This window comes from Felis catus, chromosome D2, assembly GCF_018350175.1.
Source record: "Felis catus isolate Fca126 chromosome D2, F.catus_Fca126_mat1.0, whole genome shotgun sequence".
Lineage (NCBI taxonomy): Eukaryota > Metazoa > Chordata > Mammalia > Carnivora > Felidae > Felis > Felis catus.
In genome coordinates this window covers 38,140,089-38,212,177 of record NC_058378.1, presented here as the reverse complement: position 1 = coordinate 38,212,177, position 72,089 = coordinate 38,140,089, and positions in this window count along the sequence as shown.

Sequence of the window (72,089 nt, the reverse complement as noted above, 5' to 3'; positions counted from 1 at the left end):
CATGGGCTGGCTTCACAGTCCCTGGGACCCTTCTAGAACCCACACTTGGAACACACAGTCCTCTCTAAAGAGCACTATTGGTGTATCAATCAATGTCACTGCCTTCAGTAAGTTTACTGAACGTGGCGATTTGGCAAAGGGCTGGCAAGACATTACATTTCATCCAAAGTATTTATTATTCCCACTTTACAGATGAAGAAACCAAGGCTGCTCAGAGAGGAAACATGACTAGGCCATAGTCACACTAAGAGTAAACAGTAGAATCAGGACATCATTGCAGCTTTCTACATCAGACCCACTAATTTTTCTACCCCACAGCCTGGCTTCACCCTGTGCCCCCTCTCTCTCCACTGCCTCCATCAATTGCACTTACCCCCTCCTTCACCTCCTCACCCCACCCCCACAAGAGCCCCATGTTCCACCCCAGTCTTCCCGAAACAGACAGAGAAGAGTGTGGAGAGTATGGTCCATGAGGGACGGGATCGTATCTATTTTACGCTTGCCTATTCCTTCAGCTTCTAGAATAATACAGGGTAGAGAAAGCACTCCATTAACATTTGCCAAATAAAGATCTCCTTTTCTTTCTCTCATAGCCCAGACCCAATCCATTAAAATTCCATATGCGCCACATTTCCAAAGCATATCCAGAACATTTATTTGAATAGCTAAAATTAACAAGACTGACCATACCAAGTAGTTGATGAAGACATGGGGAATTAAAACTCTCACACACTACTAGTGAGAAGGTAAAATGGAAAATAGTGTGGCCGTTTCTTAACAAAACTAAACATACACCTACCGGAGGATCCAGCCAGTCCACAGCTAGCCATTACCCAAGAGAAAAGAAAGCAATTTGTCCACGAAGGGATCTGTACACACATGTTCATAGCAGCTTTATTTGTGACGGCAAAGAACCAGAAGCAATGCAAATGTCCCTCAGCAGGTGAATGGACAAACAAACTGTGGCATAGTGGAACACTACTCAGCAACGAGAAGGAACGAACACACAACAGTAATGAATCTCAAAGTAATTATGGGGAGTGAAAAAAGTAAAGAAAGAAAAAAGAATACATACTTTTCATATGATTTCATCTATAAAAATTTCTAGAAGATGCAAATTAACCTGTAGCGGCAGAAAGATCCGTGGTCATCTAGGATGTGGGGGCAGTGGGCAAAGGGAGGTGAGAATGAGCAGGAGGGAGGGTTTTCAAAGGGCATAATGAAACTTTAAGGCATTAGAAATATGTTCATTATCTTGATTATTAGATAATTTCGTGGATACATACATCTGTTAAGACATTAAATTAAACACTATATGTGCAGTTTACTGCTATATGTCAATTTTATCTCAGCAAAGCTGTTTGTTTTTCTAAAAAGAAATGTAACCAGGGGCACCTGGGTGGCTTGGTCTGTTGAACATCTGACTTCGGCTCAGGTCGTGATCTCACTGCTTATGGGTTTGAGCCCCATGTCAGGCTCTGTGCTGACAGCTCAGAGCCTGGATCCTGCTTCGGATTCAGTGTCTCCCCCTCACTCTGCCCCTCTCCTGCTCGAGCTCTGTCTGTCTGTCTCTCTCTGTCTCTCTCTGCCTCTCTCTCTCTCTCAAAAATAAGTAAACATTTAAAAATTTTTTAATTGAAAGAAAAGAAAAGAAAAGAAAAGAAAAGAAAAGAAAAGAAAAGAAAAGAAATGTATCCAAAATCCAACCATTTCTCACCACCCCCATTGCTAACCACCTTGGTCCAAGGACTACCACCACCTGAATGCCTCACTCTGTATAATCCAGCCCTGCTGAAATTTCTCTGGTACCAGAATAGTCCTTCCTCTGCCGTAGATGCTACAGTTCTTGCTCACCAGGTCCACCCACCCCAGCTGCTCCGATAGTCGGCCAATAGCAATTCACAGATGCCTCTCCTCCAGAGCATTGCTCTTGGCTGACAGAAGTCACTTTGCTAGGGAGGTTACACCCCCATCTCAGGGACAAGAACAGCCAGTAGCTGACTGGTAAGCAGTACAAAAGTATAGTCCCCTTAGGGGTGCCTGGGTGGCTCAGTCGGTTGAGCATCCGACTTCAGCTCAGGTCATGATCTCACAGTCTGTGAGTTTGAGCTCCATGTCGGGCTCTGTGCTGACAGCTCAGAGCCTGGAGCCTGCTTCAGATTCTGTGTGTGTGTGTGTGTGTGTGTGTGTGTGTGTGTGTGTGTGTCTCGCTCTCTGCCCCTCCCCCACTCATGCTCGCTCTCTCTCTCTCTCTCTCTCTCTCTCTGTCAAAACTAAATAAACATTTAAAAATTAAAAAAAAAAAAAAGTCTAGTCCCCTTGCTTCAAAAGCAGATGGCTTTGCAGTGTGGTTGATGCTCCAAAGCCCCACCATCATGGGTCAGGCTAAATCTAGACTTTATCTGCAACCATATCCTTGGTCAGCTCCTTCCTTTCCCTATGGCAATTTATTCCCTTCCCCTACAGGTTTTTCCTAAAGGGCACTCCCTCAATAAATCATGGAAACCTCAATCCTTTCTCAGGCTCTGAGAACCCAACCAAAGACAGTTAGTGCTGGGGCGGACCTGGGAAGCAGATGTAAGGACAGGATTCTGGAGTGGATCGCCCACAGGCCTGATGGCAGTCCTGAACAAGTGGTGGCAGTGCTTTCCCGTGTGGTGACTGGGGTGGGATATGGGCGGGGAGTCACATACTCACGCTGTATCTCTGGAGTTTGAGAGATACAGGGGGAAAAGTATAAGGACTGGAAAACTGGTGGCTGCTATGAAACACTTGGTGCTTTGAAGAGAGAAAATGATAAGCTTGGGACAATCAGGCATTAACTTAGAGCAACTGTGAGAGGCCGAGAACTTCTTCGGTGGCATTTAAAGAGACCCTCACCTCCTGCAGTTAGTGGACAGAGTGGAGAGAGAGTAAAGCCAGGATGGAACTGTAAGAGAAGCAGAACCGCAGAGAAAGATGTCTTCTCGGCCCCAGAAATCCTGATATGCCAAGTCAGGTACCTCAGGGGAGGAAGTAGGGCTCCACAGCTTGGGACAGAGATATCTAAGTAGATACACTTGAATCCCCAATTCCCCTGAACTCTTGGGCCTGCTGAAAAGGCCCAGCTCCCACCTGTTGCTTTAAATCTGAACAGAAGCCTCAGCTGAGGCAGGTGCCTTAGAGGACAATGCTGGCCCTATTCATAATGCGCCCCACCTACTTTCGTGGCCACCAGGACCCTAACCAGAACTAAACTGCAGCGTGGTCACTAACAAGTGCTCAGCCTGCTAAGGGAGAGAGAGACCGTGCACTAAAGGAGCTGCTAAGATCTGGCTCATAGAAACCAGGAGAGCATAGATGAAAGTGGATGCTGAAGGAGGAAAGCAGAATATAAAACTAGATAAAGAAAAGTTTATCAATATGGAGGCACCTCCCATATTGGAGGATTCAACATCCTGGAAAAGAGCCCTAAAGAGTGGTTCTATACGTTGCTGGTATGGTTTTGGAAGCTGCTGTCAAAGACGATGAGGAAAGGAGTTCAAAGACTCAAATGGAAAACTTCTATTCAACTAATGTTGAAGGACCATATGGCCCTTAAAACCTAAAATATTTACTGGCAGCCCTTTACAGAAAAACTCTCCTGACCTCTGATGGATGGACATGGCTAGGAATAACATAATGTCCTCAGGGGTGCCTGCCTGGCCGTCTCAGTTGGAAGAGCATGTGTCTCTTGCTTTTAAGGTTGTGAGTTCGAGCCCCACACTGGGTACAGAGATTACTAAAACAAATAACATCTTCAAGAGCCAACAAGGGTATTTATAACAGATGTATAGAATCAAACAAGATGAAGCATAAGCAGAAGGCTGAGATTAGATACCCCAATGGAGAATCAGTCCTTTGCCCCATTTCTAGACCTGAGACAATTCTCAGACCCAGAACCCCAGCTGAAAAAGAGGACCAGTCCCTGTGAGATAGTACCTTGCAACAGTAGAGTAAATATGGACAGTAGTCATTCCCCAACTGGAACTCTTTTCATTTACTCAAGGGAAAAGGAAATTGCAATGAGGAAATGGAATGTCTAGAGCTTTTAAGGAATGTTAGAGGATATAAGCCAGTGGGGATATTCCAGGACCCAAAGTTCCATCATGGCTCCTTCATTATAGTAGAGGCATATGGGGGTCAGATAAAAAATGGAGTCATGACTCAGGGTCAGTTGTCATTTCTCAGTTCCCAAATACATAACTGGAATATATCCACTTAGCAATGGGCAGAAAGAAGTGCACAATGATTCCTTGACCAGTAGAATGAGCTCTTCTAGTACAAAAGGCCAAGTGAAGCTGAAGCTGCCCCATCCAAGAGAGACATTGGTACATACATGTTTTGTGACACTGAGTATTTGCCATCTGTTTGTTCAGTTACTTCTGCTCTCTGGACCTGTTTGAACCTGATCCTGGACATGCCATTTCTCTCTTCTGATGGATTGCAGACTTTCTACTGAGAAGACGGACCAAGATGGTAAACCAAAAATCTTATCATAACCTGGGCAATGGCAGAAATTAGTGTCATCCTCAAAGACTTAAAAAATGCAGGGGAGTTGGTCCCTCTGTCCTCTCTCCCGTTTAATAGCACATTCTGGCCTGCATCATGGCAGATAACAATGAACTGTGACAAACTTAACCAAGTAGTAGTCCCATTTGCAGCTTCTGAGCTGGATGTGGTATCTTAACTAGAACGGATTAACGCAGTTGCAAGTAGGTGATATGTGGCTATTGATCTGGTGAATGCTTTCTTTTCTATAACCAGCAGAGAGGAGAACCCAAAGCAGTTCACATTCACGTCAGACAAACATCAGTATTCATTCACAGCCCTCTGTTCCACCTATCACAGGGCCCTGTTCATTCTCCTTCACTCTGTCATAATATATACAAAGGGGACTAGACCATCTAGATATTCCACAGAACACATTTGCCCATTCTCTTGATGACATCATGTAATTTTTTTTTAATGTTTTTGTTTTTTGTTTATTTTTGAGACAGACAAAGACAGAGCATGAGCAGGGGAGGGGCAAAGAGAGAGGGAGACACAGAATCTGAAACAGGCTCCAGGCTCTGATCCGACAGCACAGAGCCCGACACGGGGCTCGAACCCACAGACCATGAGATCATGACCTGAGCTGAAGTCAGATGCCCAACAGACTGAGCCACCCAGGCGCCCCGATGACATCATGTAAATCAGACCTTTATGAATAAACAGTAGCAAGTATGATAACAAGTAAGATACAAGTGCACAAGAGGGTAGGAAATAAATCCTACAGAGAATCAGAAGACTGCCATTGTTTTTAGAGATTTTATGGTCTTGGGGATGCTGGCCATCCCATCCAAAATAAATAGCAAGTTATTAGATCCTGCACCTTCTACCACTACCAAAGTAGCAAAATGCTTTGGAGGCAGCATATTTCATTGTTGGAAATAATTCTCCAACCCATTTGTCAGGTGTTACAGGAGGCTGCCAGTTTTGAGTAAGGAAAGTACACTGCAGCAGATTCAGACTATGACACAAGCAGCACTTCCCCTTGGGCCACGTGATACAGCAGAAGTAATGGTACCAGAAGTATGTGTGGTGGAAAGGCCACCCATGAAATCTCTAGCAATTACTAGAGTCATAGCAGACCCATGGGGTTCTGGAGCAAAATCATGCCATCTGCTGCACAGAACCACCCATCGTTCCAAAAACAGCTCTGGCATACTACTAGGCCATGGTAAAGATAGGAGTGTTTGTCTTTGGGACATCAAATGGCCATGAGACAAGAACTACCCATCAAGATCGGGATACAGTCAACCCTTCTCAGTAGAAAGCCTGCAACCCATCAGAAGAGAGAAATGGCATGTCCAGGATCAGGTTCAAACGGGTCCAGAGAGCAGAAGTAACTGAACAAACAGATGGCAAATACTCAGTGTCACAAAACATGTATGTACCAATGTCTCTACCCCAGCTCACACCTATGAGAGGCCTCCCATGGCCAAGTGATGGAGAAAAGCCCAAATTTGGCTCATAGGCATTGATACAAACAGAAAAATGGGTATCATTGCACTACAACCCCACTCAGGGGACCCTAAAAAAACAGAACTCCCAGTGGGCCAAGCTTCAAGGAGAGCATCTGGTCATCCACTTTGTGTGGAAAGAGAACTGGCCTGAAGTAAGGATATACACAGACTGATGGCAACCCCTTAAGCCCCCAACAACATGGTAAACAGCATGGCTTGTTAGTGAGGAGTCTGAAAGGAGCAAGGTTGAAGTTCAGGGACAAGGAAGTCTGGGGTAGAGGCATGTGAACAGGCTTATGGGAGTGGACAAAAAATGTGAAGATTTTTTGTGTCACATGTTAACACATGCCAGCAAGCATCCACTGTGAAGGACCAGACGGCGTCACTTAGCCGGGCAATGTTAGCTAGGCTGGGTCCCTGGGCACCACTGCCAAGATTAGCGGGCACAGGAAGGATATCTATACATACTGTCAGGGGTCAGTGGCCCTGCTCACCATAAGGAAGTGTGGCTTGCTTTCCTATAATGGAAGCATGGAGAAATGTGTTTGGCATTCACGTGACCCACTGGAGTGTCTCTTGGTATCCCCAATGCCTACTGTTATCTATTAATAGCAAGTACACCAACCACAAGAGGAAGGCATGGCAATCAAGTGCTCAGAATCCTTAGAGGTGAGTGACTGGGCCACCCCACCAGGCAAGCCATCCAGACCAACAAAAGTGCTAGTAGCCAAGGATAAAAAAGGATAAGAAAAATCTGAAGCAGGTAATAGAGGAAAAAAAATAAAGCAAGTACTAGAGGAGAAAGATAACGATGATCGATTTTGGCCTTGAGACCAAGTACTACAATAGGGACTGTGTAGTTCGTCTCACTAGCCCTCCTCTTTCATCAGGTACCCCAGGAACTGTGACTGCAGAAATCTAGACAAGGAGGGACCAGACAGAGTGAACTAAATGTGAGAATCAAGAGGATGTGGCTGGTGCAAGTGGGCTGTGGTAGACACCATCAGTGCCCACATAGATCCCCTTTACCTGGCCAGCATGCCTACCTCCCAACCGCTGTGCCCTCACTCTGGTGGAAACTGCTTTGCCCAGAGTTTACACAACCCCAAAGGGCAGTCCACAGCTGATGCCTGATTGATAGGAGAGTATCGAAGGCAGCTCCTCTCCCCTGAAAGAGGAAAACTTTGCAATGTGATTTACGCTTCGTGGCCCATCATCACCACCTTGGGGATCAGATCCAGGCAAAAGTTTACCTCAATTCTTTCTCCTCCTCTCTCCTGCTTCACTCCCTCTATGAAAGGTATTTCCTAAGAGGACACCATTGATAAATCATATACATCTGAACCTGTCTTGGGCTCTGCTTCCAGAAAATGAGACAAAGACTTTCTTTTGGTTATGTCTTATGTATTACTGAAGCCTCATCACCTAGTACCACGATGCCTATCACAATAGTAAATGCACGAATGAACAAATGGAACTGAGGCAGCCCAGAAGTCAAAGCCTTGGCCAAGATCATCTACACCATAAGCAGCCAAGACTTGAACTTGCATATTTTGAGGCCAAACCCTGGCACAGTCGTGTCTGAATAAATGAATAAATAGAAGAAGGAATTCATGCTTAAACAAAGGTTGTTCTCTAAAAAGACACATTCCTAGGGGCACCTGGGTGCCCCAGTCAGTTGGGTGTCCAACTTTGACTCAGGTCATGATCTCTGCAGTTCGTGGGTTCCAGCCCCACATCAGGCTCTGTGCTGACAGCTTGGAGCCCAGAGCTGCTTTGGATTCTGTGTGTCCCTCTCTGTCTATCCCTCCCCTGGTTGTTCTCTCTCTCTCTCTCTCTCTCTCTCTCTCTCTCTCTCTCTCTCAAATAAAAAATAAACATTAAAAATTTTTAATAAAAAAAATAAGAAGACCCATTCCAGGTTCTTATGACTGATCAGCTAACACAAATGAGTCTAAATCTTGAAAGCTTTAAAAGGGAAATAGGAACCAATACTTTTGAACCCCTGCCATGTGCTAGACACTATATGCATTACGTTATTTCATCTTAATAATTGCTTGGATAGATTTTGTGAACATCCCCATTGTACAGATGTTCAAGAAGTTGCCAGTAAAGCAGGGATCTCCAACTCAAGTGCCTATGAGGACCAGAAGTTATAAAATGAGCAAAGGGGCCCCAGTTATAGGCAGCTGGGAGAAGTAGGGACTGTGACAAACTAGAGGGTGTGTGTCCCATCAAAATGAAGCAGCCCCTGCTCAGCAACCAACAGAGGATGTGAAAATTTGTCCAACTGATTGTTCAGAAGGAGCTGGAAATCACAAATTCGGGGGGGAAGTCTCCTACTTGGTAACTGCTAATAACTAATTCAACAAATTACAAAACCCTGTGAGGATCAAACAAAATGCATGTCAAGCCCATATATGACCCATGGGCCATCAGTTTTCAATCTCAGCAGTCAAGGATTCAAGCATTGGGACATCTTAGAATAAAACCCCTAAGGATCCTTCACACCCAATATTCTGCCATCCTGAGGCTCCGAAGGCCCTTCATTGCTTTGATCACCAGCTCCATAGGAAGAGGCTTTCTCCTCCCCTGTCCCACGCAGGACCTCCTCCAACCCCAAAATTTGTGTGTCCAGACACCTGGAGACGCCCTCAAGGCTTTGGGGTAGGAGGGTGAGCTCAGAGTTTCAAACAATCTAGTTTCGCTTTCTCCAGGGAAGGTGGTGGCAGAGCATTACAGCCGGAAGAAGGAAAGATTCCTAACCCTTAACACGGTCATTGTTCCTGATGTCTTCCAAACTTCCACATGCTCTGATCTCTTTTGTTCCTCCCTTTGGCAAGGTGGGTGTCACTGCCTATCTGACAGGTACAGAAGTTGAGGCTCAGGAAAATTCAACGGTTTGCCTCAGGTAACACAACACTGTCACTGGGGCCAGACTTGAGTTTCCTGAGATTTCTTCTAGGGCTCTTTTCACATAGCCACACCATCCAAGACAACGGATGCCCCGGTACAGAGATAGAGCAGCCACACGCAGCCTTCCAGCCCAGGAACGTCCAGCCAGCATCATATGCCACGTGTGCCTAAGAGCCACAGAGGGTTCTGCTGCTCCCCCTGTCCTCACCTTGGGTCCTCTGGGAAGCTCCCCACCCACAGGAACATAGCACCTGATGTGCTGGCTTCCACTGTGGTCCTGCTCTCTGTCCCCCATCCCTAGCCTGTGCTGAGAGGTTCATTTGCCTAATGAAACCCTGGGCATTAAAAGGGCCAAGGAGGATTTGGTAACCACTGACTGCTGCTGTTGCTAAGAAACAGGTCCTTTAAATTCAATTTACAAAAAAGATAGAGCAAGCAGGCAAGTGAGAGAAAGGAAGAGATACTCGAACATCTGGTTATCTTCCCTGGCTGTCTCCGGTGGCTATGAAAATCAGAGAAGTACCTTCCGAGATGGATGCCGACCCTCTTCAAGCTGCTTGCTAACTTTCCTCTGAGCTAATATTTTACACCAGCAATGCGGGTAAGCGAGGTGGGGGAGGGGGGAGGGAGACTTGCTGGAAACTTGGTGGGTTTAAGACAATTCCAATCACTTTTCCCTTCCAGTCATGACTCGGAGCCCCCAAGACAGTGAGCTCCCAGGTTTCTGAATCCGATGCCCCTCACCCCTACTTCCACTGACAGGAACCCTTCTGCAGATTTGCCTAACCCTCTTCGGTTTAGGATTCCCATACATGTTACATTAGCCCTTATGCAGTAAATATAATTTCCCACAGGTCACAGATGAGGAGGGGAGGAGTACAGTGGTTAGAAATGCACTGAACCAGGAGTGGAGGGGGCGTGAGTTTCATCTGCCGACAGTGGGCTCAGCCACTCACTTCCTTCAGGCATCAGACAACTCAGCCATCAGCTGCAAGGCAGGGTTGGACCATGACTTCCTACACAGTGTGGACCATGGAATGGTGTTTCATGGGCGGTTACTAGGTGCTTGGTAAAAAAGAATTCTCTGGGGGCGCCTGGGTGGCTCATTCGGTTGAGCGTCCAACTTTGGCTCAGGTCATGATCTCGCAGTCCGTGAGTTTGAGCCCCATGTCGGGCCCTGTGCTGACAGCTCAGAGCCTGGAGCCTGCTTCGGATTCTATGTCTGCCTCTCTTGCTGCCCTCCCCAACTCATGTTCTGTCTCTCTCACTCTCAAAAATGAATAAATGTTAAAAGATTAAAATAAAAAAAAAAGAATTCTCTGGTCAAACAAGTTTGGAAAACACTGGGTTAAAGTTAAATAGGCCTCCCCACTATAGGGTATCTCCGAGCCTTTCATGTTTTAACGCGCTGTAAGAATCTACGAGAGCAGGCATCCTGGCTTGGGTCCCACCAGAAGCAGGCTATGATACAAGGATTTGAGTACAAGTAGTTAATTTGGAAGGTGATCCCGGGGAACCCTGGGAGGGAAATGAAGAAGAAAAGCAGGGAAAGAAAGGCAGCCATGACTTGAGTTATTAAGCCAGTCACCTCTGTGGGCAACGGGAGCTTCAGAGCTCTCTTGCCTGGAGGCAAGGGAGCTGAGGTAGCCAGACGCCAACTGTGGCCGGTCATCAGTTGACGGCTGCTCTTGCAGGCTGGAGAGGGGTGTCAGTGATCGTCATCTACTGCCTAGCACTTCCTGTTGTTTTCTAGGCATGAGCAGAAAGACCTCAGTCAGAGCTGCAGATACTGGCAGTTGGAAGTCCAGCCCAGTACGGTGGCACGGCAGGGCCTGGGAGGGACAGGCGAGCCCCTGACTGACAGCTTCTGCTATGGGGGAGAGCGCTGCTGCTTCCAAGTCTTATTGACCACAAGACTCTTTAGAGAACAGCTCCCAGGACTCATGTTCCTTGGAAGAGTCCATAGAAACATCAAGCTAGGAGCTCTGCAAGGGCTCGGTGGCTCAACGAGTCTGAGGCAATAACCTTGTAATAGCCACAGAATCACATTTGCTCACCACCTCCCAGAAGCTAGACAAATGAATTCTCACAGACATGAGACAAGTTTACCCCTGATCTGCCCCCAGTTCATCTTACAGAACATTCTGCCCTATTTCTCAGACCCTACTCCCTGACCTAGGTTCTGGTCTGACCATCCCAGCTTGACCTCATACCCATTCAGTAAACTCTCATTACAGCAGGTTTATCATATTCTTACCCCCCAGGGTCACTGCCTCCTTCTGGGTTCCTTAGGTTAGCCCAAAACAGGGAAACCACCCTAGAGCGCCTCCTCCACTCACCCCTCTCCTCCCACTGATCAGCTGGATCTACAGCCTTGCTTTTGAAAATAAATAACAATACTAATCCCAAAAGAAGTGGTAGCAGGGTGGTTAAGAGTTTGAGTGCCTGAAATCAAGTTATACCTCCACTACTCACCACCTACATGGCCTTGGGCAAGTTACCTAACCTCTCAGTGCCTCAGGTTTCTGTAAATAATGATACTATTATTACAATAATAACAATACTTCCATCATACTGTCCATCCACTGGTCCATCCACTGGTCCATCCATTGGATCACTGTCACATCCACTGTGACATGTTAATTACTATGAGAATACAATGCACATGCCTGAGGACAGTAAGTACTCAGGAATGACATCATCAGAAACAACAGTATGATAGCAGCTAAGGTTTATTGAGCACTATCACACGCCAGATACTATGCTAAGCACTCTGTATGCATTAAATCATTGAATCCCTAGGGGCGCCTGGGTGGCGCAGTTGGTTAAGCGTCCGACTTCAGCCAGGTCACGATCTCACGGTCCGTGAGTTCGAGCCCCGCGTCAGGCTCTGGGCTGATGGCTCAGAGCCTGGAGGCTGTTTCCGATTCTGTGTCTCCCTCTCTCTCTGCCCCTCTCCCATTCATGCTCTGTCTCTCTCTGTTCCAAAAATAAATAAACGTTGAAAAAAAAAATCATTGAATCCCAACTACCTACCTACCTACCTATGTTATTATTCTTCTATCAATGTAGAAATGAGGCTCAGATCAGTCATGGCCCTAGCTCAAAGTCACTATGTGGGTAAGCAACCAGGAATGATTGACTGTCTGATGGTAGAATTTCAGGCAATGTGAAATAGGGTTTGGCACTGCTCAAAGGCTCCTGGGGTTGTCTTCTAGATGATCTGACCATGATCTTTCTCTTCCCTCATTCCAGAAATCTATAGAATATGAATGGCTCTCCTTGAGCCCCAAGATAAATACCTGCTCTTTGGAAATAGAATCTTTCCACCTATGTCCTCTCTGCCTATCAAAGTCTATCCCATGCCAGGAGATCCCTTTCTCCCAGGAAGCCTTCCATGATCCTTCCCACACCCAACCAGAAGGATGTTTCCCTCTCCCCTAGTAGAATACTACATGCACATGACATCCTTTCGGCATGTTGACATCCTGACATCTTCATGTCAGGCGTCTCTGTACATTTGATCTTATGAACAGGTATGGCTGCCCCACAGAGGCAGAGGCATTGCCTTAAACCCCAGGCTACAATCCCAAGTCCAAGTGTGTCTCATTCTTCAATAAAGAGTCAAGCGCCCTAGCACTGACAGAGACCTGAGAAATCATCAAACACTCCCATCTCCCTGCATTTTACAGAGAGGGCCAACAACCTGCTCCAGTCACCCAGACAGGCAATGGAAGGACCAGACTCAAACCCAGGAGCTCACCCTCAGGATGCAGAGGACTGTTTCCAGCATGATTTATGATCTTGAATTAATCAGTAATATTTCTAGCAAGGAACTCACACCCCCACCCCCGCTGCCTCCCTACCACCATCACCCATCAGAGAGGGGATGCTGAGTACCTCTCTCATCTCCCTGGCCTGCTTGCTCCTCCTCTCCTTGTGACTTCTCTGCAATTATAGCCCAGTATCTGGAGGTTTATGTCCCATCCCTGAGACACTGAAATGTCAGCCATTAGTCTCCATTCTCTGCACCCTCAAATGAGAGAACCAAGATTAATGAAGCATCTTCTCTCAATCAAGAAGCCATTTCAGGCTGTGCTTTTAAGCCCACTGAGTTGTGCAGATGAATTAACACCATTTGACCTTTTTATTTTCCACGGGAAGATTTGTGGTTCTCCCCTCTACCCCTGCCCCATCTGAAGAGCAAGCGTGCTCCCAGCCACTTGCATTCAGCAGCCTCAAGTGTGGGCCCAGAGGGAGAGTATCGTGTCCCAGCACTGCAGTCAGATTACTCCACGGAGTGACTGGGTGAGGGGGAAATAGGTGGACATAATTTCTGGGGGCTCCTCCAATTCAACACACCTGCACCTAACAAAATACAAGAGACCCTCTTCTTTCAACAAGCAGACAGAGCCTTGGGAGCTGTTGCCAAGCCAAGTCCTTGACATGCAGTAGGGGAGCAAGAACTGAGTCCAAAGCTAAACTGGAGCAGTACTGAAAACAGCCAGCAACACAGTATGGTGTGCACACTGGCCTATCGGGGCAGACTCCTGCCATTACCACCATAACGCTACTGAGGCACATCCCAGGGGCTATCAGCTGCAAACAGCATTTGCTCTTCCCAAGAAATGGGAAGGGTTGATCCAGAAAGACAGCGAGCAAGCAAAGAGAGAGGAAGACCAAATAACATGGTGGAAGGCTAGAACCCAAGTCATAGACACGGATGAGGGGCATTAAAAAATAAAAATGTCTAATATTAAATTTTAAGTTGCTTGTGTTTTGCAATATAAATCACTCCTTCACAACCTTTCGGTGAATGTTTCTACACACACAAGTGCCTGAGAGAATGGGATTTTGTGTGTGTGTGTGTGTGTGTGTGTGTGTGTGTGTGTGTGAGAGAGAGAGAGAGAGAGAGAGAGAGAGAGAGAGAGAGAGATGTAGCAGGGATGGGGAGTAATGGGGAAAGGGCTGAATTCTACAGCTGATCCCCCACATTTCTGGATAAGAACAGCACATAAGGGATCCCTAAGTCATCACTAGACTAGACTACGTTAGCAGAAGCAGAAGCTCAAAGCCAGAGATGACCATGAGCCACCCAGGCATTTTTAAAATTCTTGAGGTCACATTTGCTTCTAATAAATCCATTCAAGGCTCAAGGAACATTGGGTCCAAGGAAATCTTATTCATATCTGAATAAGCAGAGTAATCAAAGGTGATATCTGAATTACACATGCAAGACTGAAGTCAGCCTCTACCACCAGCTTCCACCCACACCCCCCCATACGTGGCTGAATGCCACCCAGGCCAGGAAGGCTAAACCCTGGAGCCATCCTTAACCTGTGCCTTCACTGCCCGTGGCCAATGCTGTTAGATGCCTTCACTAAATCCATTCCTCACCTCTTCCCAGCTAACAGAGCCATAATTTGGTTTAGGGGACAATGTGCCCAGTCCCAGAAAATGGATTGCAATTGGTCTGAGCCAATTGTGACCATCCCACGCCTCATATTCCCGGACTCACTTGCTGCTAAGGGTGGCCATGTGAGCCAGGTCCAGCCAATTTGACCCAAGCAGAAGTCTGCTGAAGATTATTCTGAGCATTTAGTTGGCTCTTCTGATACAGGGAACTGATGGGTCACTGGCTTCCTCTTCTTCCTGCCTGGGATGTAGATGAGATATCTGGAGCTCTAGCAGCCATCTCATAACCACAATGAGAAAACCAAAGGAGCGTCACAAATGTAGGCTCTGACAGTTCTCAACAGCTGAACCCCTGCCTACAACCACCAAGACTCAGATGTATTCTGACATGACAAAATGAACTCTATTTATGTAAGCTAAAATTAGTCAACTGTTATGCATCTTGCACCTGAACAATTCCTGAGTGATCCACTCCCCTTCTCACATATCCAAATGGTGACCAAGTTCTGTTCCCTTGACTTCCTGAGCACGTCTACCTCCAAGCACCTGCTCTCCGCCTCTGCTCAGCCCCAGTCCTCAATGGGGACACCAAAGGTGTCTTTCTAAAACACAGAGTAATGTAAAACCCAGCTCTCACTGCTTTAGGAGAAGATTAAATTCAAGGTTCTTTATGACATGAGCCCACCTGCTTTCAAGCCTCATCTCCCAGTATACTGATGCTCCAGCCACATTAACCCACAATAACCCAGACACATCAGGCTTCCTCAGGTCTCCATGCCCTGGCATGTGCTAGTCACTCTGTCCAAAGTCCATCCCCCACTTCTGCTCTTGGGGAATCAAATGTCCCTTACAAAAAAATAAGGGGCATTTGAACTGGACTTTAAAGGATGAGTAGGAGTTTTCTTGTGTGAAGGTCTCCCTTCCCTGTGTTTCAATAGCAAGTCTGTTCCTACTTCCATTGAATCATTAGCAAAACTTTGTCAGTGTCTATCTATGCACGACTCTCCCTTTAGAGTATATGGTCCTTCCTAGAGGGACCTTGTTTCTTTCATCACTGAATCTTCAGCAACCAGCATAGGCTGGGCCCAGAATCATTGGCCTGTCTTTACCACTAGAGAAAATGTATTCATGTATTCAACCACAGTAGCAGAAAAGGGCTAAAAATAAAACAAGATGGGGGAGAGGCCACATGCAAGACGGTATGGATGAGGGTGATGTTCAAGATGTATAAGGCTACCATCTTCTGGTTCATGACCTCTTATTTCCTGAGTGAAACTTGTACATACTCTGTTTACATGTACACCCCATGCCCAATGTCAGCGTCATCACGTGCAGTTACACACGCCCGTAAACACACCCTCACACATACTTCCTGACAATACTGATGATAACAATGATGATGATAGGGTAGGTAAGCGCTCGTCTCCAAGCTAATAATCCATACTATTGTGCCCAGTGGGACAAGTTCCAAAAGGAAGCCAGCACGTGAGTTTTCGTGAATTCATCCAGCAAACTGACCTGTGTGCCTGGAGCTGTGCTCCGTACAAACATTAAACACAGTCCCTCTGACCTCATTGAAAGGAAGGAGTCATTTCAGCCAGGAGTCACATGAGATGTTGTTAGTCTATGACATGTCATAGGAGCATAAAGAAGGAAAGGAGGCAGTGGCATTTTAGCTGAGCACAGGAGAGATGGGATTTGGGCAAGGAGAGGAGCAAGAAGGGCATCCTGGGGAGAGCACTGGCAGAGTGATAGCCCATGCAACTTTCTGCCACATTTAGTACTGCTTTTATGACCTATTAATAAATAGTTTTTCTCCTTAAAAGAAACGGCACTTAGAGCCTGCAGCAAGTTAGAAAAGTGATAAGGATACATGAACCACAAAAAGGAAAGTACCTTTTGGCTACAGCCTGGTTAAGGAATTTGGACTCTAGTCAACATGAAGCCATTGAGGTTTTCCAAACCTGGTGACGAAGGAATGGAGACCAGAGGCAGAGAAGGCTGTGAAGATGGCCACCTGTTTTCCAAGACAGCTCCGTGCTCCACTCATTGTTCCCAGGGCTCCCAGCGAGCACCCCCACCCTCCTGTACAGACATCAGCATTTGGGCTGTGTGAGGGCCAGGAAACACTTTACTCATATAAAATCATCCTTCTCCTCATTGTTTCCCTTTTCTAATAAGGAAAAAAAATGCCTGTGGTCTCTGCCCACAGTTGTACCACTCACCACGTCCATCCTGGTGAGACAAAGGCACACTGAGGTAGTCTCCACGGAGAGGCTATGTTGGTCAGGAGTGGAGGACAGAACCATCTGGACATCTGTCTGAGCCTGCACCTGGGCAAACTTGGCATTTCCCAACAGCACACAGCAGAACACATCCTTGGGACTGGATCAGCTCAGGAGAATTCCCTGTACTGAAAACAAAGTTGAGAAAACCAATCAGCAAGAGGTGAAACCCATTCCTGAAATAAACAGAACCCCAGCCACCCACTGTGTCCCTACAGCTCATTCACGACCGGAACACCAATCTAAATATCTGTCTTACTTGGTGCCTCTTTTGTAGCTTGTCAATAAATCTTTTCAGTTTAAAAAAAATGTTTTTGGAGCACCTGGGTGGTTCAGTCAGTTAAGCATCTGACTCCGGCTTAGGTCATGGTCTCGTGGTTTGTGGGTTCGAACCCCGTGTCGGGCTCTGTGCTGACAGCTCAGAGCCTGGAGCCTGCTTCGGATTCTGTGTCTCCCCCTCCCTCTGCCCCTCCCATGCTCATGCTCTGTCTCTCTCTGTCTCTCAATAATAAATAAATGTTAAAAAATTAAATAAATAAATAAATACAAATAAAAATAAATGTTTTTATTTCCTTGCAGAAAACGTACTCTCCTTGTATCAAAAAAATCTAAGCCTTTATGATCAAATTTTTTAGCGAACTGATGGAAATCCAAAGGGGAAATACATCCTGAAATATGCAAAACGAGCCTCTCCACTCTCCATTTTAAAAAAAAAAACAAAAAAACAAAAAACAGCAGCACACATGCAACTCCCCAGCTCATTCTCCAGATCCCCGGAAACCTCCTTGCCCTTGGCAGCCAGGCCGTAGAGAGCCTCCCCAAATCCCCACCATCTGGCATTTTTGTCTGCAAAGCACAGCCCCTTCTACCCTGGGCTGCCTGCCCACTCTGCGGATGGAGGCCAGGCGTTGGCGGGGACTGCCTGGGCTTTGCCTCCCTGCTGGGTACACACACACATATACACATACACACACACACACACACACACACACACACACACACACACACTCTAACACTAACACTCTCAGTCCTGCCTGCTTCCCGGCCCTGCCACAGTGCACTCAGGCCAGGCCTGCCCCCTCTGTCCTGACCCCACCTTCCCCATACACAAGCCAACGGGGTACAAATGTCAGAGAAGGAATGAGGTGGAAGGAAGCAGCTATGGGAGTTGCAGCAAGACTTGGGGGAGAAGGCAAGGCACGGTGGCGGGGGGGGAGATGAGTGGGCAGAGTGGGGTGAGGGGGCAGGTGGTAGAGAGGTTCTCATTTGCCGAACCATCTGTCAGAAGCAAAGGAAAGGCACCTAGCTCCACAGCCCAGAACCCCCCCTGCATACACACTCATACACACTCATATATGCACATGCCCACACACACACATATACAACCACATCCACACACGTATAGTCATTCACACATGCACACATAACCACAGAATCACACACACATAAAGATACACTCAAGGGGAGCCTAGGTGGCTCAGTTGGTTGAGCATCCAACTTCAGCTCAGGTGATCATCTCACTGCTCGTGAGTTCAAGCCCCGTATTGGGCTCTGTGGGCTGACAGCTCAGAGCCTGAAGCCTGCTTAGGATCTGTGTCTCCACCTCTCTCTGCCCCTCCCCTGCTCGCACTCTATCTCTCTCTCTCAAAAATAAACATTAAAAAAATTTTTTTAATAAATAAAAAAATTTTTTGAAAGATACACTCAAACACACATACTCTTGTACATGTGCACACATAAATGTATACAAATGGGCACCCTCACACACATACACAAGCACACGCACAAATATGCATACCCAGCCGTAGAGTCATACACAAACTCACACTCACGCATACACCCATGAACAGAGATATACACAACCATATGTACACATATTAGTCATATGTACACATATGTAGTCAAACACACACGAACGTACTTACACACGTAATCATGTACTCCACACTCATACATGGTCTCTCACACGCACCCATGCAGAAATACATAAACGAGTGTGTACATATACATGTCTGCAGGTACATAGTACACGTGCACACACATATACTCCTGCCCATATACTCTCACACTCCCACACAACACAGATTTGCCTATATACACACATACTCCCTCACATGTGTACCCCTGTACACATTTATACACGTAGGCACATGCTCGCATACACACGTACACACATACACAACTCCGTTGTCCTAGTCAGCTCAGAGTGCCTTAATAAAATACCATAGACTGGGTGACTTAAACAATAAGCACATGTTTCTCACAGTTCTGGACGCTGGGAAGTCCAAGATCGAGGTGTCGGCCAACCGAGTGTCTGGTGAGGACCTTCTTCCTGGCGTGCGAACAGCCACCTCTAGCTGTATCTCCACACGGCAGAGAGGGAGTACACTGGTGGCTCTTGCTTTTTTATCAGGGCATTCGCGCCATCATGAGCGCCCCACTCTCATGACCTCGTCTAACCCTATTTACCTCGCAAAGACCCCACCTCCAGACACTATCACATTGGGGACTAGGGTTGTAATATATGAATTGGGGAGGCTGGGGAATACATTCAGTCCATAGCATATGTGCACATACAGATATACATGCATATACCTATATACAGTCACACAGAGGCACACACCCCTACATACGTATGTATACAATCATATACGCACATGTTTATACTAACACAAGCACTCATGTATGTAGTCAAAACACACGCACATACACACACACACACACACACACATACACTCCCACACTGACGTACATACATACAAATACACGTGTGTACATACATGTGCCCACAAATACATATACACAGACATATACACTTATGCAAATATACTCATACAATCCCACACACAGAGATACACTGATACACACACATACTTCCTCACATGCACATATATGTCCACGCACACATGTCTGCAATTATATAAGTGCACACACATGAGCATACAAATACTCAATCACATGCACACACACTTTCTCTCTCTCTCTCTCTCTCTCTCTCTCTCTCTCTCTCTCTGTCTCTTTCTCTTTCGTACACAGACACAGACACAGACAGCCTGCTGGCCATCTTTTCTTCCCATTAAGAAAAATCACTTTTGCTGCCAATAGGCAGGAGCCTCCAGTGGGGTCACAGCACCACGTCTGCAGGAGCGAGAACAGCCGCCACCATTCCCCACTATCCCCAACATGAACCCACATTTACCCTCCCCTGCCTCTCCCACCTCAGCACCATCTGCTGCCCCCAGGAATACACCTGAGCCGCTGTTCTCGAGCCTGGCCACACATCAGAATCACTAGGGCACTGTCCACCAATAGGGACCCCAGGACCCTGATTTAATTCATCTGAAGTGGGACATGGGTATTGAGTTGGGAGTTTTAAGTTCTAGAGCCTCTCTGGTGTAAATCCCCATCCCAGCTCCATAACTTCGGGGAACTTAAGCTACTTAAAACCCTCAGAAATTACTTTCTCCATCTGGAAAATGGGAGCGATAATAATGCCTATTTCACAGGTTGTTCTATGGAGTAAATCAGATACTCCATCCAAACCACACAACACCTAGACCATAGTAAGAGTACATAAATGTCAGCTATTGTTACGATTTCTGGTTTTACACTACCACAGTATGTCCCCCAAAAATGTTGAGTCCAAAATGTTTAAAACCAAAAGTAACCCCTGAAATCTGTATGATCCCGAAACCATCTGAAGCCCATTTGGTTGACCTCTTTCTGATCCTTTTCCCCTGTGGTACTGACAGTGCCTTGGTGCCTGCAGCATCCAGAAGTCACCTTTAGGGATGGAGCATCACCCTCTTCCTGCTCGTTGTCTTCTTCCCCTCTTATTTCTTTAGTACAATAATGACAATAACATCATCCTACACACGCCTGAAGCTGACAATCTAGAGCAAGCTCCCGCCCTTGAGGTCGATCACCACTCTGACCCATAAGTCATATCCAGTCCCCACTTTTGTGATGAGAAAGCAGAGTCACAGAGAGCTTGGCAATTTGCACCAAGTCACATAGTTATCAAGCAGCAGATGCATCTGGTTCCACGTCCAGTTTTTTCTCTCCTGTCATCCTGCCAGGCTTTGAATCCTCCACCCCCCTTCTCTGCGCCCCCTTCATTCTCCATACCCCTCTACTCTACTCAGAGGTCCTTCACAGCCAGGCTGGCCCACCACTCCCGACAGGAGAACAAGGGGTGTAACAGACTTGATGGGCAAGAGTTGAATGATGGGCAAGAGATGATGACAATCTCGTTCTGGAAATTCTTGAAACGGAGGGAGATGAAGGGGCAACCAGTACCGACCAATGGCTCTCTGATTTCACTACTTTACTAAAAGCAGGACCTAGACAAAAGGGAAGAAAGGGACGAGACCAGTATTTCTGACTACCTCCGAAGCCCGAGGCACTGTGACGATACAACTTGATATTGTAGAGAAGATAGAAGGTATGCAGGTTCAGAGCACTGAGTTGGTTTGAGTTCCAGCCGCACCGCGTCCTAGCTGTGTGATCTTACTCTCTTAGCTTCTTTGAAGAGTACGCGGAGGTCTGATGAGGTCATATCTGGAATATGATCACCTAGTGCCTGGAACACCCTAAGAACTCAATAAACGTTGGCTATTTTAATCCTGTGAACTATTATCCATATTTCCAAGTTTTATGAAAGAACCAAGATTCAAGTAAGGACTCAAGATTTTTTAAAAACATATTTTATTTTGAATGAACTAACATGGTATCCACTCGCCGGACTCTGTGGTTGTTTCTGAGCTTCCACTGCTATCTAATTATGCTCCCACATGGAGCCACGGAGACAGCACAGCCCCTGTTCCCAAGGAGTTTAGATTCTCCTAGGGAAGAAAGGAAAGTTAGAAAGAAACATAAGGAAGTAAATGAAAAATGAATAAAATGATCCACACCCACATGCAAATAAGAAAAATGAGACCTAGAGAAGCAAAATAATTTGTCCAAGGACACACGGCTGATAAGGCAGGGCCTGGAACTCAGGCATGTTCTGATGCCGAATCTACTGCTCTATACACCAAACGTAAGAGCTCAGGGGACTCAATTTTTAGAGCAAATAGAAATTCTGGCAGACTGGGTGGTGGGGCCCTAGAAACATGGTCTGAACCCCTGAGAGACTCAGACCCAACAAAAACAAGAAGTCTTAGAGAATGACTAGCAAAGCTCAAATGGGAACTTTTAAAACCTCCATCCATAAACACAACGAAATACATAAACAGTCAAAGAGTGACCCTCACAGTAATAACACAGCATTTTCAGAGGGACCTGCACAAACTGAAGAAATAACGCGACTTCTACATTTGAAGAGGGACTATCGAGAAAATGTTCACTTTTCCAACATAGCCCATGACTTTAACCAATTCTAATCAAAATCCTGAGAGAATTTTCTTTAGAACTTGTAAAATTGATTCTAAGTTTCATCTGGAAGAATGAATAGAGTTGGGCAAGCAAATATTGAGAAAAAGAAACACGGTGACAGAACCAGATATACTTGATATGAAAACTTATTCATACATGTATAAAGTTCAACACCGGTAGGGGGGTAACAACACACAGGTCAATACAACAGAGTACGCAGCCAGAAACAGATGCTAGTAAATACAAGAACTTAATATCAAATCAAGGTGGCTTCACAAACCAGTGAGAACTGAAAGGATGAATCAATAAGCACAGGTGAAAAAAAAAAATGGATACCTGGGGGAAAAAAATCCTGTTAGAGCCACACCTCATGGCATTATATCTTAAAAAAACAAAACAAACAAACAAACAAACAAAACTAGGAGGAAAATGTAGCTGAATATCTATCTGGCATCTCTCTAAACACAAACATCAACGTTGGGAGGAAGTACAATGGAAAAGATGAAGATTGAACTAGGCACAAATTTAAAACTTTGAAGGGAGAGGGGTTGCATTATGCCATCTGCTCTGCCTTTGTGTGTGTTTAAAAATATCCACAATGGGGAACCTGGGTTGCTCAGTCACGTGAGCATCCAACTTTTAATTTCAGCTCAGGTCATGATCCCAGGTTGTGGGATCAAGCCTCATATCAGACTCTATGCGGAGGATTCTGCTTAGGATTCTGTCTCTCTCTCTCTCCCTCTGCCCCTCTCCCCTGCTCACTCTCTCTCTCTCTCTCTCTCTCTCTCTCTCTCAAATTAAAAATTTTAAACATAGGGACACCTGGGTGGCTCAGTTAGTTGAGCGTCTGACTTTGGCTCAGGTCATGATCTCACAGTTTGTGGGTTCGAGCCCCATGTCAGGCTCTGTGCTGATAGCTCAGGGCTTGGAGCCTGCTTCAGATTCTGTGTCTCCCTCTCTCTCTGCCCCTCCCCCACTAGCACCCTGTCTCTGTCTTTCAAATGTTAAAAAAATGTTTTAAAAAATGTTTAAAAAATTAAAATGTCCATGGTTATAAAGAAGATATATATATATATATAATATATGTGATATATAATATATAGGAATAATATATTATATCTAATGGAATATTATGCAGCCATTAAAAAAGAATGGATCTTGTATTTGCAACAACATGGTTGGACCTAGAGGGTATTATGCTAAGTGAAATAAGTCACACAGAGAAAGACAAATGTGACCTGATTTCACTTATATGTTCACTCCAAAACAAAACAAATAAACACAAAAAAGCAGAAACAGACCCACAAATACAGAGAACACACAGATGACTGACAGAGAGGAGGTGTGTAGGGGGATGGGCAAAAAATGGATGAAAGGGAGTGAGAGGTACAGTCTTCTAGTTATGGAATGAATAAGTCACAGGGATGAAAGGTACAGCATGGGGTATATAGTCAACGGTATTGTAATAGCAATGTATGGTGACAAATGTAGCTGCACTTGTGGTGAGCATAGCATAATGTTTAGAGTTGTTAAATCACTGTGTTGTGCCCCAGAAACTAATGTAATGTTGTGTGTCAGCTATATTTCAATTTTAAAAAGTCTTTAAAAAAAAGTATTTAAAATTTTTAAAAATTAACATAAATTTGAAAGGCAAACAACCAAAGGGAAAAATACCTTTACCACCAATATGGCATATGAACCATTACCATGTACTTCTTTGAGGTACAAAGAGCTCCTCCAAATGACTAACATTCATTAAATCATCAGTAGATGGGGCGCCTGGGTGGCGCAGTCGGTTAAGCGTCCGACTTCAGCCAGGTCACGATCTCACGGTCCATGAGTTCGAGCCCCGCGTCAGGCTCTGGGCTGATGGCTCAGAGCCTGGAGCCTGTTTCCGATTCTGTGTCTCCCTCTCTCTCTGCCCCTCCCCCGTTCTGCTCTGTCTCTCTCTGTCCCAAAAATAAATAAACGTTGAAAAAAAAAAATTTAAAGCATCAGTAGATAAGAAGTGACCATTTGTGGATTATTCCCTCATATCCAATCCCCCCTTCTGCTTCCTCATGGCCTTTGATTCCCATTGAAAGACCCACAGGTTCTGGGGAAACTGACTCCATCCTCCACTCCAAGGGGATCATGTGACTTGGCTACCCCAATCAGTTCATCCTATTCCCCAACCATTGTGATTGGCTGAGGAAGAGGCATGTGACCAAGCCAGTCCCCCACCCCCTCCACCTGCTGAGCAGACTCATTCCCAGAGCTTCTGAGGAGATCAGAGACAAAGAAGCTCTTTCTTTCCCGATGGACCTTAGTAGAACCCCAGGAGCTTCTGGGAGAATGCTGGGGCCCACAAGAACAGCTGCAGCATGACCACCTTCACCCCCAGGGTAAAGCCAGCACTAGGAAGCAGAGCCAAGAAGTCAGTAGAGACAGAAAGAAGACTTTGTAACAGTTTTTTTGAATTCAGGACCAAGTTTCACTAAAGTTAAACCCACCCACCCCTGTTTAAAAGTATTGAACAAAAATCCCATTTTTTTCTGTTGTTGTTTTTTTTTTTAATTTACATACATATACGTGCATACAGTGCAAAATGATTTCAGGAGTAAAGTCCAGTGATTCATCCCCTATGTATAACATCCAGTGCTCATCCCAACAAGTGTCCTCCTCAATGCCCTTTGCCCATTTAGCCCACCCCCCACCCACAACCCCTCCAGTGCCATCGGACGGTTCTCAGTATTTAAGAGTCCCTTGGAGCACCTGGGTGGCTCAGTCGGTTAAGTGCCCGACTTCGGCTCAAGTCATGATCTCATGGTTCGTGGGTTCAGGCCCTGTGTCAGGCTCTGTGCTGACAGCTCAGAGCCCGGAGCCTGCTTTGGATTCTGTGTCTTCCTGTCTCTCTGCCCCTCCCCTGCTGGTGCTCTGTCTCTCTCTCAAGAATAAATAAACATTTTAAAAAATATGAGTCCCTTATGTTTTGCCCCCCTCCCTTTTTTTATATTATTTTTGCTTCCCTTCCCTTATGTTCATCTGTTTTGTTTCTTAAATTCCACATATGAGTGCAGTCATGATATTTGTCTTTCTCTGACTGACTAGTTTCACTTAGCATAACACACACTAGTTCCATCCATGTTGTCGCATATGGCAAGATTTCATTCTTTTTGACCACCAAGTAATACTCCAGAGTGTGTGTGTGTGTGTGTGTGTGTGTGTGTGTGTATACATACCATATTTTCTTTATCCATTCATCTGTCAGTGGACATTTGGGCTCTGTCCATACTTTGGCTATTGTCGATAGCGCCGCTATAAACATTGGGGTGCATGTGCCCCTTCAAAACAGCACACCTGTATCCCTTGGATAAATACCTGGTAGTGCAATTGCAGGGTCACAGGGTACTTCTATTTTTAATTTTTTGATGAGCTTCCATACTGTTTTGAGGAACCTCCATACTGCACCAGTTTGTATTCCCACCAGCAGTGCAAAAGGGTTCCCCTTTCTCCACATCCTTGCCAACATCTGTCGTTGCCTGAGTTTTCTGGGTTTCTATTGCTTGCAAACAAAAGCAATCAAACTAAAATGAGCCAAGTAAGTCTGACTGTGTAGAGATCTCAAGCACGCTCCCAAGCAAGGAGCAGAGGTCAGATTTTTCATGTGAGCCTAGGTGGCCAGGGAAGTTCAGGGAGGGCCGGTGCAAGCAGCCTCTCCCTCCCTCAGAGGTTGAGTAGGGTCTCACTTGTGCTCTGGCTTCTACTCTGACTCATCTCCAGTCTCCCCACAGCCCCCTTCTGTCTCCCTCCCTCTGAGAAAATAGACTCAACACCACTTGGGCCCCTGGCATCCCCATAGCAAGGCAGGCTTCCCTCAGTACCATGACTTCCTCTGTCCAAGAAGGTGGTGAGACAGCTGGGGGCAGGTGCTTTTGAATTGTTTTGGTAGAGACCCAGAATCTCCAGCCTGAATGTCCTTTCTCCTGCCCTAAGATTGGAAAGCAGATCAAGGAATCTTCCAGCAGGATGCAGCCTCATTGGGGGTGGTCAAGAGTGGAGACCAACTTCACTGACTTTCTGGGTGTGGCCTCTTCAACTTTATCAGGCCAAAATGGAACTTTCTCCATGCACCCAGAGAGAACCAAATTCTCAATGACAGACAGTTAAATCAGAACACCTGGTGAACAAGCCTAACAGTGAAAGCATTCATCCACAGTGGTAGTCTTCTCTTTGTAGACCTGAACTGTTCATGCCCATATTCAGGGTCCCTCCAGGTCTCTCAGTCTCTGAAGTGGCCTAATGAGCATGATATTGGGGCCAGTGGGGACTCAGATCCTCTCCAGGCCCAGAGGTGCCTGGTGATCTGAGCTGTCCCCTGCACAGGGCCTGTGCCTTCTCTTCCAGGACCTGGAGCTCAGCCCCAAAATGTATTTTGCTGAATTTGCCTCTAAGAACCCTGCTTTTCTAAGACAACTCTTTTCCATAATCACTTTTGTCAAGTTTCAAATTCTTTCTTTTCCCAGTCAGTATTTTTGCATTCTAATTATATTTTGAGCATAGTTGACACAGAACAAAAAGGATAAATGCACCAAATATAAGTTAAAATCTATATTAAAATGACCACCCCTCAGCTCACATTCCAACTTAAAAGCTAGAACACTACCAGTAACTTGTATCCACCAACCCCATCCACATCGCTCCCCTGCAAAATAGCCACATCTTGAATTTTGTGTTTACCACTCCTTTATGTTTTTTGCAGTTTGCACATATAAATGGATTCCATAATTGGAGTTATACTCCGTATAGTCTTCTACAGACTTGCACATTCTGCTTAGTATCATGTTTCTAAGGTGTATTCATGTTGTTCCAAATAGCTGGGGTTTGTCCATTTTAATTGCTGCACATTATTCCTCTGTGTTACAATGTGACCTGATTTTTATGTCCATTCACCTGTCTACAGACCTAGAAGTTGTCTGAGTTGTTGAGGGCCTTGTGCTGTACTAAACATGCTGCTATAGACACTTCTGCACACATGTGATGCCCATATGCAAGAAGCTATCTGGGGTCTACACCTGGGAGTGGCATTGTCGGCTCAGTGGAAATTCAAATGTTCAGTTTCACAAGACAATGTCTAATTGTGCCCCCACACTCTGTCTTTAAGTATGTGGTTGCCAGTATTACTGTTCCCCGTTATTCGCTCCCAGCCTATAAGAGGATTGATAATAAATCCCAACTCCAGCCGGTGGCATGCAGTGTCTTGTTGTGGATGGTGCCTGCCTCCCTGCCATGTGACTTGCACTGACCAATGGAACGTGACAAGAAATGACAAGTACGTTATCTAAGCAGAAACTTTAAGGGCCACCACAAGGTTCTGCCGTCGTTCTCAGATGGCAGCCGCTGCACCACTCCGGACCCCAGGAGGAAGACACGTGGAGCAGAGTTGCCACCATCACAAGTGACAAAAGTTATGAGGGAGAAATAAACCATGGTTAGAAGCCACTGAATTTGGGGGCTGTGTTACCGCATTGTAATACGGCAAAACTGCCTGATTCAAGACAAGTATTTACTGAGCACCTCCCACATACCAGGCCTGGTGCTGGGTTCTGCAAAAGCAGTGACGGCCAAGACAAACAAGGTCATGACCTCCTGGGGTTCACACTCTACACAAGCATCCAGTCCCAAAAGTCCTTGGGATTTTCACATTTAACTCCCAGGAACAAACCCATCAGTTAAGACTCCTTCTGTCAGAAGGGATGCACTTGAGAAAGAAACATGGAAATTTGTGGATTCTCATAAACAGAAAGTCCAGGACTTAAGCTTGAAGCAGGGCTATCCAGGTGCAAACAAGACTATTGGGGCCCATTCTCATTCTCTCTCTCTATCCTCTCTTTCTCTCTCTGTCTGTCTCTCTCCATCTCTGCCGTTTTCCTCTGTGTTTGTCCCCATGCTCATGTAATCAATCCGGGCTACTCCTCCCTATAGCTCTAAGAGCACTAATTCAAAGTCCTGGGCCTGACTCCCACAGACAGATTGGCCCACAAGCCCATCCCTGAACCAATCAATGTCCAGTGAGAAGGGATACACTGACTGGTCCAGGCCTGGGTCACGTGCCACTCCTGGAGCTGGTGAGGGGGTCACCCTCCCCAAACCACATGGGCCAAGAAGAAGGTAGGGGGTAGATATCCTCAGGAAAAATCAGGGCACTCTTACAGAAGGCACAACAGATGCTAGATGGCAGACCAGCAATCACCCTTCCCGATGGTACACTGAAGCTGGCTCCCCCTGGCCCATGAGAGACGAACACACTCCACATTCAGTGACGTCACATTGGTAGTGGGAAGTCAGCTGCTGTAGGGTGTTTATACCAAAGGAATAGGCAGGCGCTGCACAACAGGGCTCTAACTTCCCCAGAGAACCAGTTGCTCTGTGTTTGCCAGCACACTCCTGCCCCCAACTCCGTTTCCTACTGGTTGTATTCCAGCTCTGCCTACCCCATATCACAGCGTCACTTGGACATGGCCACGGACCTCAATGGGACTTGACTTCTCACGACTGTAAAGCGGGAAGTTGGGCTCACTCCTTTTGAAGGGACCTGCCATCTCTGACATTTGTGAGTCTGTGAGCCCCTGGAAGGTGTGTGTGTGTGTGTGTGTGTGTGTGTGTGTGTGCGCGCGCGCGTGTGTGCGCGCGTGCGCAAGTTTAAATTTGCTTTCTCTGCATCAGAAATCACAAATGCAGGCATTGGCTATAAACTCCAATATAATTTGGTGAGCTGTACCTCTTCTCTCAGGCTATTAAATCATTTCTCCTCCAAAGGTACACATGTTGCGGCATAAGGAGCAAACTGTTGACAGATGGTGGAGAAACTTCACAGGCCCATAATTGAGACTTATTTTCATACATTTGTGCCAGTTTGAAATCTAATTGCCAATAAAACAATACTGTGATACTGCCACATCTAATACCTCTGCCACTCTCCAAAGTTACACTTGAATCCACTAGTAAATTCTAATCTCCCAGAGAAAAATATTTCCCCCTCTCCGTCGGCAAAGCAGAGCTATAAATCCATGTACAGTGGTTCATTTTCAAATGCGAACCTCCTTTCCCTGGTCCCCAAAGAGCCCTCACTCGGCTAATGTTAGTGCCTGCCTGAGAGCAGTAGATATTCTTTGTTTACTTGACAGAAGCACAGATGTGGCCTAGTGAATCTGGGATGAGGCCTTTTGCAGAGAAATGCTCTGATGGGTCGGTCACCCTCCCTCTTCAGAGTGACCCAGGACCGTGGTTAGAGAGATTTTGCCCCAGTAGTAGAAAAGTGGCCAGAGACCCATCACTGCCCACTGAGCAAGGGAAGGTGGAAGAACCGAGAATCCCCCTCCCTGCTTTTCTATTTTCACCCTCCTGATGAAAAAAGGTTTGAGGATAGATCGATCCAGATCAATTGAGACTGTAAATAAAAAACGGGCTTTTGGCAGGAGGAAGGAGGGCAGGGGCTGGGTTCATTTGTGTCTACTGAAAAATGCATCCTGTCACCTCAAACCACAAGACTGCACGTAGCAGTAATAGCCATTGTTCACGAGTCAGAGCTTTGCCCAGTTTACAAAGAAATCACCATTGCGGGCTGAGCGCGTGCCCCGTCTGTGCCAAGCCCAGAGATGGTGTGGTGAATACAGCCAATATGGCCCTTGCCTCTGCGGTCTTATGTGAGCCCTGGTAGGTGGGTTAGTATTTCTCTACCATATAGACAGAAAGCTGAGGCTCCGAGTGGCCAAATAACTCTTCCTGCAGGACACACAGTGGTTGGCAGAGGGGTGGCCTGCACTTGGATCATCTGACTCAACTCCAGGTCCAGTGCTGCCGTTACCAGGGTTCAGTGAGACAGTTAACTCTGGAAGCTTTAAACAGGTCAGGTGCCTTCTTCCCCCCCACCCCACCCCCGCCCCAGCCCCGCCTCCCCCGTTGTCCTCTCTTCCACTTGGGACTACATCTCCCTCACCTTCCACACACAGACCTTTAAACACGTGAAGATTGTTATGTAGCTTTCTGGAGGCTTCCCTTCTCCATGCAAAATACACTCAGTTGCTTCAGACATTCCCCAATCCTGGTCCGACATCTGACCGCCGCTTCTCAAACTGCGGTGTGCACAAAAATCAGAGAACTTGCGGAAATGCAAACTTCGGCTCGAGAGGTCTGGATGGGGCTTGAGACTGCATCTGTAACCAGTTCCCAGGGAGTACAGGTACTGCTGGGACACAGACCACAACTGGAGGGGTGACCTCAGGGCACAGAGCTGCACTGCCCTGTATTGGTAACCACTGGCCACATGTGGCTGCTGAGCATTTGGAGTGTGTCTGGTGCAAGTGAAGAACTCAGTTTTTATTCATTTAATTTTAATTCTTTAGAATGTAAATTTTAAAAAAACTAAAGCATTAAAATTAAATTTAAACTTAATTAAAATTAAAAAATATTTTTCCATTAAACACAATTTATTGTTTTGCTAGGACTCTATTTTTTTATTTTAACCACTGAAAATTTAGCATGTGAACTAAGATGGGCTGCAAGTGTGAGATACACTGAATTTCAAAGACTTTGTACTTGGGAAAATATTGCAATACCTGACTAATTATTTATACTGATTAATACTGAAATGAACATGTTTTGAATATACTGGCTATTATTGGCTACTAGAAAATTTTTAATTTTAGATAGATGATAGATAGATAGATAGATAGATAGATAGATAGATAGATAGATAGAGTGAGCTTACATTATAATTCTTCTGAACAGCCATTGTCTAGATCATTCTCTAGCCTTTTTTTTGTCTAACCTCCAGCTTATCAACATTCCATTAACCCATGGTCTGGACACTACACTCAGACGGACACATCCTGAGATTATTGGGTTGTTTTGCATGAGTTTGAGGGGCAACGACATCACATCGACCCCTTTGTCTTTTTGTCACCTGATATTCATCAGCTCTCCCCTAACCTCCACACGTGTGGTCTAGACTTGTGAGCTGTTACCATTGTTCAGATGGTACCATTTGCCTTATTCAATTTCTCTTGCTTGTTTCAGCCCATTCTTCCTGCCAGTCAGGGTCCCCCTGCACCTGGATTCTGTCATTCAACATCTGTGTCTCAACTTCAAAGCTCCTTCCTGTTTGATAAGTTTGCCCTCGTGTCTGCCACTAGGGCAGCAATTCAAACGTTGAAGGGGATAGGCCACATCTACATACTCATTGCTGGCCCCCAGAGCCCTGCTTCCAGGGAGACAACAGCCCATTTATCAGCACCCTTTGGGTACTGTACAAAGAGGCGGCACTCTGCCTGTCTGTGCTATCGCCCAAAATCTGCAGGAAGGTGTAAGAGTTTGTCTACCGCTCAGCTAAAATTCCATTGCCAGAAAAAAACCTCCCTGGGGAATAAGCATGCAACAACCACAAGGAAGTTCAAAACAGAGCCATTTAGTATAGAAAATAGCAAGGAGCACCTTACACGCTGTCGATAATCAGGAATTGTTTAAAACAGAGTATGATAAGTCCTGCTGGAACGACCTGCAAATGTTTTTTTTTCAAATGGTGTTCCAGAAAAACATTTAATGACATGGAAAATTGTCCTTAATATATTTAAGTGTTAAAAGCATGTACCATAACAGTATGTAAAGAATACTATTTTCAAGTATGGATTTGTAGTAAGTGGAAAAAAGACTGGTACAAAAATATATCAAAATGGTAAACATGGTCATCTCTCGATGATGGACTTTTATTTTCCTTGTGGAGGGTTCTGCTTACATTGTCTTGTTTAATACTTGCTTGTTTAATACTGGGGGATCACTGGCATTTTATAAGAGACTGAAACCAAGTTTCAGGGAGGTTACCCAGTCTGTCCTGGGCCTCTCTGCAGGAGGCACAGGGCCTCTAGGAATCTAGTGTTTCACTGGCAAAGCTTCAGGCTCTTCCCCAAGACCCACTGCTGCCCTCCTAGGGGATGGGCCCGGAGGGTCCTGTAAGTACAGGATATCCAGATTTCAGCAAAATGTCTAATTACAGCCTATCTTCCTGGTTGTGCTTTAAATCCACTCCCCTCTTGCCTAGTGGAGGACATGGTTTCAGCTCTCTTTCCTCTCTCCCACAGCACCATGCTCCTCCTCTCTACAGGATCACCCCTTTCAGCAAACGAACAAGCTCTTTAAAGAAAAAAAAAAGGCTTCCCTAACCCCATGTTTCCCTCCAGTTACCACCCCATTTCTCTCTTTCCTTTTGCAACAGAAATTCCTGGAAAAAACGACCACACAGGATTATTGAACAAATGGTACCAATTGTTAGGTACCCCATCAGACATGGCAAGGAGATGATGGGGTGACCAGCTTTGCAAGACACTTTGTGACAACTGTCTCATTTGGCTACTCAGAGCCTATGTATCAATGCACAGAATGTTCTGCCATTTCACACCTGACCCCTATGGCAAGTAAGAGCTAGAGTGGCAGGAGCAGTTCCAAGGCCAGGGCTCCTGGTTCCCAGAGGAAATCTACACAAAGAATATGATGAGACCCTCAGGAACCAAGCCCCAGAACATACCCCATCTCTTTAAGAACAATAGCAACGGAACTAGTCAGAAAACAGAAAAGTAGGCAAAGATATAAGAAAAGACGATATTCTAAAATAAAGAGCTGAGGGGTGCCTGGGTGGCTCGGTTGGTTGAGCATCCGACTTCGGCTCAGGTCATGATCCCATGGTTCATGGTTCAGCAAGTTCAGGCTTGCTGCTCTCAGCACAGAGCCCACTTCAGATTCTCTGCCCCTCCCCTGCTTGAGCTCTCTCAAAAATAAATAAAACATTAAAAAAAATAAAGATTATTTAAAAAGCAGGGAGCACCTGGATGGCTCAGTCGGCCTAGCTTCTGACTTCAGCTCAGGTCATGATCTCACAACTCGTGAGTTCAAGCCCCATGTCAGGCTCTAAGCTCAAAGCCTGGAGCCTGTTTCAGATTCTGTGTCTCCGTCTCTCTGCTCCTCTCCTACTTGCACACGTGCGCTCTCTCTCTCTCTAAAAAATAAACATGAAAAAATAAAATAAAGAGCTGAGGAGCACCTGGGTGGCTCAGTCGGTTAAGTGTCCAACTCTTGATTTTGGCTCAGGTCTTAATCTCACTCCCGGCATTGGGCTCTGTGCTTACAGCTTGGAGATTCTCTCCCTCCCTCTCTCTCTGCCCCTCCCCTGCTTGCTCACACATGTTCTCTCTCTAAATAAATAAACTTAAAAAATTTTTTAATAAAATAAAGAGCTGAAATTGCAGATCAAAGGGTAATTTGTCCTCTCAGATTAATTCACTCAAGAGGTAAAGACTCCAGTGGGCGGAGAAATCGAGTCAGCTACACAGGACACAGTTAGGCTGCCTCCATGCCCCTCTCTGGAGCAGTCAATGTCAAAAGGTGGAAAAACAACTCTTGGATGACAGAGGGAGGTGCGTGGGAGATGGGTTAGATGGGTGATGGGGATTAAGGAGGCACTTGTGATGAGCACCGGGTGTTGTATGTAAGTGATGAATCACTAAATTCTACTCCTGAAACCAATATTGCACTGTATGTTAACTAACTGTAATTTAAATAAAACCACAGGGGGAAAAAAAGAAAAGAAAAACAACTCTTACAGAATTTAAGGGTTGGGGGTGGGAAGAATGGGACCCAAGACTTTTATTAACCCAGATAAAGTGTCACTATATATAAAGACAACAGAGAAGTTCTCAGAAAGATAGCACTCATCAAACCCTTCCTGGTGATAAAAATCTAGCCAACCAATAAATGAATCCAAAAGGGGTAAAAACAGGAACTTGTGAATGGAAAGGCTGTACTGTACAAGACAGTAAAAAATGAATTCAGTTAACTACAGAGAAAAATCTAGGGAAATGTGAGAAATGAGGTTACACTGAGAGCTTCAAACAGTATAGACCTTGACAATGTCAAAATCATAGTATAATGAACAACAATCGGAAGGCACAGGCAGAGGAGGAAAAGGTGGAGGAAGTTTCTGCACCCAAAATTCCGGGTGTGCCAATGTGAGGAGTCAGTCCTTTCTAAGGCTGAGTTCTGCAATTTCCCAAGCATTATGCCATCAAGTCATCAGGCTCTTGGCCCTGAAGTCCTCCAGATTCAGCTTTACCCATGGTCAGTTAAATGACTCACCCGCACTTTTCTTGGGAAGCTAATTTTCCCAAATCTAGCTCAGTGACAATGCTCTGATTAAAATGTTAGGCCTAGGGGCGCCTGGGTGGCGCAGTCGGTTAAGCGTCCGACTTCAGCCAGGTCACGATCTCGCGGTCCGGGAGTTCGAGCCCCGTGTCGGGCTCTGGGCTGATGGCTCAGAGCCTGGAGCCTGTTTCCAATTCTGTGTCTCCCTCTCTCTCTGCCCCTCCCCCGTTCATGCTCTGTCTTTCTCTGTCCCAAAAATAAATAAACGTTGAAAAAAAAAATTAAAAAAAAAATAAAATGCTAGGCCTAAACAACTGGCTAAAAGAGCTCCCAGCTTCCTAAGAGACAGGGGTCTCCCCCCAACTCCAGTCTTGTCCCACCTGAGATCTGTTCCTCCCCCCAACTCTGGGGCCCCCTCCACACAAGGCCCCTCCACTCTGCTCAATATATGCCTTTGCCAGCTCCTGCACTCAACACCCCCACCCTCCCCACTTTCTCCTACACCTCTGACCCCATGCTTGGGGAGAAGGGGTCCATTCCTCAGTGCCCACAGCCCCCTGCAGATCACTGTCCCCCTGCAAATATCCCAGAAAGTCTCTTCTGCCACCCCCCAACCTCATCACCATCCTCTTCTACAACGTTTCTCAAAATGTGGTCCACAGATACTAATCTCACAAAATGTTCCATTGAATAAGGGTGTCATAGCCCCATATGTTTGGGAATCATAGCTCTCATACCATTGTCCTGAGTGCCACCAGGTACAGAGGTGTGTTAAAAGCAAGAAAGATCTCACAGTAAAGATTTCCCAGACTTCCCCCTTCATGGAACCCTTGTCACAAAAGTGCCTATTAACATTTGCTTGAATTGGCAATCAGTGGAACACATTTGTGGAAACTGTTCTACCAAACTCCATGACACTCTCTCGCTCACCTAGTAGCTGTATCACATAGCACACATTCCCCTTCTGCTTGCCTGCCTTCCTCCACAGCCCTTCTCCACTTTGCCCTTTCTGCAGGTATAGTGGAAATGACTTTCTGCTTGCCCAGTATCCTTCACCCTTCTAATAAAAGCATTTGCTTTGGGGACCATCCTACCCTCAGACCATGTGACTCAGCTCTGAAGGTTAAGTGTGACTCAGACCTGGCCAATGACAGAATTGAATTCCCCTGGCCACAGTAATCGGATCACCGATGGGCTGGGAGCAAGAGCCAGGTCAGTAAGACCCAGCTCCAAGCCTTTGCTGAAGCTTCCAGGGAAAGGACTCTCTGTCTTCCACTGGCAGTGCCCAGCTAGTAGGATGTAAGCACAGAGCAGCTGGTGGGTATCTTCCAGACAGTCTGCCTGAGACATAAATCGACACAGAAGAAAGGGAGGTCGTAAGATATCCCAAAGAATTAAATGGATCCAGCAATGCCTGCTTTCTTATGCTTTTCAGTTATAAGGATCAATAAATCCTTCCTCTTCCCTAATCTAGTCGTGTTGAGTTCCTGTTACCTGCAACCGACTCAATCATAATAATAGCAAATATTTATTTAATCGGTGTTATGTTCCATGCACTGTGGTAAATGCTTAACATAGGTTTCCTCATTTAATCCTAACAAATACGAAGAAATAGATTTTAATATCACTGTGTATACCACGGGTGGAGAAATCAGGACACAGGGAAGTTAAGTAATTTGCCAAAGTCTGCACAACTAGTATATGGCAGATCCAGGCAGTTGCCCTTGAGCCCACCTTCTTAACCACAAAGCCATCCGCCTCCATCATTACGAATTCTAACCAGCGTAGCAGACTCAGCCCAAATGCTGTGCCCAATCCCATCCTTAATCAGGAGGGAGTTCAGTGGCTGATTAATTCAGGAAAAGTTGGCCTCAAGTAATCCCAGGCTCAGCTGAATTCCCTCACTGCTCCTCAGAAAACCCTTTCAACCCACTTCGTGTCAACTCCCAACCAAATTCCCCACCTCAGCTGTTCTAAATTTTCTCTGTTACTTTACAGAAGCTCTCTGACATGCTTCTCTTCAACAGCAACCTTCTCAAACTCAAAATTTGTCTTCAGTTATCCTTCATTTGTCCTCCAACACAACTCCTCAAGTGAGGCCAGGCCTCGTTCGCTCACTTCCTGGGCTAACCATGGACGGAGATCCTTCTCCCTCTACTGTCCCCTCCCCTGGGATCTCAACCCCTCAGTTTCATTATCCCAAATGGAAAAATGACTTGGTATACAATGACATACAATGAGATCAATACAATGAGATACTCCAACTAATTATATGATGCTAGCAACACCAGGAAATAATATGCAATGTAAAAAGCAGACTACAAAGTTGTGCGTGAAGTAGACTCTGATATGTAAAGATAAACAGGGAGAGAATAAAGACTACAGAAAACCCACAAAAGCACTCATAATGGGTGTCCTTTCTTTTTAAAAAAAATTTTTTTAATGTTTATTTATTTTTGAGAGAGACGGAGACACAGAATCCAAAGCAGGCTCCAGGCTCTGAGATCCAGCACAGAGCCCATTGTGGGGCTCAAACTCGCAAACCATGAGATCATGACCTGAGCTGAAGTCAGACGCTCAACTGACTGAGCCACCCAGGCGCCCCCAGGTGTCCTTTCTCAGTGGAACAATGGGTGATGGTTTGTTCTTGTCTTTCTACTCTTTTTATTTTTCCAATTTTCAACTGGTATTACTTTCAAGGGAAAAAATATTTCAAATATACACACACTATAAACAATTTACTTAAAACTCCCTTCAATTACAATACTTTATTGCCTAATCCCCCCCCCCCCCACACACACACACACACACCACCACCACCAAAATTTTTGAGAAAAGACATCTACGTACAGCTGAGTGGCTCAGTCAGTTGAGCGTCTGACTTTGGCTCAGGTCATGATCTCATAGTCCGTGAGTTTGAGCCCTGCATCGGGCTCGCTGCTGTCAGCACGGAGCCTGCTTCAGATCCTCTGCCCCCCTCTCTCTCTGCACCTCCGCTGCTCACACTCTCAAACAAAAACATTTAAAAAAAGAAAGAAAAGACGTCTATACTTACTGTCTCCGCCTTCCTCACTCCTAACACCTCCCCCCCACTTCTCCCCTTTGATTTCTGGCTTTTCTCTACAATATTCTCCTAAATAGCCCCTCTGGAACATTGCCAAGTTCACTGGCACATTTCTCAACCTCTGCATCAGATAATACTGCTGATCACCATTCACTGTCTCAATGAAATTTTTTTTGAGTATTGACACTAGTATAATGAACCCCCTGAACCCAATGTCACCCCCCAGCATTCACCATTATCGACTTATACAAACCTAGCTCAAGCCATCTTATCTGGTTCATGGGATAAGGAAATCCAAACAGAGCACCATAGCTACAGAGGCATAACTCTTTCTAGGAATTCAAACAGTGCCACCTGGACCACAAAGAGGGTGGGAGGTTGGAGGTTATAGACAAGAACTCTAGCTGCATAATCCACTACAAAAAGCCAGAAGAAAAATGATGTCCCATATTCCCCTTACTCAAAATAATCACACCTGATGTTTTGGCATGTTTGTTTCATCTCTTAGCCATGCACATTTTACCCTGCTCACATGGAAATTTTCAACCATGCCAAAGTATTGCATCCTATACGGTGGCAATAAAGACACAGACATATTTTCATCAACTCCATCACAAGAAGTAACCACTGCACCAATACATTACTTACAGTCCTCACAGGGAGATGTCTAGGACGGTGTGTGATGCCTGCCCAGTCTCTCTACAGCAGCCGTTCTACAGTGGCAGTGCTGTCCAACCGAACTTTCTGCAATGACCTGTGCTGTACAATACGGGAGCCATTAGCCACATGTGGCTATGAGTCCTTATAATGTGGTTAGTATGACTGAGTAACTGAACTGTTGATTTTATTTAGCTTTAAATAACTTGAAATGTTTAACAGCTTTATTGACTTGCCATAACATTCAACCTTTTAAAGTGTACAATCAGTGGCTTTTAATATATTTCACATAGTTCTATAATTATCACCACTAATTTTATTTTTTAGTATAACTTCATTTATTTTGTTTGTTTTTTTGTTTGTTTGTTTTTTCACTTATTTTTTTAAGTAAGCTCTATGCCCAACGTGGGGCTTGAACTCATGACCCTGAGATAATGAATCGCATGCTCTACCAACTCAGCCAGGCAGTCACACCACCACTAATTTTTTAAAACATTTTCATCATTCCCCAAAAAGAAACCCTGTACCTATTATCAGTTATTCCCCATTCTCCCCTCCCCTTAGCCCTTGACAACTACTAATCTACTTTCTGTCTCTATGGATTTGTCTATCTGGACATTTAATATAAATGACATCATATAATTTGTGGTCTTTGGTAACTGATTTCTTTCATTTAGCATAATGTTCTCAAGATGCATCCACGCGGTAGCATGTATCCATACTTCATTCCTTCTAACTGCTGAATATCATGCTATTGTATGGATATACCACTTTTTGGTCATCCACCATCAGCTGATGGGCATATGTGATGTTTCCACCTTTTAGCTATTATGAATAATTCTGCCACTCTGAACAGTTTTGAGAGGATGTAGGCTTTCATTTCTCTTGGCTATATGCCCAGGAGTGGAATTTCTTGGTCATATGGTTATTCTGTGTATAACATTTTTGAGGAACTGTACAACTGTTTTCCAAAGCAGCTGTGCTATTTTGCAATCCCACCAGCAGCGTACGAAGGTTCCAATTTCTCCACATCCTTGCAGACACTTGTTGTTGTCTGTCTTTTTTATTATAGTCATCCCAGCAGGTGTGAAGTGGTGTCTCATGGCTTGAATTTGCATTTCCTTAAGGATGAATGATGTCGAGCATCTTTTCATGTGCTTACTGGACATTTGTGTATCTTCTTCGGAGAAATGTCTCTGCATATCTTTTGCCCACTTTTTAACTGAGTTATTTATCTTTTTGTTATTGAGTTATAATAGTTCTTTCTATATTCTGGACACAAGTCCTTTATCAGATCTATGATCTGTAAATGTTTCTTCTCATTCTGTGGGTTCCTCTCATTTTCTTATCGATGCCTTTGGAAACACAAAATTGTTTTGTTTTTTATAATGACCAGTATATCTGTTGCTTGTTTTAGTATCCTATCCAAGTAACTATCGCCCCTAACCTCACATCACAAATACTTAATTCTATGTTTTCTTCTAAGAGTTGCATAGTGTTAACTCTTAACTTTTGTAAATGTTATCAAGTAGAGGTCTAACTTCATTCTTCTAGATGTGGTTATCCAGTTTTCCCAGAACCATTTGTTGAAAAGAATATTCTTCCCCCAGTCGAGTTATTCTGGCACCTTTGTCAAAAAGCAATTGACTGTAAATGTGAGAGTTTATTTCTGGACTCTCAATTCTATTCCGTTGATCTAAATGTCTATTCTTATGCTAGTACCACACAGTCTTGATTGCTGTCTCTAGTACATTTTAAAACCAGGGATTGTGAGCCCTCTAAAGTTTGTTCTTCTTTTTCAAGAACTTTACTGTCTATGCTAGGTTCCTAGAACTTGCACATGAGTTTTAAAATCGGTTTGTCAATCAGTGGAAAGGGGAGGCCAGCTGGGATTTTGACAGGGATTATGTTGAAATTGTAGGTCAACTGGGGACATATTGTCATTTTAACAATTTTAAGACTTCTAAACCTTGAACATGGGAAGTCTGTCCATTTAATTGTGTCTCATTTAATTTCTTCCTACAGTGTCTTGTAGTTTTAGTCATACAAGACATACAAGATTTCTTTTGTTAAATTTATTCCTAAGTATTTTATTCATTTTGATTCTATCATAAATGGAATTTCTTTCTTAATTTCATTTTCAGATTGTCCACTGCTAGTGTAAAGAAATTCAATTGATTCTTTATTTTTATCTTATATCCTGCAGTCATGCTAAAGGCAAGAGATCCTTTCTTGCCTCTTCCCACTTTTGATGACCATGGGCACTCCTTGGCTTGTGGCTAAGCCACTCCAATTTCTGCCTCCATCTTCACATGGCATTCTTCCCTGTGGCTCTGTGGCTTGTCTGTCTCTTACGAGGACATTGGATTTGGAGTCCACTTGTGTAATTCAGGATGATCTCACCTCTAGATCTTTATCCTAATTACATCTGCAAAGGAACTTTTTCCATATAAGATAACATCCACAAGTTCTGGAATATAGACATATGTGGAGGGAGCACCACTGAACTCACTACATCCTCTATTCCTAGCTTATTGAGTGATTTTAATTTACAAAAGTGTGTTGGATTTTGTCAAGTGCTCTTTCTGTGCCTACTGAGTTGATCATGAGGTTTTTGTCTTTCATTCTATGGACAAAATACATTGTTGATTTTCAGATATTTAACCAACCTTGCATTCCTGGGATAAATCCCACTTGATAATGTATATGATCTTTTTATGTGTGGCTGGATTTAATTTACTAGCATTTTATTGAAGATTTTTGCGTATATATTTGTGAAGGATACTGGTCTATAGTTTTATTTTCATGTGATGTCTTTGCCTGGTTTTCATATCTAGATAATGTGGTTTCTGGCTTATAAAAGGTGTGGGAGTGTTCCTTCTTCTCCTGCTGTTTGAAAGAGATTGTGATAGGTATTGATTTTTCTTTAAACATTTGGGAGAATTTGCTAGTGACGCCATCTGGGCCTGCTATTTTCTTTGTGGGAAGTTTAATTACTAAGCCAATCTTTTTATTTGTTACAGATTTATTCAGATTTTCTATTTTCATGAGTCAGTTTTGGTAGTTTGTGTATTTATAGGAATTTTCCCACTTCACATAGGTCATCTAACTTGATGATGTACAGCTGTTCATAATGCAGTTATAATCTGGTTTATTTCTGAGATATCGGTCATGATCTTATTCTATAATCTGTTTATTTCTGTAACATTAGTAGTGACATTGCTTTTTCATTTTTGACACTTTTCATTTAGACACTTGATTCTTCCTTTTTTTGCTCGGTCAGTCTAGCTAAAACGTTGTCCGTTTTGTTGATCTTTTCAAAGAAATAAATTTTCACTTCATTGACTTACTCTATTTTTCTATTCTCTCTACTAAGCTTACTGAGACTTGTTTCCTGGCCTAGCAAATATTCTAAACTGGAGAATGTTTCATGTGCACTTAAGAAAAACACATTATTTTGCTTTTGTTGAAGTGTTTTGCAGACAGTTGCTTGTTGATCTCAGCCTCATTCTATCCATTATTGAAGGTGGGGTATGGAAGTCTCCAACTATTACTGTTAAATTGTCTATTTCTCCCTTCATTTCTGTCACCTTTTTGCTTGATGTATTTGAGGTTCTGTTGTTAGATGCATATGTGTTTATAATTGTTATGCCTTCCTGATGGACTGATCCTTTTATCGTTATAACATGCTCTTCTTTGTCCCCAGTAACAAGTTCCATCTTAAAGTCTCTTTTGTCTGATAATGGTATAGCTAATCCAGCTGTCTTTCTGTTACTGTTTGCATGGTATACCTTTTTCTATCATTTACTTTCAACTTATTTGCATTTCTGAACCTAAAGTATGTCCCTTTTAAGACAGCCCACCAGTTCATTTTAAAGCAGATACCAAACAGGAGATCATTTCACAATACCATTATCATACCTTAAAACATTCATGAAACCTCCTAATACCATCAAATTCCCAATAGGTAATCAGTGTTCATTTTTCAAATCTCCACTTCATGAGTTCCTAGACACAGTGCCCTCCTGGTGTCCTACACCAGGGGGCTGCAATTCTCACCTGAACCTTCAAAAGATGTCTCTCTTCCCCAGAGACTCTGTCCTCAGTTCTCTGATCTGTCCTCGCATTCTCTCAGGCATCTCATCCTCTCCTAGGGTACCAACTATCAGTTCAACACAGGAGACAGCTCAGATTTGTTCTCAGGCAGGAACTTCCCACTTCCAACTGCCTGATGGAATATCTGTATGGGAGCCCTCACCCTTCAAACTTCATGCTTTCCCGAACTTAATGCCTCATCTGGCCCCCAAATTTGTTCTTCTCCCAGCTACTCCATCTTGATCATCCACCGTCATCCTCCCAATGAGCTACACTCAAACCTCCTATCACCTTGGTCCCCTGCCTACCACCTCCCATATGTGCCTATACACTACCCTGCCAGTTTCCCCAGCCCACCACCCCAGGCAACTGCCAGCACCTCTCTGGTGGATCTCTAGGGTTTGGGCTCTCATAACCCATCCTACCTGCAGGAAATTCCTGTCATCACACTTCTCCTCAGCTTGCCTCATCAACATGCCCTCAACGAAAACTTACCTTCACGGTGCCTTACAGAGTTTGGCATATCCTATTTGAATCACAAAATGCGCAAGAGGAAGTGATGGTCCAGAGAAGTTAATTTAGTTATCCAAGGACACAGAGCTGTCACCTGGGGGAGTTGAGACCTCGACCAGGTCTACCCGTCTCCAGGTTGTTCCATCGAACTTAGCAGTGAAAAGTACTTCACCAGCCTTCTGGAGGGAACAAAGATGACTAAGACACAGTCCCTGCCTTCCAGGAGTTCATGAGTTTGATGGGAGCCAAGACACAAATAGGAGAAAAGTCTATTTTGTTAAAAGGATTTAAAGCTTAGCAAAGACAGCAACAAGAGACATTGAAGCATTCCTCAGGTGTTTGAGAGTGCCATTTGCTGTAACATGCTTATCAATGAGGGGCCTGGGGCTTGTGTCCAGGAGCTGTTAAATCAGCATCGGGGGACCAGCCTATAAGGCTGTGGCGTGGCTAGGGCAAGGGGGGAGGGGTCAGAAACAACAGGAAGAAAAGCTAGGTGAGGGTGGTGGATTCACACTGGGGAGGGTTGTGCTATCAGGATGAAGACTTTGTACTTAATTTAGCAATGGTGGTGTTTCCATTTGTTTAGAAACTTCACCCTGCATGACTGGTACAGGGCCTGAGGTTAGCTGAGATCTGAGTGCCAGCCTAAGTTTCTCAACTAATAGACAACGCGTTGTGATAGGTCCTATTCTAAGCATGTCATGTATGTTAACCCACTTAATTCTCACAGCCCTATGAAGTCGGTTTTTTATCCCCATTTTATTGGTGGGAAAACAGAGACACAGTAAAGTGAACTACCTTTCTCAAGTTCTGATAGCTAGTAAGTGATGGAGCCAGGGTTCAAACCCAGGCTGTCTGTCTCAGACAGATGCTCACCAGCTAATACTGGTATGCCCCAAGCTAATACTCTGCCACTTCCCTACTGGGCCTCTCCTCCTCAGCCAGGGGCTCTACCCACTCTAACTTTGGTTTCTCCCTTTCAAAGTGACTCAGTGGTCTCTAAAGTCCTTTCCAGGACAAGAAGACAGAAAAGCAGAATTTGAACCTATAGTTCTTGATGGTGAACCAGCCATCTCTCTCCTTGCCTGAGGAGATCCCTGTAAAAGGACAGTGGGGGGATTTAAAAAGAATAAACTCAATACAACTCAAGAGAATGGGGTGGTACATCAATGTAGAAGTGATTTTGTGCATTTCTAGAATATGACTGGAAACGGACTGGAAATTGACAAAGTAGGATGGAAAAAAAGGCAGCCGAGAACACATGAGAATAGGGTTATAGCCAATGAGGAAGCCATCCTGCCATGTCTAACCACAGAGAGATTTGAGACGCAAAGTTGCCAAGTAAGAAGGGGGCAGGAAGTCAGAACAGGGGAAGTCAGAACAGGGGATCAACAGGAGGTTGATCCAAAGTCTTTACAAAGAACACCCAACCCCATATGCAGGGGTCTCTATATCAAAGCATGCATCACACAGTGAAGACTGCACTGTCAGGAGCTGTGTGGGATAAACTATCTGGGAAGACCAAAGACAGCTCAAAGGGTGTTACAGCTCCCACCTTATAGCATTTAGGCTCTCTCAGGGTAATAGCAACTTCCCGTTTACAAACCGTAATGGGAACCATGCAAGTCCTATGTTCTCAGAGCTCCCGAGCCACTCTTTCTTAAACTTGAATGGACAACTCAGAATCATCAGACATTTGAGGCAAACTGCCAATATGAAAGTGAGTGATGAAGAAATATTAAAAAAATAAAATAAATAAGGAGGCTATGATAATTCAGCACACAGAAGAGCACAGAGATTCAAAAAGCTATTTCATTTGTGAAGGAAGAAATATAAAACAGGAAATAGTACACAGAAGAAACATAAAACATGAAAAAGTACAAATACCATGAAAAACAGAGCATGAAAGACTTGTTGGAAATGTAAAATGAGATTATCAAAATAAAAGTTTCCATAAGAAGGGTTGGAAGATAAAGCCAAGGAAATCCTCCATATGTAAATCATAGATACTTAGATACAAAAATAGTCGAAGAAGGGGCACCTGGGTGGCTCAGTCGGTTAAGCGTCTGACTAGCGTCTGACTCTTGATTTCAGGCTAGGTCGTAATCTCACCATTTGTGAGTTCGAGCCCCACAATGGGCTCTGTGTTGGCGACACGGAACCTGCTTGGGATTCCGTCTCCCTTTCTCTCTGCCCCTCATCTGCTTGCTATCTCTCTCAAAATAAATTCTAAAAATAAACTTTAAACAAATGATTGAAGAAGAAAATACAGTGATTAATCTATGGGCTCCAACATTTGACTAATAGGATTTCAGAAAAGAGACAGGAGGAAATCCTCCACAAAGGTGTCATCTGGTAGGGACAGCACAGGCATTCCAGGCAGAGGAAACAGCATACATAAGACATGGAGACCTGAGAGAGCATGAGCTATTTAGGGAACTGCAAGCAGTTCTGTGTGACAGAAGGACAGGATTCCTGAGAGGAAGGGCAGAGAGATGAGATCTCAGAGGTACCCCCAGGAACACCTTAAATACCACGGGTCTTTAACCAGCAGGTTCTTGAGGAATTTTTAAGCAAAAAGGTAAGGTGATCAGGTTTGCAATTAGGGAAGATTGGTCTCAAGTCCAAAATATGGAAGATAAACTGCTCTGGTCAATTGATATGTAACAAATCACCCCAAACTTGGTAGCTTAAAACAACAACAGTCTTCTTTTTGCTCACAAATCTGTAATTTAGATGGGTTTCGGTGGAGACAGTTGTCTTTGCTTCATGTAGCAGCAGCTGGGGAAGCTCAAATGCTGGGAATGATTCAATGGCTTGGGGGCTGAGATCACAAAATGGCTGCTGCAGCTCCCGCCTCACATCCCTTTGGGAAACGTGAGAGAATGGCTTTTCCTAGATTCCCAGCAAATGTCTCATAGAGGCTCAAGGTATCTGACTGGGTCACACATTTACATCTGTGAGCCAGTCACTATGGCCCAGGCAATGCAGTACGCTGATTAGCCCGGCTTTGGTCACATGCTCTCCCTCCCAACTTGAGCTAGAGAGGAACCCCACCATAGCATAGAGCGAGGGTGGTAAAGGGGAACATCTCCAAATGATAAGCTGTGGAGGATGAGGGATGGAAGCTGGACAGGCAAACATCAGGTATGCATGCTTCTCCATCTTCTTGTGCCTCCCCTCCCCCTCTGCCCATTCTTCTACGGAAGGAAGCTCTCGGTTCCTACATCTTGATGGTTGGAAGGAATGCTAATTCCCCTAACTGGAGAGCTCTGTACTCAGAAGGGTCATTTACACTCTGCTCAATACAACTGATGAAGCATAAACTAATTAATTCTTAGAGTGAGAGCATCCCTATCAGGTTTTTCCAAATAGTAATGAATCATTATCAGCCAAAACCTTAACATCTGCTTACTCAATCAATCCACTGCTAGTCACGTGTTATTAATATCATTTGCACTGCTGCCCCAGTACCAGGCAGCCTGCATCCCCAGCCCCCAGTCTCATGAGCCTGTGTAGCCAGAGGACCTCAGGCCGCAAGAGGATGAGAATTTTACCATGGGCACTGGGGTGCAGCTTTTTGGGGGAATGGCTGTGGGTGCCGTCAAAGAATTGCCTACTCCCAACTGTTATCATCAGAAAATCTCAGAACTGAAGGGATCTTCGAGACTTGTGGTCTTCCAGTCTTTTCTCACACACCTCCAACAGCATGGAGCTCATGATCTCACAAGGCAGCACATTACACTGTTTTACACATCTGTTAGAATTTCTCAGTCTTGGGGTGCCTGGGTGGCTCGGTCGGTTAAGCATCCGACTCCAGCTCAGGTCATGATCTCACGGCTCATGAGTTCAAGCCCCATGTCGGGCTCTGTGCTGGCAGCTCAGAGCTTGGAGCCTGCTTCATGTTCTGTGTCTCCCCCTCTCTCTTTCTCTCTCTCTGCCCCTCCCCTGCTCATGCTGTCTCTCTGTGTCTCTCAAAAATAAATAAACATTTAAAAAATTTAAAAAAAAAGAATTTCTCAGTCTTTCCCAGTTAGTTTTAGATTAGTTAATTATATCCAAATTTGAGGCAGCTTGAATGAATATATCCAATGCTGAAAGAGAAAATGAACAGCAAAGGGACAAAGGCAGGAAGAAAAGGCAGGGGGAAAAAAAAAACAAAGCAGGGGCTAAGATTAGCAGGCAGAAAGGCAAATCATCCCATTTTATAGAGCCACAAATTTGACATTAAGCTTCCTTGTGGCCTAAAGGAAGAGGGAATCATGATTAGTTATAAATTCACATCAGTAAGAGATAAATGACAGAGAGAGATAAATAGATATCAAAAAAGGGTTTAAAAACTTGTTACAGGGGCACCTGGGTGGCATCTGACTTCGGCTCGGGTCATGATTTCATGGTCCGTGGGTTCGAGCCCCACATCAGGCTCTGTGCTGACAGCTCAGGCCTGGAGCCTACTTCAGATCCTGTCTCCCTCTCTCTCTGCCTCTCCCCCGCTCATGTACATACACACACACACACACACACACACACACACACACACACACGCACACACACACACACTCTCTCTCTCTCTCTCTCTCTCTCTCTCTCTCTCAATTATAAATAAACATTAAAAAATTAAAAAATAAAAACCTTGTTACAGAAGTCTGTTTCTCCTGAAAGTGTTTGCTGATATTTAACCAAAATCTAATTTCCCTTTAATTTCTACACATCAGTTCAACTCAACATACACTTAAGAAATCCCCATGACTGCTTCATTCTAAGACTTCCAGTGTGTTCCTGTGATGGGCAAGACCTTGGACTGTGTGTTCTGTAGAGTTCCTATTCCCCAGCTTCTATCATTTATTATCCATATGACCTTAAGCAAGTCACTTAATTCATGAGCCTCTGTTTCCTCATCATAGCATATAAACTAATAACCCTGGAGTACCTACTTTACAGGGTGGAGAGATGAAAATGATGCATGACACACACCCCTCCCACTCTACCCTTCCAGTTGTATTGTTTCACAAACTCACTGTTCAAGGTAAAAATAATTGCTTGGTATATCCCCAAATTCCAGTTTCTCAGTCTTCTTTTGCCCAAGCTGTGGCTTCCACCTAGAACACCCTTCTCCCTACTCTTACCCCCCACCTGAATCTCTAAATCCTGCCCACCCTTCACCTCCCAGCTCACATGCCAGCTTTGTGAGTCCTACAGCTGCCCTTAATATTTACCTTCTCCAAACCTGCTAGCTTTTATCTGTACCTCCCTCAAGACCAATGTATCCATTCAGAAACTCCCTCCTGTTCTTTCTCAGGGAACTTAAATATTCTTTCAAATCTCAACTCCCAAGAAAAAGCAACCAAGAAAACCAGAAAAAGTACCATATTCTCCTGTGAGAATTAACAATATAGAGGCATTACTGGTTTGAAGGAATCTGCCGATGTCAAGTTGAAACCAAAAGGAGGAAAAGCTGACAGGCAGAGTTGAAGGTTAAGGTTGACCTGAGTCACTCTTGCTCATGGCTGTTGTGTTATCAGTGTGTGTTTGGTGCCCTTTTTCCTGCTAATGGTGAGTTATTCTTGCAAATAAAATATGTATTAATAAGTTTACGTGCACAGCATATTTTACATAAATCCTATGAGTGGTGTTCCAAGAAATAACAAGTTTTGGAAGACAAGGAATTCCTTAGTACTGTTAGCCCTACTGGGAGAGCTCAACATTACATTATTCAAGCACTACCTGATTATGTTGACTGGCATTTTCCCGGGTTTTAATACACACTGTAGGCTATATATAGTTCTCTACTAACTTAATATTTCTTATTTCTTCATCAAAAATTTTAGTTATACATAATAATGAGGAAAGAAAATGAAGAACATTGGTAGTCTTGAGAATAACTTAGGATGTTAAAAAGTCCCTGGAATTCTCATATTTTTCCCCTGGATTCCCAAAATTCCACTCATTGCATTTAGATCCTCCTTTCTCCTTTGTTACAGTTATTCACCCATTGTCAGCTCCTCTAATAGACTGCTGGGTTGGATGACAAGAGTCACACTCGGTCAGTGCTAATTCTCCTTCCATCCCCTGTGCTGCTTAGCATGGACCTCACACACAGGAAACCAAGACCACTTCTCAAAGTACAAAGAGCAGGGACACTGGGGATTTGAATGTCAGTTCTGTCACCTTCTCATTATCTGGACTTATATGTGGCTTAAATGCTCTAAACTTCAGCTTTCTCATCTGAAAAGTGAAGGTAATGATAATGTCCACCTTGAAGGGTTGTAGTAGGAATCAAATGAGATCATGTATATGAAACACACCCAGTACATGTGTCACCTTTCTTTCCAGGAAACATTCAGTGCTAAGAGAATGGATGACTGGGTGGATGGATGGATGGATGGATGGATAAACTAGTGGGGAGAATAGCAAGCCTTCCCATACACACATTTCTCACTTCTGTCCCCAACTCCTCCCACAATCAGACAGAGAGTCTAAACTGAAAGAATCTAATGAGAAGCAGGGACATTCCCTGGGTTGGAAAAAGCAGCCATCAAAAGCCAGTGTGCTTTTTGTGATGCCACAGGCCCCAGGAGATGCAAAAACAAATCCCACATTCCTCAGCAAAACTGATATATCGCAAATGGGAGGACCACAGACTAGCTAACAGAGACAATGTTGGCTTTTAAATTCTTCCAGATGTAGACTGTCTTCCGGAAGGGAAGAAGTGAGTCGCCTTTGAACATAGGAGCTCAGATCCTTTCTTTAGAGATCTCTCTCTCTCCCTCCCTACCTATGTCCCCACCTCCCCATCTTTTAGCTCTGTTCCCCTCAGTTTTGAAGTCACTCTCAGAGAGACCATCTCCCCATGGTGTCCCTTGCATGCCTTACCTCAAACCAGTTTAGCAAACACTAAAAAGAGAATTTCTATACTAGCAACAAACAACTGGCAAACGAAATTTTAAAAAAATACTCTTTCTCATAGCATCAAAAAATATAAAATACTTGGCAATGAACATAATGAAAGATTTCTACATTGAGAAAAAACCTTGCTGAGAGAAGTGAAAGAAAAGAAAAAAGAAAAGAAAAGAAAAGAAGGAAGGAAGGAAGGAAGGAAGGAAGGAAGGAAGGAAGGAAGGAAGGAAGGAAAGAAAGAAAGAAAGAAAGAAAGAAAGAAAGAAAGAAAGAAAGAAAGAAAGAAAGAAAGAAAGAAAGAAAGAAAGAAAGAAATGGAGAGATATACCATATTCATGGTTTGGAAGATTCTATATGGATAAGATGTCAACTTTCCCCAAACTGATCTGCAGATTCAGTGAAGTCCCAATCAAATCCCAGCATGTTTTGTTGAACAATTGGAAGGATAATTCTAAAATCTGTATGAAAATTCAAAGGACCTAACTAACAAAAACAGTCTTGAAAAAGAACATAATTATAATATTTATACTGCCTAAACTCTACGGCAGTATATCAAGGCACTGTGATGTTGAATTAAGTATAGACAAATAGATAAGTGGAACAGAATGAAAAGTCCAAAATGAAAAGTTCTAGAACAGGAAAGGCAATCTATAATGATAAAAGTCAGAATAATGATTGCCTCTGGTGTGTACTCTGGGAGGCGAGTGGTATTGACTGGAAAGGATCAGAAGAGACTTCCTGGGATTGACTGGAAAAGAGCCTGGGGGAATTTCTGAGGGTGATGGGAATAATCTACACCTTTATTTGGGTGTTAGGTACACCAATGTGTATACATTTGTCAAAACTCTTCAAACTAAACACTAAAGATCAGTGCATTTCATTCTATATAAATTATATCTCGATGTTAAATTTTTTTTTTTAAAAAGGAGCTTCTCTGTTATAGGCTCTAATAAGTTCCCAGAGCTGTCTCTCATGGCACAAATGTGGTCACATGTCCATCCCTGAAGCAGTCACTGGCCAGGGGAAGGGAATGGCATGGTTGTCCAGGCCTTAGTTACCTGTCTGTCCCTGGAGCACAGGCATGGAGCCAGCATCCTTGAACCACATGACTTGTGGTGCTGTATTTCCCCAAAGTAAAAGTCAGGGTGTTCACCCCTTCACATTCACAAAGCTGTGAGAAGAAAAAAATGGATAAAGGGAGGGAAGTTCAGGCCATTGTGTTCTACGTTTCCCCCCTAACTGTAGTCTCACCTTGAAGAGATAAATTAGGTGGGTCAAGGGGAAAGGGAAGGCCATGCAAAGAACTAACGGCCCACTTCCCATGTCTACCAGCAGGAGTTTTTCTCTAGGAAAAAAACACTCAAAAGCTTTCCAACAGGGGCACCTGGGTGGCTCAGTCAGTTAAGCAACCAACTTCAGCTCAGATCATGATCTCACGGTTCGTGGTTTCGGGCCCTACACAGGGCTCTGTGCTGACAGCTCAGAGCCTGGAGCCTACTTTAGATTCTGTGTGTGTCTCTCTCTGTCCTTCTTCCACTCACACTCCCTGTCTCTCTCTCAAAATAAATAAACATTTAAAAAAAAAAAAAAAGGTTTCCAACATGGCAGAGGGTGATGGCACAGCAGCCACCGTAGGAAACCACCAAAGGAATGAGTCTGAGGCAGCACCCTTGAACCTCCGTCAGAGAGAAGATGGCACACAAAGGTACTGAGAGGGCAAAGGCCTAGGGTCAAGAGAAAAGAGGCCATCATGGACAGGAACTTTGTGACTGAGGACAAATGGCCAAAACCACAAACTCCACCAGCATATCACCCAGAAGACCAAAAGAAATAAGTCATACCTGAGCGGCCAGCAGACCAGACTAGCTCCTGGATACAGAGGACACCATGCAAATCTAAAGCCCATCTCTGTGCTACCTGAAGAATGCAGTAAAGCCCTCAAATACCCAGTTACCGTCTTGGAAAGAAGTAGGGAAAGAAGTGAAACCCTGAATGACAGGACATTTACTTAAAGAGTTATCCATCAATCCCAAAGGAACTATTTAAGCCAGCTCTGATTGGAAGATAAAAACAAAGAGTAGGAACATTTTCACTGAAAGGAGACTAAATAGGCTAGTGGAGACTGTCAGCTGGCATGTGAAGTTTCTCTATTCCTCTGTAGGAAAGGGGCTCCTCAAGAAGATCAGATACAGATAATAAAGGGGCTACATTTTGAAGCATGGTAAAGTGAGGAAATTGGCAGGTTCTACCACACAGATCTCTTTGATTTTAACGTCATCAAAGCAAAATTATGTGCCCAGGGTCACATAAGCAGTGAAAACAAGCCTGAGACCAGAAAGAGGTCTGCCATGTGCCAAAGCCACAGTCTGTCCCCTGCCTTAGGCACCCTCCGTACCTCTGTGCCCTTCGTTGCTCTGTCCTGATGTATCTGGAATCCTACTGCCCAACTCTCCCGCAACCCCGACCATGCCTTTGTCCTGAGGGACGTTTCTGCCTAAAGTAGCCCTTTCCTGTTTTCCACTTGCACAGGGGATAATGGCAGAACACCCCAGCACTTCAGCACAGGGGCAGCCTCAGAAACCCCACACTCCAGGCTTCCTCCTCTTTCTCCCACAGCACACCTCCTCTTTCTCCAACTGCAAACATCTCCCATGGCCTGAGGGAACAAAGCCAAACTCCTCAACCTTACATTCCAAACAACTCCTGACCTGGCTCCAACCTGCCTTTCCTCCTGCCCCCACTGTTCTTACACAGTGTCAGTGCCAATCAGACCTACCTACTCTTGGCTCTGAGCTCTCACCTGCACACCTTCTCTCACCACCCTCCCTGTTTCCATCATATCCTCTCAGCCTGGAGGCCTTGCTCAAGACTGTCGCACCTCCTTCTGGCCTCCTCTCCTCTGGCTCCTCCAAAGTCATTTCCTGGGAAATCGTTGCTGGGTAGAGAGACTTTTGAAAATCAGGCAGAACTGGATTCAAATCTTGCCTATTACTTCCTTGACATTGGGCAAGTTGTGTCATCTCTTTGTGCCTCAGTTTGGCTCATCTGCAAAACTGGAATGGAACTGCTTACTCATAAAGTTGCCCAGGGAGTTAAATGAGATATTGTGTGCCAAGTACATGGCAGGGCCTGGCACGTGGTAGAAGGTCCAGAAACGTCCGTTCCCTTTTGCCAAATCCTGAGAATCTTCCTAATTTAACCTTCCTGCCCACAAAGGAATAGCTCACAGTGTGTGTCTCTCCTGTCTACTCCAGAAAGCAGTAGTACTCCACTGAGGTCAGTGTAGTATGGCACAGTACAGCAAGTATGGCTTTTAAAAGTATACTTGGAGGCAGACAATCTGAGTTTGAGTTTTGACTAGCTACTTGATCTGTGCACCACTAGGCATATTACCCACCCTCTCTGAGCCTCGGTTTTGTGATATGGAAAATGAAAGTAGTAACAGACACTGATTCAAAGGATCATTTTGAGGATTAAATGCACTGGTAGTTGGACTCAGTAGAGTCTGAAATTAGCCACATATAAAAAAACAGCTTTGTTTCTTCAAAGTACTGCTTTCGTCCTTTCCCTGATGGATGAACCTCACATTTCCTGTTTTGTAATGACATCACAGGATGACCCTTCAGCCTCCTTTCATTTTCAGGGTCTAAGTGGAAATTCCAGTCTGGTTTAAAATCTCAGCCGCATGTCTCATTTAGTCCTCACACCCTTCCCATACCAGTCAGATATCAACCTGAGAGTCTCTGCTGTTGAAGAAAGGCATATGCTCTGCTCTTCCGAACTCCTCCCCCTTCCTCTCCTGGGGCCCTTTCTCCTTGGGAGCTTTTGGGCCTGGAAAGGATAAAAAAGAAAAGAGGATTGGTAGACATTAGTGAGCAATAAATATACCCAGTTCTACTCCCAACATATGGCTGGATTACACTTTCCTGTCCCCTTGAAGTTAGGTGGAGCCATGTGGCTTGCTCCATAGCAAATGACATGTGAGGATGGATCCCAGGAGGATGAGTAGAGATAGACATAGAGAATGAACAGGGAATTCATTCATTCATTCATGAACAGGGAATTCATTCATTCATTCATGAACAGGGACAACTCCATTGTCATAAAGCTCTAAGAATTGGGAGCTGTGTGTTACTTAGCATAACCGAGGCTAACTGATATGAGTGGCTGATGGCTCTTCTATGGCCACTCTTCAGTCTCTATGTGGTAGGTCCTAAACTGATCTTAGAATACAGGCATGAGTGCTTCAGGAGGCCTTACCAGAAGGAGAATTCTCCACTACTCATCCCCAAGAGCTGCCCCAAGCTGACACCCTCTGCCCTCCCTCAACTACCACCCTTAGTGATCAACCCCAAAGCCTCTTGCTGCTAAGCTTCCTTCCCCTGCATCCAGGCTCTTGGGTGGATCTTGCCAGATGGCTTAAGCCTGGCTGTATTACAAAATGCACACTCAATTCATGAGCAACTCACGCAGTTTTATTGTGCCAAAGTACCATATCCTCTCTCCAACTCACTGTCTCTCTCTGTATTTGCTTCCTATTGCTGCCATAACAAATTACCACAATCGGTGGCTTAAAACCACACAGATGTGTTATCTTCTGCTTCTATAGGTCAGACATCAAGTGCATATCTCCTGGGGTAAAATCAAGATGTCAGCAGGGCTATGTCCCTTTCTAGAGGCTCTAGGGGAGAATCTGTCTCTGTGCTGTCCCCAGCATCTACAGGCCCCCCGCATTGCTTGGATTGTGGCCCCTTCTTCCATCTTCAAAGCCAACAATGGCAAGCCGAGCCCCTTTCATACCCTCTCATCTTTCCTGCCTCTTTTTCCATCATCCTAGTTATCCCATGTCTCTCTGATGGCAGCCAGGAAAGGTTCTTCATGGTCAAGGACTCATGTGATTAGATTAGGCCCAACTGGATAATCCAGAATAATCTCCCTATCCCAAGGTCCTTAACTTTAATCAAATCAGTGAAGTCCCTTTCACCATGTAAAATAACATATTCACAGGTTGCTGGGATTAGGACGTAGACATCTTGGGGCAAGGATGGGGGTGGTAAGGGGACATTTTTCTGCACACCACACTTTCCAATTATCCTTTCCCCCTGTTCAAATAAGCACAAAGAGCAGATCAGCAATTCCTCTGCTAAGGAGGAGTTAAGGCACAAACTAAAATGTCAATCTTCCTTCATCCAGCACCCCTTCATCTCTATGAGTAGTTCTCTTAGAACCCCTCACATGAAGTGGGGACAAATGCCCCTCCAGCCTCCCCCGTGAGAAATGAGAAGGGGAAAGTCACATCACCACCCTCCATACTCCCATCAGATAATTATTTGAGTATTTAAATATTCTTTGAGATAATTCTATAGGAAATATAAATATAATGTAAGACATATAGGACTTTAAATTTCCTATGATTCACAACAAAATAAGCCAAAAGAGGGGGTGCCTGCCTGGCTCAGTTGGAAGAGTGTGTAACTCTTGATCATGGGGTTGTGAGTTTGAGCCCCACTTTCAGTGCAGAGATTACTTAAATAAATAAAACTTTTCAAAATAAGCCAAAAGAAACAAGTGAAATTCATGTTAATATTCTATTTCATTTTTTTAATTTTTATTTTATTTTTTAAGTTTATTATTTTGAGAGAGAGAGCACGTGTGCAAGCAGAGGAGGGGCAGAGGGAGAGGGAGGGAGGGAGGGAGGGAGGGGGAGAGAGGGAGAGGGAGAGGGAGAGGGAGAGGGAGAAGGAGAGGGAGAGGGAGAGGGAGAGGGAGAGGGAGAGGGAGAGGGATACAGAGAGAATCCCAAGCAGGCTCCGTGCTGTCAGCACAAAGCCCAACACAGGGCTTGATCTCAAGAACCATGAGATCATGACCAAAGCGAAAATCAAGAGTCAGACACTTAACTGACTGAGCCACCCAGGTGTCCCAATATTCCATTTCATTTAACTCAGTATATCCAAAATATTATTTCAACATATAATCATATAGAAAACTATTGAGATACTTTACATCATTTTATTGAACTAAATCTTTGAGATAATCCAGTGTGTACTTTACACTGCTAGTACATCTCAATCTGGACTAGCCACATTTCAAGTGCTTAATAGTCATCTGAGGCTAGCGGCTACCATATTGAACAGTGCCACATCTAGACTTTGATCTGTATAGGCCATGACAGTGTGGGGCCAGGGTCCTGGGCTGCCCAGGGTCTGGGTGGAGGTAAAAGAGCCCATCCAGTAGCTTCTGGAGGAGTGTCTGTACCTGTTTGCTTTTGGTGCTCTTTATAAAACAGATGTTTTCTGCCTCTTAGCTGTACTTCAGGGTGGCCCGTTCCCAAGCAGTGGGAAAGTCTCATTCACCACGCTTTTAAACATCGAAGTGCTTAGTGCAGTTTGTCTTCATATATGTGCCTATTATCCTACATGATGATGACAGTAGGGACAGACACACAGTAGGTACCCAAAAAGAAGCTATTGAATGAATTGGCTTTTATTTATTCCCCAAGTCCCATGAAGTCATGCCAATACCAAGCCCAGGACCAGGCACAAAGTGGACTCAATAAGCATATTCCATACATGCTCCCCAACATGGCCCGGTCCCGGGCACTGACCACAGCAGACGCTTGATAGGAATGTACTTTCACTGCACACAGAAGCTAGAAGAGAGGGCATAGTCTGTAAATGGAAGCTAGTTCTCCTTCCTCAAAGTATGAAGCCTTAGCCAATTGGGGAACTTAGGAAGTGGATGACAATGTGGGATGTCAAAGCTAAAATAAGGGGGTCGGAAAGGTCATCTCATCCAGCCCCTTTGTTGTATAGACAAGGAAGCTGAGGCCTGGAAATGGAAAGGGAGTTGCAAAGCCAGGAAGGCAAGCCAAGTCCCCCACCACAGAACCTAGAGCTCGGTTCTGAAATCGAGACTCGGAAATGCTCCCCATGCCTTTTGGTGCAGACAAAAAATAATGTTCTGACTTGGGGGATGGAGGGGTCATGAGAAGGGGATCTGAAAGTTATGTTGACTCTGCCTCTGATTTCCCATTTGGTCTTGAGAAAGCCCCTCTGCGGTCCCCATCTAGAAGACAAGGAGCAAAATGCAAGCGAGTGACATGCTGCTAAGCTTCTACCAAGATTTCATCAAATCACACAGACCACCCAGCCAAGACCCGTTTTTCAGATGGGAAAATGGAGGCCCAGAGATAGGAAGGGGCTTGTGTAAGATTGGCTAAATAGTGGCAGATCCTCACTTTGGGCTCTTCCTTCTATGTCCAGAAATGTCTCTCCCGATGACAGCACTCACTTCCTCTCCAACCCACCTCTTTACTCCTGAGTTCCATAGTAGGGGCCACCCCTTCTTTGAAAGGCAGGAGAGGAGAAAGAGGCATCTGGAGGAAAGGTAGGCAGTCAGCTGATTTTTCTAATCAGGGTTCTGACTCTGCGGGAAAGAGGAGTCCAAGATCCCAGCTGAGGTGAGAGCTGGCAGCCACCAATCAGGCCTAGAGAAAAAAAATGCAAAAGGATTGCAGCCAAGGAGAAGAAATGTGGAGACCTGAGGCTGGTTCCACGAAGCGTGCATGCACGGCGCACGCGCGTGCTCTCTCTCTCTCTCTCTCACACACACACACACACACACACACACACACACACACACAGGCACACGCTCAGCCTCACGTCCCGCGCCATTCAATTCCCCTGCGTGTTCTAAACCTAGATGATCAGATAATAAGAGGTTGAGTGGTATGCATAACATCAAGTTGATTAAATTTGTTTACTGATAATTCTTTCAGGTTCCCATGAATATCGTGTAATTTCCTTGCTGTATTTCAAACAGATTTGGGCTAATGCATTATTGACAGCACCCTTGCAGACCATCTCGACAATGTCATTCAGGATAATTATTTCACAACAGATTTCCAGAGCCCCTGGTTCCTGTTGGGATTCACTTGGGCATAAATTACAGAGCCGAATATTTAATCAGTGTCCCCATTAGAACCCCGCGGCTTATTTTTAGGAATTGAGGAGGGAGAGCGGGTGGGGGAGAGGGTATTTGTATTATTACAGCATGAATACATTTCTTCTGTTCTGGGTGGGTTTTTTTTTTTCCCCAAAGCTCAACCAAGCTGAAAAGCAGCCTGAAGCATCCTTGCCTTTTTTAGAAATAAACACAAGCATTAATCTTTTGACTGCATTAAATTAAATATTAATGTTAACGGATCACATAATGTGAAGTTAAAAAAGCGATTAACATTTATACCACATTCTCTCTCTGTGACTTTTCCATTACACAAATTAGTCCCTCTCTTAACTAATAACACCTAAGCAATGGTACCTTGGAAAGGTAGGACCAGGAGGCAGGGGCTGGGTGATGGTTTCTGGTGTTTCTCAAAGAAAACTGGGGAGAAGGTGTCGACGGGCAGCCGCTGACCAGACCTGCCTCCCCACGCAGCCCATCCAACCATAACTGAGGTGTAACGTGGCTGCTCCCTTGCAAGGAGTAATCTGAGGGCTAATTAGCAATGCCAAGGGGTGCTGCGCCGGATCCAGCGGTGTTTACAGTTCCGGCTATTTGTGTTGCTCAAGCAGCAGAATCAATCAAGCAGCAAGCCTGTGCTGAGCGCCCACTCCACACCCATGAGCAATGCCTCGGCTGCCTGCCTACCACTGCAGTCCGGCTTTGCCACCGTCACACCCCAGAAAGCAATCACACGGGGCTGCCGGTGGCCTCCCACCGGCTCACTCCGGCCACCTCTCCCCCAGCCCCTCCACAGACTGACCTCTGAAGCCTGTGAGGTTGGCCACCACCCCTCCTTTTTTAAATGACTCTTTCCTTCTGCTGTTGAGACTTCCTCTGACCCCTCTTGTCACTTGAAGTTCTGTATTACCCACCACCAGGCCCATGAGAGGCCACGAGGCACTGTGAGTCCCCTCCAGCCCTCTCTTCCTTCCTCTTCCTCTCCTACGACTACGGATCCCAGCTCTGGCTGTCCCCTACGAGGTCTGCCCCACTGCCTAATTCAGATCCACCCAGGGTGCCAAGGCCTGCTGAGTCCCTGGCCATGTACATCCAGGCTCTCCCTGTCGGCCCAGGCTTCCCACCTCACCGCCGCCAGAGAGACTGCACAGGTTAGTTCAGCACCTCTGATGGCCCCCAAGGTCGCCGGGATAAAGTCTGACTGTAGCCTGCAGGAAAGGCCTTCACGACCAACCCCAACTCCAAGTACTAGTCCCTGGCCACTTCCTGCCACACACACCCTCTGTTCTAACTATATGAGACTCATCATCATAAATGATTTCTGTCTGTGGAGAGGAGAAATGAGGGCAAGAGCCCTTACAGGCTTCACAAAGCATTACTGTGCGCCTGTAATTTGCCATAGGGTAGGCAGCCTCAAGGAATCCAGTCCTGGCTCTCTGCTCCAAGGAGGGCTCTGAGGAGACTCTCTCACTCCGCCTGGGCTTCCAGCAAGGTCAGAATAGAGAGATTCAACCCTCCAGGGCTGATGAGAGAATCTTCGTGGAGGACGGGCATTTGAGCTGGACCTTAAAGGAATAACCGGATTTCCACAGGCAGAGAATGCTCATTGTATTCATTTATCTGGCCAGACTGGCACATGCAATGAGAAGAGGAAAATGGGACCAGGCCATGGCAGAATGCCTCACAGGGTCCCAGAGCCACTTCCATCCTCCCTGTGAGGAAGTAGCCTCGGCCCCGGCCGGAGGAAGCTCCTCCAGGCCGGCAGCTGCCCGTGAACGGACAGCTCTACCAGCCACTTCTCAAATCTGGGACCCTGAGTTCTTTCAGCCCGAGCCGTAAGAGGGGGATGACCGTTCCGTGCTCAGGTCATTAGCAGCCAGCAACCTATTTCCACCATTCATTGCAGAGAATTCGGAGCCAGTAACCTGAGTTCCAAGCCCAGCTCAGCCGTTAACCGGCAATGCAATCTTGCACAGGTCCTTGGGAAAAGGAGCCCCCGTTTCCTTGTGTGCAGAAAGGGGTTAACAACAATGCCCTCAGAGGCACACAGGAGATCAAGAAGGGAGAAGGGCGCTGTGAGTGGGAAGCCCCATTGGTGAGCCTCCACGCTCCGGCACAGCCTCCCGCCCCGCACCCCCTGGCACCTCTGGGGTCCTGGACTCTGTCTTACAAGTGCCCAGCTGGAACCTACCATGAGAGCGGTGCCCTGATTGCCTGGCAAGCACAGCCCCGCCCTCCAGAGCTTCCCTGCTCAGCCCGATCCACCGCCTACGCGCAGAGGCCCTCTCTACCTCCACATCTCCCTTTTGTTTGCAAGGTGCAGACAGAGGCCTGGCGAGGGGGCCGTTTGTGCGTGTGTCACAGTGAACTCTGCCGACACCTGCTGCCACACTTTCCTCTCCTCCTCACTCTCAGGGCACCACATGAGCCTCGTTCATCTTTGACTTGCGGACTTGGCTGCCACTGCTCCAAGATCAAAACATCAGAGAGCCAGACAGGACTGTGGTTCTCTATTGCTGGTGCTTTTTGTTGCATTTTGTTTTTTGACTAGTACATGTACAGTTGGTCCTTGAACCACGCAGGGGGTTAGGGCGACCGGCCCCCTGCGCAGTTGAAACTCCACATATGACTTTTGACTCCCCCGAAATGTAACTATTAATAGCCTACTGTTGACCAGAAGTCTTATCAAGAACATAAACAGTCAATTAACACATATTTTATGGGTTATATGTATTATACACTGTATTCTTACAATAAAGTAAGCTAGAGAAAAGAAAATGTTACGAAGAAAATGATAAGAGAAAATACATTTACAGTACTGTACTGTATCAAAAAAAAATCCACACATAAGTAGACACCACAGTTCAAACTCGTGTTGTTCAAGGGTCAACTGTATATGCTTTAAAACCGGTACCAAAGGGGATTTAGTGACCAATGAGTCTCACTCCCGTTATCTCCAACCCCCAGTCCCTCAAGTGTCCTTTCCAAGTGGTATCTGCTACAGCCAGAGATATCTTACATATATTTAAACATATTTATATCTTTTCGCACAAATTTTAGCATATTATACATAACATTCTCCACCGTGGTTTTTTTCACTTACTGTATCTGAGAGACTGGCCCCAATCAGTACATGTACATTCTCCTCATTCTTTTTTGCAAGTGCAGAATATCATATTGCATGGATGCACCATAATTTAGTGTCCTACTTGTTGACACGTGGCTGTTCCCGGCCTGGTGCTTTGAAAATCAGTGCTGCAGCAAACCATGTCGCAAAAAAGCAGCATAGCACACACTGGGATCCACAGGCGGCCCGCAAAAGTCATCCAATCCTGTCCATGCCCCAAGGTACCACCTCCTCCATGAAAAAGAAAACCGTGCCCAGAGAGGTTTTGTGACTCAATGAGGCTCTGCTAATTGATAACATAATAGAGTGAGGGATCTGGGTTTTTCCATTCCGTGGAATTATTTCAATATGTTTAAAAAAATCATTCAAGGGTGCCTGGGTGGCTCAGTCAGTTTAGCATTCAACTTCGGCTCAGGTCATGATCTCACCATCTGTGAGTTCAAGCCCCACATCAGTCTCTGTGCTGACAGCTCAGAGCCTGGAGCCTGCTTCGGATTCTGTGTGTCCCTCTCTCTCTGTCCCTTCCCCGCTCAGGCTCTGTCTCTCTCTCTCTCAAAAATAAAGTAAAAGCATTAAAAAAAAAAAAAAAGCATTCAAACTCTCCACTTTACAGAGGGGGAAACTTGAGGCCCTTCAACAAGGAGAGCATCTCCTCAAAATCCTAAGGCAATGGTTCTCAAACTCAAGCGCGAGCATCCCCTGGAGGGTTTGTTAAAACAGAGGGCTGGGCCCCACTGCCAGTGTTTCTGATTCAGTGAGTCTACTAAGGAGTCTGAGAACTTGCATTTTTAACCTGTTCACAGGCGATGTTGATACGGAGACCACACTTTGAGGACCAGTGTCCTAAGGGTTCCTGGTGTTTCCGGGGATGCAAGGGGAGGCCCTGTGGATTCTGATTCCCCAGACAGCTAGCCACCCACCTGAGCTTTGAACACCACAGCACTACTCTTTCTGCTATGTGAATAAGTTTAACTTTTGTGTTTTTTTTGCTGGTGTTTGACTGTTTCAGTGCTGTTTTGGGGAAACAACTGGACTGCATCAGAGGCCTTAACATTTGGTCATGAGAAGCTACCTTTCATTTCCCTGGAGCACAGTGGTCACCCCCCATGGGGGGTTGGGTGGGGTAAAGTCCCTGGGATATGAGCTGTGCTGTCAGAGCAGGGAAAGGGCCTTTCCAGCCTACCTCCTCCCCACTGGATACACTGGATCAGAGTTGGGCCTGGTGAGGAGGGGCATCACAACCCAGATGTGTCCCCAGAAAGGCAGTTCTCCACCACAGCTGCACTGCTGGCTCTCCCCCTGCCCTGCAACCTTGGCTCAGATTCACTGGTTCTCTGAACAGCTGGCCTCTGCCCTTGGCCTGAACTTTTTGACCAGATGCCTTCGAGGGCAGGTTAAAGTCCAGCCATCAATGATTCTCTCACTCTCCCCATGCCCCCAGAGTTCCCAAGCACCCCATCAAGGCCCATCTCAAGGTCTGGGCCTCCATTTCCAGGAACACAAGTCCCTTTCTCAATACAAGAGAAGACACAGAAGTACCAGTCAATGCAGAAATATGCCGAAAATGTGTCAGGTAAGATTTCAACATCCTCGTAGTCCACTGGGTGGGGATTTGGAAGATTTCTGGTATTTGTCACTGACATAGGTCACTTTATGGCTGAGCCTTCCTACTGTAGAATACTCTACTGTGTGTGTGGGTCTTCAGGAGGCAAAGCCCTCCTCCTAAGTCAGAAAATAATGCAGGCCTGGGATGCCTGGGTGGCTCAGACAGTTGAGTGTGGAGCCTGCTTAAGATTCTCTCTCTCCCTCTGCCCTCTCCCCCGCTCTCTATCAAAATTTTTTTTTCTAAAGAAAACAATACAGGCCTGACACTTGTTTCATATTTCCCTTCTCTTTGCAGCTGAAACCCCGTGTGTCACCAAAGAAGAGTGGACCAGATGCCCAGGACCCGTAAGAGGCAAGGTCAGGAGAAAATGTGTCCCAGAAGAGGCAGCTCCCAGGTCCCGAGGGCATCACAGTGGGGATGGAAGTAGCACCAGCTCCGTGCCAAGCCTTCCCTGCAGCTCAGTTCAGGCTGTTATCCTCATGTCGGGCCACCCTCATCCCGCTTCCCTAGCTTTCCCGCTGATGCTTTGATGGGTCATATTCCCTTTAAGCAGATCCCTTTCCCACTTAAACCAGCCAGAGGTCGCTGGCAACAGTGAACTTGGACTAACACTCATACCAGCGCAGAATCCTCGGACACCAAAAGGAACTTTTGCCCTGGACTTCCTCCCCCATGTCATCAGAGCAAGCCAGTCACCCCTGCAGGATTCTGCAGCCTTCGACTTAGCTAACGTTGGTAACAATAATCCCTTATGCTCAAGCACCAGTTAGGTCCTTTTCAAAGCTGTCCCCTCCACTATCCTGCTCACTATCACCATGCACAGGAGAGGCTGAGAGAGGCCAACAGAGAGGAAAGCAGGGAGAGACTGGGACTCAGGACACCTGGGTGTTGTTGTTGTCTTTTTGTTTTGTTTTGTTTTTGTTTTTTTGCTGTTATCACTACATAACAATAATAAAAGCTACTATTTGTTAAGAGTTGGCTATTTGCAAGCAATGGGCTAAACAATTCATTATATATTTTGTGTAGCCCTGCAAGGTAGATGTTTTGATATGCATTCTCAGAGAAGTCAGTTAATTTGCCTAAAAGCATCCTGTTGCTAAGTACAGAACTAGTACTGAAATCTGGGTCCAAAGCCAGGATTCTTAGCCATTATATTAAATATTAAATGGCTTCCAACTGATCTGCCTCGGCCTACCTTTCTGGACAAGCCACTTAAGCCCCTCTGAACTCCAGGGTCACCAGCTACAGTAACTGCTCTGACTTACAACACTGAAGTTTAGATTGTCCAGGAAGAAACAGAGCACCCTTGAGACAAGTTTCTCTTGAGCCAAGCTTGGAAGGTATCCCAAACCCCAGCACCAAAGCCTATTGGACAGGCTCACATCCAGCCAACCACAGAGCCCTAATTTTGCAGCCTCAGCATTAGTAAATCCTCTCTTCTGCTCTTCGGCGGTCTTGGAGGCAGGGTGGCGGGCTAGACAGGTGGGCATTGCCACATTATCAATTTGGCTGCTGATTAACTCCACCTCCTAACTGAGAAGGATTCTAATTACAAAACCTGGAAAGTGGCAAGTCCTGGGAGCTGACGGGATCAGCCCATTACTGTTCCTTCTCTGGCCTTGCCCCGGGGGCAGTGTGGAAAGGGAGCACAGAGCCGAGGGAGTGCGGGCCGGAGAGAGCCTGTTGCCAGTTGAGGGAGGGGGCTGTGGGCCCTGCCAGGTAGCAGAGGCAGGGGGCCAGGTTCTAGGCAGCTCTGTTGGGGAACCAAGTAGCTGACTCTGCCCTTTCACTGTGCTCAGAGGAGGCGGAGCCACGCCCCACCTTCAGCCCAGTGGGACCAATTAAAGCATTTACAGTAAAACACGGGAGGGGATGCACCTCCAGGTCTCCATCTTGCCACGTTTGCTGAAGGAGCGCCTATGACATTACACAGATTAATACTCCACTGAGCAAATTAATCCTTGGGATTTCACTCACTACCTGTGGCTTATAAATTTTAATTGGCTCTAAGCCACCACCTGAATTGATGTGGGAGTGTGGTGATGCAAGGCAAGACATCAGAAAGAGTGCCAGCCACACGTGTAGCTTCAAGCAGGAAGGAGGGGGATGCCATATTCCAGGTGCCAAAGGGGTGAGGGAAGAAGGAAACCTTTCAGCAGCAGTATTTCCTTGTGCATTCAGCGGAGTGGGCAGAAGGATGCAGAAGCAGCCTTTGGCCTCTTCTTTCTCTCTGCTTGTCTCAGTCCATCGTTCAAATCTCACATGAGTTTGAACACTTCAACACTCCACAAGCTTTGATTGAGCACTCGGTATGTGCCACGTCCTGGACTGGGCAGTGAAGAGTCAATGTGTTGGGTTGTAAGAAAGGGAAATTCACTGAAACACCCTGGGTTAGAAGTAGAGACAGCACCACTGTGAAGATGTCCAGGTGTCACAGGGAGAGGAGAGGGCCTCATGGGAATTGGAAGGTGATCAGAGCCATACTTTGCCTCTGACATTTTCACAGGCGTTGGCCTCTTTCTTTCTACACACCTGCTGTGCTCTGCTCTCTCCACAGGTAGGTTGCTCATCTTCCTGCAAAAAATCTCCATAACCTCCCAAACATGGGAGCCTCAGCTGCCACATTTAATGGCCCCAGTCACTGTGTCCCATTCGAATTTCCGGGAGAAAGGAGCAGGCGGGCCCGGGCTGAGTCTCTCTTAACCATTCCTGCCCTTTTCTAGGCTCACCAACGGCTCCCACTTGTTGAAACTTCCTTCTTGGCTTCTAGGACTCAGCTGGCACCATCTTTCCTCCAACCTCTAAGGCCTTCTCCAGACACTCCCATGGTTTTGACACTGTTAAGGGCCTCTGAGCACTGCTTCAACTCCGTGCACATGCTATCCTTGAACTTGGCTCTACTCTGGTTCCCCCACCTCCACACCCATCTCTGCCTACAGGGAGAAGTCCATGGATGCAAGGGGATATGCCCACCCAGACACCATGGTTCTGTTCTAGACTAGCACTGTCCAATAGAACATTCTGCGATGATAAAGTTCTACCTGCACTGTACAACAGTAGCCTCCAGCTACAAGTGGCTACTACTGCTGAGGAGCTAAAGTTTTATCCTTTTATTTTTTTTATCTTATTTTCATTAGCTTTATCTCCCACAAGTTTCCTGGTCCTGCCACACTTCTTTTCTAATCCCACCCCCGCCTAACAGCAGCCTTGAGTCACTCTTCTTAACTGTAAAACATTAAGTGATCCTCTATCACCTGTATTTCATAATGAAGTCTGGCTTTTCAGCCTAATAGTTACGGTTTTTGTAATCCTGCTTCATCTCCCAGCCTCCCTCCCTCCTTGCCCCTACAAAGGCAAACAGCAGTGTCTGCACCCCTTCTCTATGCTCATTGAAAAAGCCTTGCCTTTTCTCACCTCTGTGCCTTTGCAAAGACTGTTCTTTCTGCCCAAAATGTTCTCCACCCTACCTTCACTCCAGTGCTAGCAAACTCCTATTTACCCTTCAAGCCCCAGGTCAACGGTCCTCTTATCACCTCCCCTATTCCTGTTCTCCTCTCTCCAAGTTAACATGCCTTTTTCAGTGCTCAGTTACCAAGGCTACTTAAATGTTAATTCTACCCAGGGTCCCCTATACATGTGGGCATCCCTCTGCAAAGGCCTGTGCAAAGGAGTAATTTGTCATTTTGCACAAGTGTGGATTTGAATCTCATTCTGGAAGGCTGGTGTGCAGGGGGAATTATACAGCTGTTTCAGGAGCCTGACTGGCCATTCAACATCCATTTCTCAACACATATTGGTTATTTTCTATTCATTATTTATGAGAAAAAAGTGACTCTTTAATGGAAAAACTTTGTGTAAAAAAATGCCACTCTCATCTGCCAGGCAAAAAAAGCTCTGTGATGGTGGTCTATATAGGTATATAGATACCAACCTTCTGCTTTATTTTTTTATTGAAATATAATTAACCTACAATGTTGTTTCAGGTGTACAATATGATTCAACAATTCCATAAATTTCTCAGTGCTCACCAAGATAAGCAATCTCTTTTATCTATTTCATTCACCCCCCCTTCTCTGTATTTAAGAGTCTTTTGTCTTTGTTTCTTAGATTCCACATATAAGTGAAATCACGTGGTATCTGTCTTTCCCTGACTTATTTCACTTAGCATAATACTCTCTAGCTCCATCCACATTTGCAAATGGCAAGATTTCATTCTTTTTTATGGCTGAGTAATATTCCACTGTGTGTGTGTGTGTGTGTGTGTGTGTGTGTGTGTGTGTGTGTGTATCACATCTTCTTTTATCCATTCATCAGTTAAAAGACACTTGGGTTGCTTCCATATTTTGGCCATTGTAAAGAATGCTGCAGTAAACACAGGAGTGCATATATTTTATCGAATTAGTGTTTTCGTTTTCTTTGGGCAAATAACCAGTAATGGAATTACTGGATCATATGGTAATTCTAACTTTTTGAGGAACCTCCATGCTATTTTCCACAGCGGCTGCACCAATCTGCATCCCCAGCAACAGTGCACGAGGGTTCCTTTTTCTCCACATTTTTGCCCCAAAACTTGTTTCTTGTGTCTTTGATTTTGGCCATTCTGACATGTGTAAAATTATATCATTGTGGTTTGAATTTGCGTTTCCCTAATGATGTCTGTTGGCCATCCATATGTCTTCTTTGGAAAAATCAAGATGGTCTTGGGATAGAACTCCTAAATCTCAGGAGTCTCCCAGTGTTTTTCACAGGGTGATCCCTAGACCAGAACATCATAAGCAAATGTGCAAATCATGAGCCCTCCCTAGTCTGGCAGAATCAGAAACTCTGGGGTGGGGCCCAGCACCTTGTGCTGTAACAAGCCCCCAGGTGGCTCTGATGCCCTGGTCTGTTTCTGTCTTATGAGAGCTCCTGAGTGGAGTGGCCTGCCACCCTCAGCTCTCCAGGCCCAGTCCCCAGTCCAGCATTCTGGTGTGACAGGCCTTCCATAGCCCGATATGTGTGTACTGAATGAGAGAATGAATGCATGCGTGAGGGAGTGAACAGAAAGTTAAAAACAAATAGGAAAGAAATTGAGCAACAGATGCAAAAGAAACCAGAATAACTTCTTGTTAGGCATTTATTCCGACCTTCTGGTCCAATGAGTAGGAAGAGAAGTGGGAATAGACGACGCAGGCATTGTAGACCCCCTGGACCTGCTCCTCTCCCATCCCCCCGTCCCCACCCTTGTACTAAGACCTGAGTGGCAGTGCTTGGCCCCTCACCCTCTCCAATCCATGGCCCAGGTGAAAACTCCTAACTTCCTCAAAGAAGAACCCAGGAGCAAGGGAGCGCTGGGTCCTAAATGGCCTGTGCAGGACCCATAAATTAATTACTTAATATCATTTACAGAAGGCCAGTTGGTCTCAAGATGAATGGAGCTAATGCTGTTCTTGGCATCCAACTTAAAGATTCAAGGCGCCAGAAATACAAAGGAAGGCTTCTTTCAACTTCCAGACTAGGCTGCTGAATTAAAGCTGGAAGGATGGGATGGGGGGAGGGGGGCTATTCAAAGAAGGAAGAAAGGTTTCTTTGGTGAAGAAATATTAATCTCAATATTCACATGGCGTTAAAATATATGTTTGAGATCTCCAGAATGAGATGTTCATAAATAGATAAGCTCTAAGTGGATGATTTTTTAGCCTTGATTTTCCTTTACTGAAATATAATTAACACTTCCTGAAACCAGCTAGCTTGGAATAATTTAGTTCAATTGTAAGTATGCAAAACACTTAACAATTAGCTCCATGAAATGAGACCAGCCAGCACTGAGCCGACTTCATTAATGCCCTAAGTGCATATGCCCTATTATAAGAGCTTTCAGAAATATTGTATAAATCTGAAATGCCCCCATAGAATGGAACGGGGAGGGAGTTTCCGATTATTTCCATTCATTTGAAAGCTACATCTCATAAACGCAGCGGTCTGAAAGATGACGGCAATTGGTTTTAATATTTTTACAGCCGCTTCGAGGTGGTAAAAAGAAAAGAAACCAAGGTATTGTAATGGGGTCTTTAAAGCCAGCGTGATTTAACCTCCCATAAAGAGGGGCAGCTGGGGCGGGAAAAGCTTATGGTTTGTCATAGTCAAGGGCCCCGGGTTCAGCTGCATGGCCTGGTACACGTCCTTCACCTACCTACGTCTTCTCATCTGTAAAATGGGGATAGACAGGGATACTATTTAAATAAGTAACTGTCAGTGCTGCACAAGCACTGAGCAATGGGAATGAATGCTGGCAACAAACAACCAGAACCATGGGCATGGTGGTACGATCTGCACACCCAGTACCCTCGCTTGTTCATCCTGCTTGAACCTCAGAGCAGCAAAATGAGAATACAGACCTCAGAGAGTGCTGAGAGCGTTACAGGATACATTGAATGGAATAAGCCTTCAGTGTTTCTTTATTTTTTTAGAGAGACTGAGACAGAGACCGAGCGTGAGCAGGGGAGGGGCAGAGGGAGAGGGAGACACAGAATCTGAAGCAGGCTCCATCCAGGCTCTGAGCTGTCAGCACAGAGCCCGATGCGGGGCTCAAACCCATAAACCGCGAGATCAAGACCTGAGCTGAAGTCAGATGCTTAACCAACTGAGCCACCCAGGCGCCCCATGAATGGGACAAGCCTTCAAAGAGGGAAGCCTCTATTCAAATACAAGAGGTTTGGATATTTTTATATTTTTTCCTTCTTTTCTAGATAGATAGTGGCTGTGGAGGCAAAGCCATCATGAGGTTTACATTGACTCAGCTCTGAGTGGAGTGAAAAATGAAGAATTGCCAAAGCCAGAATGAAAAAAAAAAAAAGTACAATTTTCAGTGTGTACATTTACCAAAATACTGTTTTAACCCACCAACCCGAAACAGAGCAATCAGGGTGATTTTGCCAGTCACAGAATATGGAACACTATAGGCAGGGAAGGCCAGGATGGGCACACAAGTTCCAGACTGCAAGATGCACATCTTTCTTCCAGTCACACCAGCGAGCTCTGTGACTACATGTGACCACATACGGTGACAACATCAAAAGTCCACGTCTGAAGTCCAAGGGGAGGGCAGCTGTAACACCTGAAAACAAGGAAGGTGGCCAGCTGCCGGTTCCACCTCTGGAAAGCCCTGGCTGAAAGCAGGTTCTTCCTTGCGCCTGGCCCTAACTCTGTCCTGGGTGCTGCTGGCTGCACCATTCCCCAGGAGGGCCCCAGAGATAGGAGGCACTGAACACAAATCCCGACTAGGGCTCTCCTGGGGAAGCGGGGTACGGTGCATCGAAGTCTGGGGGAAGAGTAGGCAGCAACATTACTTAGAATGTAACTGGTTAGAAGCTACTGAGTACCTGGCCATGTCAGGTATTTTTCGTATGTTAAACTCTTACCTTCACAGATATGAAAATGGTGGCTCAGAGAGGTCAGGTGACTGGCCCAAGATCACACCACTAATGAGCAGTATAACTGGGATTCCCACTTGCCTCTTCTGCATCGAAGCCCATGCTCTCTGCACCCACTTATGCTGTTTATAGGGACACATTTAAGTGAGCTACCTAGCATTTAGGTGAGTTCCTGGCCTGGAGGAGGTGCTTATAAATGCCTGTGGAATTTGAGTAGAAAATACTAAATATGGATCTTGTATTGATTTCTAACTGCTCCTGTAACAAATTAATACAAACCTGGTGGCTTAAAACAATAAAACAATTTATTACCTTACAGTTTCACAGGTCAGAAGTCCATAATGGGCTGGCAGGGCTGAATTCCTTATGGAAGCCCTAGGAGAGAATCTGCTTCCCGTCCTTTTCCAGCTTCTAGAAGCCGCCCACTCTTCCTGGTTTGTGGCCTTTTCTTCCAACTTCAGAGCTAGCAGCAGCCCATCTTTAAATCTTTCTCTATGAACTTTGTTGCTTCCGTCATTATATCTGCTTCTCTAACTCTGACCTTTCCGTTGCCTTCATATCAGGACCCAATGGGCCCACCCTGGCAATCTAGGATAATTTGCCCATCTCCAGATCCTTCATTTAACCACATCCGCAACGTCCCTTTTGCCACATAAGGTAACATTCACAGGGTCCCGAATAGGACTTGGACGTTTTGGGGGCCCGTTATTCAGCCGACCATCGACCTTAATATAAATGAAATCATAATACCCATTCCTTTCTTAGAAATTAGCTTTAGAAAAAGCTTTAGCATATCATTACAACAAGCTTAATTCCAGATTTTCAGGATAAGACTCAATATCAAATATTGGCACTCCTTACCAATAATAATAATTTAGTGGCTTTCACCTGCATACTTGTGGTCACAATAAATGCCTTTCAAGGATTTCATTTCATCCTTAAAAATTCTCTGTAATTTGGACATTATCATCTCCAATTTACAAAGTAGGAACTGAAGCTTCAACAGTTACACAACTTGCTCAAGGCCACAGTACATGGTGGAACTGGAATTTGAACTTGGGCTGGTGGAGAAGGACAAGACCATCCTGATTGCTGGTTCAGGAATTATTTCTACTAGACAGCCTATGCATGGAAGAAAAAGTACTCTGGAAAATTTAAAGAGGTCTTAATATTAAGAAGAAACACAAAGAATATAAGAAAGCATTTGGAGCTAAATTCCGGTTCTGCCACTTGGGACTCAGTTTCCTTATCTGTAAGTATCTGTAAACCCAGCTCCTTGGGTTGGTGTGGACATTAAGTGGAGACAAGGCAGGTAAAGTGTGGTAACAGTGTTCCATCTGTGTTGGCTGGGCAGGGAGGAAGGTCAGAAGTGGCCCTAAGGGTCCCAATGCTGGGATTAACGCTGGTCAGCCTCAAGCTGTTTCTTCTCTTATCTGGACCCGAGCCCCCCATATGCAGTGAAAAAGATGGGCTCAGCAGCTCTGCAAGCAAGCTTTCCCTCTCCAGGTTCCAGCAAGAAGACTGTACAGGCTTCCTGACTCCAGCTCAAAGGCCTTTTGAGCACAGCATCCTGGTACTGCAAGCATTCCCATTTCTCCATCCCAGGGCAGCCTCAAAATGGATAGGAATGTGTAAAACGGCCTTAAATCTTGCTCAGAACCACTTTGCACAGATGCCCTTCACACCTCTTCCAGCAGAATCGTTTACCGGGCACATGAAAACAGTAAAGCAAGCACAGGGTCTGGAGCCTGGTCCCAAACTGTTTTACATGGGGATTAATGACTAGTGTGATCAATCCAGAAAGGCTGGCTCTGGCGGCTTCATGATGACATCATCTGGGCAGCTCCTTTGTCCCTGGGAAGAGAGCTCCACCCCTCTCCATCTCACACCCTTGGGAGAGTCCATGGCCAGACTGCAGTGTCAAAATGGAGTAGACAATAACAGGCAGGGCACTACAAGACCAGCTACCCCATGGAAAGAGGCCCAGAGGCCTGCACCAGGTCACACAGCTGGCTAGCAGAGCTCATGACTGACTGCTCGGTCACTAACTGGCTATTATGATCTTGGGCAAGTCACTTACCCTCTCTGTGCTTCAATTTCATCAACTGTAAAATAGAGGCAATAAGAAACCTATTTCACAACACTAGCTGCATTAAAATATGCAAAGTGCTTAGAAGAGTACCCAGCCCACAACGAGTGCTGTGTTATCATTAACTACTACCTTCTTGTAGCTTGGCTGTATATTCATGCTCTTTCCATGACATTAAAGCACACCTTTCGGCCAGATCAGTGCTCTGACACGGTCATATGTTCTCTCCTCAGCTAACATGAAGTCCTGGGCCAATAGGCCACTCCCGATGTCCCATTCTCTCAAATCATCCACATAGGACTGTTCCTTCCCCAACACTCTCCCTGGTGGTTTCTGGGACTCTTATAACATAAGGAGTTGCAACAGCTTAGGAGTTAAGCACTCTCAGCCAGAATTTCCTTCTGTAAGAAGTGATGAAGGCAATCGGGCAGAAGGGAGGCCTTCACCCCGGTTCCAGAAAGCCAGGTTCCCAGAGCCA